The sequence below is a fragment of the Rattus norvegicus genome, chromosome 9, assembly GCF_021556685.1.
Source record: "Rattus norvegicus strain SHRSP/BbbUtx chromosome 9, alternate assembly SHRSP_T2T, whole genome shotgun sequence".
NCBI classification, from domain to species: domain Eukaryota; kingdom Metazoa; phylum Chordata; class Mammalia; order Rodentia; family Muridae; genus Rattus; species Rattus norvegicus.
The window spans coordinates 47,047,108-47,119,196 of record NC_141542.1 but is presented as its reverse complement, the minus strand read 5'-3'; the positions used below and the strand labels follow the sequence as shown (position 1 = coordinate 47,119,196).

Sequence of the window (72,089 nt, the reverse complement as noted above, 5' to 3'; positions counted from 1 at the left end):
CATCAGTAATTTTAATGACTGTTTGAAACTTATGCCTTAGTGTAACATACATAAGAATTTCAGATTTTCAGGTAGGTCCAGAGTAGCACGTTAATATAAGATAGGAAGAAAATGCATCTCCTAATACCTTGGACCAATTCACTAATGTTAGGATACGGTACAAGTCTATCAGTCTAGATGCCTGTAAAATAAATACATAGGAAATTAAAATGTGATATTCATTGTGGTTTATACATAATTTATCCTATAAAGAAAATGAATTGTGTGTGTGTGTGTAAATTACTGAGTTAGAAGACCATGGTTCAGGAGAGATATGGGGCATGTTCCATCCCATAATCCTTATGGCAGCTTCAAATTTCTAGATTCTTTGCTTAGATTGCAATATTTAATTAGATAGAAATTCAATAGAAAGCTAATATTCCAAGTATATAAAGGACTTAAACTAAATATTACAAAAACAATGCAAATCAAAAATAGGGAGCAGATCTGAGCAAAGAAGAGGAAACTTAAATTGTTCAGAAGTTATAAAGAAATGTACAGTATCATGAGTCACTGAAGAAACTTAGTTCAAAATGTAGAGATTTTTCCTATATTAATTTTACTACATAGAGATATACCTGTAAGAATGGACAAGAAACCAAGTTCTTCTAAACAGAGCAGAATTAGCAGACACAGGCAGATGCTAGCAGCCAATCATTGGACTGAGAAGAGGGTTTCCAATGGAGGAATTAGAGAAAGGAATGAAGGAGCTAAAGGGGTTTGCAACCCCATAGGAAGAACAACAATATCAACCAACCAGATACCCCAGAGTTCCAGGGACTAAACCACCAACCAAAGAGTACACATGGAGGGACCCATGACTGCATATGTAGCAGAGGATGGCATTGTCTGGCACCAATGGGAAGAGAGGCCTTGGGTCCTAAGAAGGGTCAATGTCCCAGTGTAGAAAACTGCCATGGCAGGGAGGCAGGAATATGTGGGTGGGTGGGGAAGCACCCTCAGAGAAGCAGGGGGAGGGAGGACAGGATAGGGAGTTTCCAGAGGAAACCAGGAAAGAGGATAACATTTGAAATATGAATAAATAAAATATCCAATTAAAAAATAAGAACTAGCAGAAATACCAACTCACAGAAACTGGGGAACATGCAATGGGCTTGCATGGATCTGTACCAGAGGGGGTACTGGGCATGAATAAAGAATTAGATAAATGCTTCTGCCATTAACCCAGAAGTTGCACATAATTGAAAACTATGCTTTTTAAAAGACTTATGAGAAAGGTATTCTGCATGAGTGAGTAACATTAATCTCGACAGTTATGGACAATTAAGTAAAAATTTTAACCTCAGTTTCAAATCCTCTCTAGGAGATTTTGCGAGGAAACATGGGGTCAATGATGTGACTATATCACACCCATACTGGATGACAAGACTGTGTTCCTGAAGCTATCAAACAACGTCATTTTGTAGAATGCGGAGAACAGTGCTTAAACTGAACTGGGAGCCTCTTTCTCTGTGGCTGCTTTTATAATGTTGGTTGTCCCTATGCAGGAAACTGAGGGGAGACATCAGCAGTGATTGTCTTCAGCTTTAGTGTTGAAATGCTACAACATCAACTTTCAACAGGATATACCAATTTTCCATGCAGGAAGTGCTTGTTGGTATAGTAGTGGAAGGACTATTTTGCAAGTAATCTATGTGAGGACCTAGTCACAGGAGGGGGGAGTTCCTGACCATCAGTGTGGATATGGTCAAAGTTGGGGAACTTATAGACACTAGGGTTGAACCTACCACTGTGTTTGGTAAATGAACACGCTGTCAAATGCCTCTTAAATATTCATGTTTATAACCATAGACTAATGCTGTCTTTATGTAGGGAGACTTGGTTGGTTGATGTATTAACACTAAGTACGTTTGAAGGATAAGCGTTAAACAAACTTGTCATATGGTTCGTGAAAATATTGAGACTAAATAGTGATTGGCAGATAAGCATTAAATAGAATTTAAATATTATCCATTGTAAGTGTTGTGTTTTATAAAAAAAAAAAAGGAAAAGAGAAGCCACGGATGTGTTTGGTGGAGGCATGGTAAGGTGTGGGGGAAGGGGGGGTGCCTCTGCTGGCCCATGCTGACGCATCCCTTCCCCCGAGGTACCAGCCATGGATGGTATAGATAGACTAGAGTTTATTCAGGGCATGGGGAGGGGAGTTGAGAGAAAGGGAGAGGGAGAGGGAGAGGGAGAGAGAGGGGGGGAGGGGAAGAGGGAGGGGGCGGGGGAGAGGCAGAGGGAGAGGAAGGCTGGCTATGAGCATGTGGAGAGGAAGGAGAGGAATGGGGAGAGAGAGGGTACAGGAGCAAAAGAGAGCAAGGGCAAGAAGGCAAGGGAGCAAGGAGGAGGCAAGCAGTCTCTTTCATAGTGAGTTATGGATGCCTGCGGGGCAGAACCTAGACTAAATGTCAACAGTAAGTATCAAGAAACCTCATGCAAAGGGCTCTAGGGGAAAAAAATTAAGAGCAGAACGGTAAGGAAGTAAGGCATGAAATGTTCTCGTGTGGCAGTTAAGCCACTGGTATTTCATTACTCTCAGCAGCAGTACTTATTCCTGGATATGCTGCACGATTGATCCAGTAAACAAGCTTAGATGAGAGGGATGCCCATAGAGCTTGCCCTACTGGAGTGGACCTAACAGTATTCGTGGAGAGCTGGAGACGTCATTTTCTTTGGTGATGAATCTACTTAACTAGTGAACTGCTATGTGCCATGGATAGTTCCTCCATACCGCCTACTTGATTGGCATGCTTGAATCCAGGGAGTCAGGGAGCAGAAGAAAATTAAGACAAAAAGTCATGAAAATAGGACGGGTGTCTGGAAAACGGGTGGATGGTGATGATGAAACATAAGAGTGGGCAGAGGGATTCGTGTGACCGGAATGCATCATCCACATCTAGGAAATTGTCAAAGAAGAAAGGAATGAGAGCTCGGTTCTATAGAATATTGCTGAAATCACAAAGAGCTTAGATATTTTGAGAGAGCAGTCTTAATCAAACAAGAGTGAGATCAAATTCTATCAAAGTAGATAGTTGAAAGTTTGGAGAGTCGCTATTACATTTGAAGGCAGTAAGGTTTGCACACTGACCAGGTACTAAATTTGAAACGTGTATGTTACAGGACACTGACTGTAACTATTATTTATCTAAACTTTGAAGCAAAATTAGCATAAAGTGAAATCTTTCTTTTTGGATAAATTTAAAAATTAAAAAGTTCCAAGGGCTAAGAAAAATGTACTTTTTATGTCAAGAAAATCTGGTCATCTTGTGATTTTTACATAAACATGAATTAAACCTTATCTCCAATATAATTTCAAATATTTTATTCACAAAGCATTTCCATCTAGATTCTAGATTCTGGAAATGTAGATTTTCCTGTCTAGGACCTTTGAGAAGATTTTGCTCCCTTGACATTGATACCGAAGAAACTTCACAGGGTATCAAGAAGCACCTGTTAAACGGAATGTCCCCAGACAATCCCATGCACAGCCATGTCAAATCATGTGCAAAAAACCTCTAGAGGTACGTGACTCTCCTTCAAGTGTAGATTTCTTAACTTGAAGTAGTCAAAAAGCCCATGAGGAATGCACCAGGCAAAGAAGCAGGCATCTTTGCTCTGAATTCTATCAGCTTCTTGCTCTAAGGTCAGCCTAACTAGTCCACGGTAAGAGTCCCCAGAAGTAAATATGTATGTGTGTTTTTAAATTCTCAGGAGCACTAGAAGTTTGTAACAATACACACTTCAGATTTATGGTCACTCCCTCTATAGCGTCTTTTAGTTGGAGAAAATAGGTTTCTGTGCCTGATTCTGCACAGTCATCATGAGTGCTTTTTACAGTTCAGTGCAGACATAAACATTCTGACCACTACGGTGCTTGCCATAGTCATATTTCATATTAGAGTTGTTTCACATCATTACCATGCTCAGTAGATATATTTATAATATTTTAGCAAATCTCCAGAGTGAAATAAGCAGAATTTATATAGAATTTGAAAAAATATGTAGGATTGTAAATATATACTAATATAAGTGTCCTTCATAGATTATCCCATGAGACATAATTAAAATACATGTTATTAAAATATCTAAAAGAGTACTTTACTAACTCTACCAATTGTATTTAAATGATGTAAAATTGAACTTACATACTCTTAAATAATACTTATCTTTTAAAATATATATGACAAAATGACCATCACTTCAGATACTGTGATAAAAAGATAATTAGTTAGTTGTTCATGGATTTGAGATGGACACTTGTTGATAACTAATATCAATTTATGTTTTGTAAAATTGATCAAGTACAATTTCAAATGTCGAAACTCATACATGCAATACAAAATCATAAACAAAAAGAAAAAAATTTCTATAGAAAGAAAAGTTGTGCCTTAACTCACAATTGGTTCAAAATACAGTGATAATTAATTTTTATTTATAACTCAAATTAATTTTTATGACTTAATACGATTGTAGCAGATAAGTATTGCAATGAGTTTATGAGTGTTAATCTTATTATAAATAGTGTGTATTTCTAAATCAGTCATTGATGTAATAATTAAGAAATAAAATAAAAGCCTAGGTCTCTTCGAGGGCTGAAATAATTTCTTTTATGCTGTGATAAACTACAGTGGAAATTACTGGAATTAGCATGAAGATAGAACATACATAAAGAAAAATGTTTTTTGTCAATGTTGATATCAAAGTTGTAAGCAATTTATTTTGGAGGTGAATTAACTTGTAAACTTGTAATACTGTTTTACCCAGGAATATATTTATATTTTACTTAATTATGCTGTCTAAGATGTGTCTAGGCCCATCAACATAAATCCCTCCATTTAGGGAGATAAAACACTCAGAGCTCAGCTTGAATATGGCTAAACTTTTAACAATGTGCCGTAATATTCAAATGCAAAAAATCCATGTCTTCATTCATGAAAGGGTTTAATACATACCTCAAAATTAACATATGGAACACTTATGATTAGGAGTAACAAAAACCGTGTGGTTAAACATTTTTATGTACTTTTAAGCATGAGAACTTGGTGAATAACTCTTTCCCAGCATGTGAAACACCATTGAATATGATGTCTAATACTTGCAAAAATAAAAAAAAAAGTGTGCATTACACATCAACAGACAGACAGACCTACGGATAGAGGGGCAGATTTGGTGATGGACTGGTGAAAGCATGCACCGTATTCCCTTCTCATAGAAAGCAAAACAGACAAACACATATTGTAATAAAATAGTTCTATACTTTATTACCATACATTTTCATCAATTGTCTCAGTGATTGACTGTTCAGAAACGAAGCAATGAAATGTTACTAAAAATAGGAATAATGTAGAATACTGCCTCAGCATAGAGCTAAATCAAATTTTCCCTCATGACAATCCTAAGTCATCATTGACCCTTAAGATTACCACATGGAACCCCGCTTATCTCTATCTACTCTGCTCTTACAGTGGAATCAGGGGCTCCATTATCCCTCATGGGAACTCTAGATTGTCCCATGTACTAGAAACAGACAAGTCAAAACTTTCAAATCCCCCTGTAATAAGCCTGAAATAGGTATGATACCCGAAACATGAACTTGTTAACTTTATGCATGTCCATAATTAAAGTAAATCATTTGTATGGTGGGCAGAATATCCCCATGTTCATACAAGCCAAATAATGCAAAGCACTTCTTACTTTGTATATATATACAAAGTATATATATATACTTTGTCTGAAATTGTTACAACCACAACTGTATAGAAAACAAAATACAAAATATAAAGTATTTTACTTTGAAAGTACATAATTATGCAAGCATATATGTCTTTAACATTTTACTGTAGAGCTCTCATTAATAGACAAGCATACACACAAAGCATTACTGACTTTTAAACAGTGTTAACAAGAAAAACTAACATTAAAGCTATTATTTTCACATCTGGCATCCAAGGGAGAATGAACAGTTTCTTAAAAATTACCAGGCAACTTAATTAGTGTCATCTTCAATAAGAAATAGAGTGTGTCTGCATGTGGGGCTCAGCACTGACTGGAGCCCGGGTGGAGGTCTTTTACACTCACTCTAGTGATGAATCTAAATGACTATTGTTACAAACAAAGGCTCTTCTGACCTTTGTTCTAACTTCCACTGCAAATGTGAAATTCATAAGGGTAAGCAAGGACAATTAGCAGACTTACTAAATGTTCTGGAGTGACTTTTGCAGAATTGTAAACTCAGAAGTCCTCGGGGAGTGGCATAGAGTAGAGTGCTTCCTTCTGAGTCCAAAGGCTAGGTATATATGGAATGATTTATTAGAAAGCATTACATAAACTAATTGAATTATTCCTCCCGCGGGAAGAAAAGGAGAGTTTTCACACCGTTGAGAGTTCTGTATCTAGGGTTTACAAGCAGTTTCCACTAAGTTAATTAGAAGGCTTAATGGGAAATACAAAAGCAATTTCTTTTTTAGAGAAAATCTAATTGTCATTTAAAGTTTTTTTTTCATTTTACCAGCTTCAAAAATTGAAGAAGATGACTTATGCCCCCTACCATTTATAATAATGCTAATACTCTATTTAATATAATAATGTGTTCTCCATAATAGTTTAATACTTGAGTTTCTGAGAATGAAAATAACAGAGGCCTACAGTGTTAAGAGAAAGAATTTGAATTATGGAACAATACTATGTGTAGGTAATATTAAGACTGTGCTAGACTAAAGAATGCTCTTCTTTAATATGTCCTCAGTTATCCTGACCATAGTATAGAGGATAAGTAGGGTGTCAGGCATGAAGGGATGCCTCTACATAGAAACCAGAGCTTGACTACTGAATGTGTAAATCACGTCACTGTCAAGCAGTCTCCTCTCTGGAAGATATTGTTTGGGCTCTACATTTGTTTCGAAATCCCCAAATCTTCCAGGATAAGAAGTTCTTTTCTAAAGTGTTTTGTATTGCAGTATTTATTTCACAGCGTAGTGTGTTTCATTTTTTTTTGTTTTGTTTTGATTTGGTATGGATCACTTTCCCTGAATAAAACCTCAGAGAATTGGCATATTGTTAGTTTATATATACACATATTGTGTCAGATGCCATGGATTTGAAAAGTAGTTAGTGACACATGGAGAAGCTGTTGGGGTAGTGGGTAGATGGAAGCAACATGAATGCATCAGTCAGTGTAGAGTAATTGCAACAATAAAGTACATGAAGAACAGTACACAGTGTCGGGATTTAATGAACAGTAACACCCTCAGACTGTTTTCCTCAGGGATGATGTGGTGGCTTCACCAATGAGAGGCTCTCCGAGGTTCATATAATTGAATACCGGGTCCTTGTTTGGTGACACTGCTTTGGAAGGATTAGGAAGTGAGCTTAGTTGGAGGAGGTACATTACAGCAGGCTTTGAGGTTTTAAAGCTGACATCAGTCTCAGTTATGTCCCTCTGCTTCCCACACACACATAATAATGTAAACCTCAGCTACTGCTCCAGCATCAGGCCTCCCATGCCTGCCACCATGGGCTTCACCATGGTGGCCATAGACTCCAGTTACCTGTAACTGTGAGCCCCAAATGAAATGGGGCTTCACACTCATGGATTTTCATACCCATGACTGTTTGTCATTGCAATAGAAAAGCTATCAGAGATGGATTTCTAATTTAACAAAGTAAATCATTCTCTGCTCTGGTTAGTATAAATTAGCTGGCTGTTTGATGGATCATACCTCATATCTTGAAAATTAGTCTGATGGGCTTTCAAGTTAAATGAAAATGAAATAAAAAGTTAGGACAAGTTGAGGGTGTTCCTCTAAAAAAATTTCACAATTTACTCAGTTAATTAACATTCAGGAAAAAAAAAACTCTTTTCATTGTTAGGATCCAACACATACTAATAGAAATTAAAGAACAATAGTTATATATATATAAAACAAAGCATAAGTGGTACACTAATTTAAAAAAAACAAAATACAATTTATACTTCTTAATCGAATACATTAAAATGCACATGTAACACATTTTGCACACCTCCACAGAAACTCTACACAGACACAAAGCTGTCATTCCTGTTTTCTTGAAAGAGATTTCTTTAAATATTTTTGTATTAATTAATTAATTATATCAATTTATATTAATTCATATGTATAGAAATCTTTAAATTTTAAATTCATAGAAATTTCCTTAAGTGTTCTTCATATTTATGAATTAATTCTTCTTTTTATTGATATAAATTTATCTTAATTCATATTTATTGAATTAATTCACAGTTCATGAAAACCTAGTTAATTTTATTCACAATTTCATAATTTCTAATAATACATGGGAATTAAAAAGGAGAACAATAGCTCGACAAATATAAACAATGTGGGCAAAAGCTATGGGCAGAGAAGTTGGCAAGAAACCCAAGTTTAAATGGTCCTATGTAAAGGTAATTTATCTTGTTAGTAATCTGAGAAACTAGAATAATGACGCGACACATTTTCCTGTGAGTATTAGTCAACACACTTTTTAAAAAGTGACTTCATTTAATAGAATCTATGGAATCTGGCCTGCTCAAACTCTCATTAAGTAAGTTTAGTTTTTGAGCATTTATTTGGAACACTTACAAGCTATTATAAAGTATGAGTCAGGGCCTTATGAATTTTAATCAGGTGATACAGAAGATACACTAATTGAAAAAAAGCGTCAGTAAGGAATATCAATAATCACTTCAGTTGATCTTAAAACAAAAAGATATTACAAAGTAACCAATTAAACTCATATAAGAATTTGGAGTCTTAGAGAGAGCGTGTCTGGCAGGAGTGCTGACATGCCTGAGAGCAAAGTGGAGACTACCACTTCTGCTTCAAGGGACCTGCCTGGAGCCCTCAGGACACAGGAACCAAGAAGCAGTCTGAGACAGGATCCTTCCTGTTTCCATTGCATTGTGAACCTGTGCCAAGCTCTCCATACCCAAGTCCCAGCAGTAAAGACCTGATCTCCCATCAGTGCCGACAAACCTGAGAGCACAGGTGAGACCACTACTTCTGCTTAAATACCTAGCCAAAAAAAAAAAAAAGTCCTCAGGACACAGGAACTGACGAAGAGGTTGGGACAGGATCCTTCAGGTCTCCATCTGTGTCTAGAGCTAACCCTGTACCACACCTTTTCATATGCAAATTCTGCACAGACAGATCTGGTCTTCCAGGAGTGCTGATACACAGGATTCCAGGACGAGTCACAGTCAGACACATCAAGACCAGCTAACTCCAGAGTTAATTAGATGGGGAAAGGCAAGTGCAAAAACCTAAGAAAAGGAACCAAGGCTACTTGGCATCATGAGAACACACTTCTCCCACCACAGCAAGCCTTGGATAACCTGACACACAAGAAAAACAAAATTGTGAATTTTAAATCACATCTCATGATGATAGAGAACTTTAAGAAGGACATAAATAACTCTCTTAAAGAAATACAGGAGAACACAGGTAAATAGATAGAAGCCCTTAAAGAAAGACAAAAATCCCTTAAAAAAAAAAACAACAAACTGGTAAAGGAATTGAACAAAACAATTCAGAATATAAAAATGGAAATAGAAACAATAAAGAAATCATAAAGGGAGAAAACATTGGAGAGAGAAAATCTAGGAAAGAGATCACGAATCATAGATGCAAGCATCATGAACAGAATACAAGAGATAGAAGAGAGAACCTAAGGTAAAGAAGATACCATAGAAAACATTAACACAAGAATCAAAATAAATGCTAAATGCAAAAAGTTCCTAATCCAAAACATCCAGGATATGCAAGACACAATGAGAAGATCAAACCTAAGGAAAATAGGTATAAAAGAGAGTGAGGATTTCCAACTTAAAGAGCAAGTAAGTATCATTAAGAAAATGGGGTCAGGGCATCTTTGATAACCTATCTTACAGATCCAAAAACAAAAACAAAAACAAAACAAAAAACAAAAAACAAACTACCTTTCCCCCCAAAGACTTGACAATGTATAGAATATAGATAACTGATATGCCCTGCCAGGCACCTGGCTGCACAACTATAATCCCCTCCATCCCCCAATATCCAACCACCAGGAGATGAATGAGACCACCATGGACTACATAGGGAAGCCTAATTTCTGTAGTAAATTTCTGTAAAAAAGTGTCTTGAAATTGGCATATGTACACACACACACACACACACACACACACACACTAATTCAATATATATTAGTGCAGTTATGCCTATGCAGTCCTAGAGAGCCAGAGCCCAGGCAACAGGAAGGGTGGTAAATTTTTTACACTCAGAGATATCTAATATTCAATTGTAAGGGTTTTTTTTAATTTTTTTCTATGTAAACTCCATTCATCTCTTCAAATCTTCAGTAAACGCTGATAAAATACACACAAAAATTTATAGAAGAAAATTTCCCTAACGTAAGAAAGAGATGCTCATGAACATATAAGAACTCCAAATAGATTGAATCAGAAAAGCAATTCCTCCTGTCATATAATAATCAAAACACCAAATGCACAAAGCAAATAAAAAGTATTAAAAGCACTAAGGGGAAAAGGCCAAGTAACATATAAGGGCAAACCTATCAAAATTATGCCAGACTTCTCACCAGAGATTATGAAAGCCAGAAGATCCTGGACAGATGTCATATAGACCCTAAGAGAATACAAATGCCAGCTACTATACCCAGGAAAACTCTCTATTAACATAGATGAAGAAATCAAGATATTCCATGACAAAACCAAATTTACACAATATCTTTCCACAAATCCAGCCCTACAATGGATAATGGTGGAAAACTCCAAAACAAGGAGGGAAACTAAACCCTAGAAAAAGCAAGAAAATAATCTTCTGGCAACAACCCCAAAATGATAGCCACACAAATGTAATTACACCTCTAACAACAAACATAACAGGAAACTACAATCACTATTCCTTAATATCTCTTAACATCAGTGGACTCAATTCTCCAATAAAAAAACATAGACTAAAAACTGGATATGTAAACCAGACCCAATACTTTGCTGCATACAGGAACACATTTCAGTGACAAAGACAAACACTACCTCAGAGTAAAAGGCTGGAAAAAAAATTTCCAGGCAAATGGTCCCAAGAAACAAGCAGAAGTAGCCATTCTCATATGGAATAAAATCGACTTTCAACCAAAAGTTATCAAAAAAGATAAGGAAGGACACTTCATATTCCTCAACAGAAAAACTACCAAGATAAACTCTCAATTCTGAACATCTATGCTCCAAACACAAGGGCACCAACATTCAGAAAAGGAAAATTTACTAAAGTTCAAAGTACACACTACACCTCACACAATAACAGTGGGAGACTTTAAGACCTCACTTTCATCAATGGACAGATGATGGAAACAGAAACTAAATAGAGACACATAGAAACTCAAAAAAGTAATGAACCAAATGGATTTAACAGATATCTATAGAACATTTCATCCTAAAACAAAAGAATATACGTTCTTCTCAGCACCTCATGGTACCTTCTCAAATATTGACCATATAATCAGTCACAAAACAGGCCTCAATATATAAAATGAGATTGAAGTAATCCCATGCATCCTATCAGATTGCCACGGACTAACGCTGGACTTCAATAAAAACAAAAATAATAGAAAGCCCATATACATGTAGGAGTTTAACAATTCTCTATTCAAAGATAACTTGGTCAAGGAAGAATAAGAAATTAAAGACTTTTTAGAATTTAATATCCAAATTTATGGGACACAAAGAAAACAGTGCTAAGAGAAAAACAGCTCTGAGTGCCTCCAATAAGAATCAGTAGAGGGTATACATAAGTGGCTTGATAGCACATCTAAAAGCAGCAGAACAAAAAGAAGCAAATATACCAAGAAGAGGAGATGGAAAAAATAATCAAACAACGAAGTAGAAAGAAAAAGAACTATACAAAGAATCAACAAAACCAGGAGTTGGTTCTTTGAGAAAATCAACAAGATAGATAAACCCTTAGCCAGAGTAACTACAGGGCACAGAGACAGTATCCAAATTAACAAAATCTGAAATGAAAAGGGAGACATAATGACAGAAACTGAGGAAATTCATAAAAATATCAGATCCTACTATAAAAGCCCATACTAAACAATACCGGAAAATTTGTGTGAAATGGACAATTTTCTAGATGAATATCAGATAACAATGTTAAATCAGGATCAGATAAAACATCTAAACTGTCCCAAAAACCCTACAAAAATAAAACAGTCATTAAAAGTCTCCCAAACAAAAAAGTCCAGGCCCAGAAGGCTTTAGTGGAGAATTCTATCATACCTTCTAGAAAACCTAATACTAGTACTGTCCAAACTATTCCACAAAATAGAAACAGAAGGAACACAACCCAATTCCTTCTATGAAGCCACAATTACACTTAAACCTAAAGCACACACAGACCCAACAAAGAAAGAGAACTTCAGTCCAATTTCCCTTGTGAATATTGATGCAAAGATACTCAATGAAATTCTCACAAACAGAATCCAAGAACACATCAAAAGAGTCATACATCATGATCATGTAGGCTTCATCCCAGGGAGGCAGGATTGGTTCAATATATGAAAATCTATCAACATAATCCACCACATGAATAAACTGAAAGAAAAAACATGATAATTTCATTAGATGCTGAAAAAGCACTTGACAATATTCTATACCCCGTAATGTTAAACAATGCATACACACACACACACACACACACACACACACACACACACACACACACACACACACATATATATATATACACCAAACCAGTAGCCAACCTCAAAGTGAATGGAGAGAAACTTGAATCAACCCCACTAAAGTCAGGGACTAGACAAGGCTGCCCACTTTGTCCATATTGATTCAATATAGTACTTTAAATTCTAGCTACAGGAATTAGACAACAAAAGGAGGTCAAAGTGAGACAAATTGGAAAGTAAGAAATAAAAATATCACTATTTGGAGATGATATGATAGTATACTTAGTTGATGCCAATAATTCCACTGGAGAACTCTTAAACCTGATAAATAACTTCAGCAAAGGGACTGGAAATAAAATTAAATCAAACAAATGAGTAGCCTTCCTTTACTCAAAGAATTAACATGATGGGAAAGAAATTAGGGAAACAACACCATTCATAATAACCACAAATAATATCAAACGCCTCAATGTGACTTCAACCAAGCAAGTATAAGATCTATATGACAAGAACTTCAAGTCTCTGAAGAAAGAAATTGAAGAAGATCTCAGAAAATGGAAAGAGCTCCCATGCTCATGGGTTGGCAAGATTAATATTGGAAAAATGGCCATCTTGCCAAAAACAATCTACAGATTCAGTGCAATCCCCATCAAAATTTCAACTCAATTCTTCATAGAGTTAGAAAGAGGAATCTGTAAATTCACCTGGAATAACACACACACACACACACACACACACACACACACACACACACACACACACACACACAGACAAAGAAAACCCAGGATAGCGAAAACTATTTTCAACAGTAAAAGAACATCTGGAGGAATCACCATCCCTGACCTCATGTACTACAGAGCAATAGTGATTAAAAACTGCAAAGTATTGGTACAGTGATAGACAGGTATATCAATGGAATAGAATTAAATCCCTAGAAATGAACCCACATAACTGTGGACTCTAAATCTTTGACAGAGTCTAAAACTGTCTAGTGGAAAAAGACAGCATTTTCAACAAATGGTGCTGGTTCAACTGGCAGTCAGCATGTAGAAAATGCAAATTGATCCATTCTTATCTCTTTGTACAATGTTCAAGTCCAAGTGGATCAAGGACCTCTATATAAAACCAGATACATTGAAACTAATGGAAGAAAAAGTGGGGAAGAGTCTCAATCACATGAACACTGGGGAAATTTTCCTGTACAGAACACCAATGGCTTATGCTCTAAGATCAAGAATCAACAAATGGGAACTCATAAAATTGCAAAGCTCCTGTAAGTCAAAGGACACTGTCATTAGGACAAAACAGCAACCAACAGTTTTGGAAAAGATCTTTACTAATACTACATCTGAGAAAGGACTAATATCTAATATACACAAAGAACTCAAGAAGTTAGATTATAGAGAATCAAATAATCCTATTAAAAATCTGGTATAGAGCTAAAAAGAAAATTTTCAACTGAGGAATATTGAATAGCTGAGAAATACCTAAAGAAATATCCAAGTCCTTAGTCATCAGGGAAATGCTAATTAAAATGACCCAGAGATTTCACCTCTCACCAATCAGAATGGCTAAGATTAAAAACTTAGTTGACAGCAGATGCTGATGAGGATGTGGAGAAAAAGGAACACTCCTCCATTGCTGGTGGGATTACAAAGTGGTACAACTACTCTGGAAATCAGTCTGGCGCTTCCTCAGAAAATTGAACATAGTACTACCTCAGGACCCAGCTATACCACTCCTGGGCATATACCCAAAAGATGCTCCAACATGTAATAAGGACACATGTTGTACTGTGTTCACAGCAGCCATATTTATAATACCTAGGAACTGGAAAAAAACAGATATTCTTCAATAGAGGACTGAATAAAGAAATGTGGTACATTTACACAGTCATTACACTAAGCTATTAAAAGCAATGACTTCATGAAATTTGCAAGCAAATGGATGGAACTAAAAAATATCCTGAGTGAGGTAACCCAGTCACAGAAGAACACACATGGTATGTAGTCACTGATAAATGGATATTAGGCCTAGATCTTGGAAAATCCAAAATACAATTCATGGACCACATGAAACTCAAGGTGAAGGAAGACCAAATAGTGGATGCTTCATTCCTACTTATAAATGGAAACAAAATAATCAAGGGAAATAGAAGGTGAGAAGGGCTTGGGAGGAACTGAGGAGGGGGAGTGGGAAAGAGGGGCAGAATCAGGTATGGAAGGAGATGTGAGGGACGTGCAGAGGGTCAGGAAACTGACCAGAGGTGTGTAGCGATAGGGGGTGGGGAACTGGAAATAGTAACCAGAAAGTTGCAGATGCTAGGAAAGCAAAAGCCTCCCAGGACCCCACAGGTATGATATTAGCAGAAATACCACACAAAGTGGAGGGAGAACCTGTCAAGACAATATCCAGAGGTTAGGCATGGTCCCCAGGTTGATGAATGGGGCTACTCACCCATTTCCAAAATTTTAACTGAGAATTGCTCCGTTCTAAATTATATAGAGACAAAGAGTGGAGCAGAGATGAAAGGAAAGGCCATCCAGAGGCTACCCCACCTGAGGATCCAGGCTACAAGCAGGCACCAAACCCAGACACTATTGTTGATGCCAAGAAGTGCTTGCTGACAGGACCCCGATACAGCTGTCTCCTGAGAGGCTCTGCCAGACAATACAAATGCAGATGCTGGAAGCCAACCATTGGACTGATCACAGGGACCCCAATGGAGGAGTTAGGAAAAGGACTGTAAGATCTGAAGGGGCTTTATTTCACATATATCAATGGGAGGGGCGGCCCTTGGCCCTGTGAAGGCTTGTTGCCCCAGAGTAGAGGAATCCTAGGGCAATGAGGCAGGAGTGGGTGGTGGGTGTGGAGAGGGCTGATGGGAGAGGGGTTTTGCAGAGGGGAAACTGGGGAAGGGAGAACATTTGAAATGCAAATAAATAAAATATCCATTTTAAAACAATTAAAAAGTAATAAAAATCATTTAAATAAAAAAGGATAAAAAATCATTTGAACTCTTGTTTTCATGGTACTGAACATGTTTATGTGCATATGTACATATAGACATGCATGGAGAGAAGTATTTTACTTATTGAAACCTTTAGTCTTTAAAAACAATGTGGATTTTATACTGCCAAGAAAATTTATGAATAAACATCACAGTCACCAGCAATATTACCATTGACAATATTTTCAATACTGATAATATGTTATTTGACTAATGCATTATTCATGGAAAAAGTTACATTTCTTATTTCTCTCAGAGAATAAATTTCATTGTGTGGAAGTGTTGTAATCTTAATCTTTGTGTAAATATGCCGAGTAACTCTCTCTCTACCTGATCCAATCCGTAAAAGATCCAGAGTTCTTTATAATAATACTACATGATTTCAGAATAAAAATGCTACAACTATAGTGGTAGCCGCCGAGGTGAAACTTAAAGTGATTTAAGTTTGTGTTGATGCTCCACTCCCAGAACTAATTTTAAGGAATATTTTATGTTACACGCATGAGGAAGGAAATGCCTAAAATGAATCTTTGAGTTTATTTTTAATTTTTTTATTTACAAACTGCTGCCCTCTCCCTGTTCTCCCTCACTGAGTTCCCCCATCCCTTTCCCCTTAGTATCTGAGATCATGCCCCCTTGGTGTCTCCCCGCTCTGAGGCATCAAGTCTTTGCAGGATTAGGCACGGGCAATCCCTGACACTATTACTGATGCTATGGTGTGCTTGCAGATAGGAGCCTGCTTGGCTGTCCTCTGAGAGGCTTTACCAGCAGTTGACTGAGACAGATGGAGATACTCATAGTCAAGCATTGGACTGAGGGTGGGTCCTCTATGGAAGAGTTAGGGGAGAAATTGAAGGAAGTGAAAGGGATGGCAACCTCATAGGAAGACCAACAGTGTCAATTAACCTACACACCCTGGGAGCTCCCAGAGACTAAGCCACCCATTAAAGAGCATAACCAGGCTGGTCTAAGACACCCAGCATATATATATATATATATATATATATATATATATATATATATATATATATATGGTTTCACAGCTGACCACTGTGAATTAGAAATATAACCTTCACTGCAATATATTAATTCAATTATAAAAATTACATTAATATTGTTTGAAACTTGTGCTTGTCCTTCTATATTTATTCCCTGTAATTATAATTATTTCAGTACATCTGAAACAGGCTTAAAATCTATATAAATAGACATAAAATCATAGCACAATTTCATTACTGTGGTTCTTCTTTCTTTCCTTTCAAGTTCAGTTGGAAAAGATAACACCCTCCTAGGAGGAACTGAAAGTAAAGCCTATCTATTCCTGTTTCTTATGCTTGAAGGTGACTTGACTGAGAGGATGGATCAATTTTCATTTGCCATTTTCCCTGTGGCCACGGACAGAAGCTACAGGATGAAAAGTGGGCTGGGGACTTAGATGTGAAACTGAAGTCAGACATAGCTAAACCATACTGTCGTGAGTTAGTCACCTTAATCCTCCCTTTTCTGCTTAGTGTCAAAGGCAGTGATAAAAAAATAAGATTTTCTTATAGCAGGCAGACAGGGACCTCTGTGACACAATCTTCCTTTTATTCCTGATTCTTTCACAAACATCATCATCCTTGGTTTGTATAAGGAAAAAAATTATATATCATATATTTGTCATCACACAATTCTTCAGTCACATGATACCTTCCATGCGCAAAGAGCGAAAGGAACCTGTCTAATTATGTTTATCACTAAATATGTGACATTATCTCTTTAAAGAGTAAGTATTGGATTGGCTCATTATCCTACCTGCTACCTCTATTGCTGTGAGAGCCTACCTTGAAGCATATTAAAGTCTAATTAATCTGCACGTGTGAAATTTATTTTATGCTAATGAACAAGAATAAAAGAAAGACAGAGATAATGAATCAGTACAGTGTGTTAGTTAAAACCAGTAACATCTGTCATCTTAACTGTACTGAGCTCTTGTTTTATGAAAGAGCATAATTAAAATAATAATCTTTATCAGATTTCCCTTGATAATGAATCTTAAATATTGTGAGTTAGACATATTTACATCAAATTAGTAAGAGAAAAAAATAATTATAACCACATTCTATGTAGACAAAGATTTGATAATGATCATTTGCTTCTGTCTCAATGTGTGTCCTAAAACTTCTTTCTACGGTCTGAGACCTAATGAATGATGTCATCAAATGAGCTCTGTGCTTGACAAATGATAAAGACAAAACTCATTGATTGTGCCAAGTATCACCCCCCTCCCCCAAATTAATACACCTATCCATAGTGACAGCATGGCATCTTGTTGAAGTGGCAAATGATTGTCAAGGTTAACAATGTTTAAGTTTTTGATATCTCAGACTATTAGTAAGAGTGAAGAAATAAACAAGGGCTTAATCTACTTAAGGGATTTGCTTGCAGCGTGAGAAATTATGCCTTGAGAATGCAAGCAGAAATGCAAAGCAGAAATACATTGTATTAAGTTGTCACTGTGAACAGTAATTCATACTTTTAAATGGCTCCTGAGAGCTATGTGTTTCTTACCTACAGGAATTAAGAAAGAGTTTGAAGTTTCTGGAGTTGGTCTTGAATGCATTAGTAGTCTATCTGAGATCTAAGTGTATTCTAAGTTTGGCTAAATACCTGCGGTTTTCAAAGACCAAGTTGTGAATATTCATTAGGCCACTTCTGTGCTCAACTAGGGGTGTGAAGGATAACAAAATTCCATGTTAATTCAGAAGCACTTTATCAGAAAGGCACTGCTTAATGCTGGGAAGACAGGGAGCATCTAGGAAACAACACAAGCTGGGCTAAATAAGCAAGATCAGGTTTCAGGCTGCCTGTGGCTGGCAGACTAGGAAACATGAGGAACCATGATGACAAAATGGTTAGAATGGTCTATTTTCTCATTGCACACAGGTGCACTGAGCATCTGCTAAGAGAAATTGTCACTAGACACCTACTGATGTAATAGAGCTGAAGATGAGGGGATATTATCTTAAAGATCTTCAAGCTTGCTATGCTAACCTTAGTCTCATTAGAACCAACTAATGAAAAAAGTAAGGTGTCCGTAGATAAAGTTCCCTCACCACTTAAGAACAGATGAGGGCCGAAATCAAGGTCTTTCTGTTTTAGGGTCTCTCATTGTTTTACAATATCTACTTACTAACACTGGCAAGTGTATTTTTGCCATAATGGCTAGAATGTGATATGATATGGGTCAAAACCCATGGCTCTTAACACAGGACGAAGCTGAGCGGTAGACACTTGCATAACATACGTTACGTCTTTGTTCAAACTTCAATCTTGGGGTAAAAACAGAAACAAAACACAAAAGAGTGAGTCACAATGACTTGGCTCCTGTATCTGTTTCGGTTAGTGTAGATAATAAGAACAATCAACAGACCCACAAGTGTACTAATAGTGCAATTCATAGGCTTTGGCTGGTCAGATACACCAAATTATAGAGGTTCGTGACACAGTGTTGCCACTCTTTTATATGACTACAATGAACTACAGAAGTTCAGTCTGGTATGAAGGTTAGTGAAGCGTATTATACCAGAGACACTTGTGTCATTAATCTAAACCGATCCTTGCTATTTCTTCCTTTCTGGTAGGGCTCGCTCACACGACATGATTTGCTCAGGAAGCAGAGGTAATCCTTAAATGTTCTGCCATATTTTCTTGGTCAGGCAAAATCGTTTCATTTATAACATGCCACAAGGGAGGAAGTGGCCTGGCTGCACTTTTGATAACAACAATAGTTAATACAGATGCATTATACAATGTATTTGTAAACTAAGGTTGTATTTTAGTGTTTCATGTATTTATCGGGACAATAAATCAAAAGTGTGTATATTGAAAACAAGCACCCCAGGGCTTTTTTACATGCTTCACACATTCAATCACTTTATTTTCCTTAGTAAAATACTACTATACTATGCTCAGTGGGTAAGCAAAACAATTTCTAGGACACTGCTATGCAAATTAAAATATAGAGTAAAACGTTCCTTTGTAGGACTTTGCACCAGGCTATCAGAAAGCATCAAGATCGCCAGGGTCTTTTCTAGTTTTCATGAGGTGATTCAGGAAGTGTGGGGCTGTTATTGTAATTTGGCTTACTGAGCAGCATTCTCAGAGGGTAGGAATGCAGTCATCACCTGACCAAAATGGTGCGGCTCCTGCAAATCATCAGGCTCTTGTTTCGACACTACAGTTCTTCAGTATCCAATGAGACTTCTGCTTTACTTTCTTAACTCTCTTATGCTTGCTCGGAAGGTTACAGTCATTTCAGTCTCTTGATCTCTTGACACCAGGTTTTGTTACTTTCTCCAGTTCTAAGAATTCTTCTTTTCCAGATACTTAAATAGTTCCTATCTTCCTTTCTTGAGATACAACTTTCCGAATGAATTTATTTGATCCTATTATTTAAAATCACATTCTGTTCCTTACACCTTAATTACTATTACCTGTTTTATTCTTCTCTATTTCATAATAAAGAGCATCTGGATAGAATCCCAAAATACTTTCTATCAATTTAAAATGTTTGACTATGGCTTGACATTTGACTTAGGAGGTAAGGGCATGTAGGGTTTTTACCTGGAATCTTCTCTTAACCAATCTCAGCACCCAAGCTGGGTTTCTCACAACCTCCTAAAAGTCCCGCTACCTAAAGACTATACATGGACTGACCCTGGACTCTGACCTCATAGGTAGCACTGAATATCCTAGTAAGATCACCAGTGTAAGGTCCTGCTAAGGGTCCTGCTAAGACTGAACCCTCAAGTGATTGTTGTGGGGAGGGCGGCAATGGGGGGAGGATGGGGAGGGGAACACACATAAAGAAGGGGAGGGGGAGGAGTTTGGGGGATGTTGGCCCATAAACCGGGAAAGGGAATAACACTCGAAATGTAAATAAGAAATACTCAATAAAAAAAATGTAAATAAGAAATACCCCAGTTAATAAAAAAAAGGGGGGGGAAAGAATTAAGAAATCAAAAAAAAAAGATATCTAAGTGATAAGACATCATCCCCTGGCCCCTAGAAGGGCTTCACACATAAATACCCCACAGAGAAGCATTTAGACAATTTAAAATAATTAAAATAAATCTTTAACAGAATAAAAATAATGTTTTACTCTATATAACTGCTAGGGTAATTCGAGTTGCATAAATAAATAGGGTTTGTTCTCATTGATTCAGTTCTACATCCCTTTGGTTATCTGTCAACAATATATCACAGATTTATGTATATGCATAGGAGCTCATTTCTTATACAATAATTATGAATCTGATTGGTGTTTTTTTTTTTTTTTGAGTACCAGTATGTTTCATACTGAGAATAAGAAAGTTGTTTAGAACTGGAACTGGTAAACGCTGATGTTTTTTTGAAAAGACAAGAGAACCAGAATCAGCAGTGAGGGTACAATGACCCCCTATAAAGCACATGCCTGAGAAGTGTGACCTACCTGTGTAGCTAATGGGGTCACTACTCATACTCTATGATAATCTTATAAGTCCTCATTAATAAAAAGAAAAGATGGAAAGATGGGAGGGTATTAAACATTGTTTTATAATTACTTCCCACCGTTACCTATCAAGCTAGTAAAAATTTAATTTATCAATAACATACATGTCAAAATAGTTAAGTCACACTCATTTATATACAGAACCTATATCTACCTCCTAGATGCATACAGGTGTCAGACAATATTTAATTGCATTAATACCATGCCCACATGTCTTTTTCATATATTAAAATGGAATAGTTTGACATGGGTTTTAATCCCCAAGCCAACACAAAACAACAACAACAACAACAACAAAAACAACAAAAAACAAAACAAAGATTTAGCTGCATTCTTTAGCTGCCATCAAATGCTTGGTGAATGTCTTCCTTGGCTCTGTGTTTTTCTTTTCATTTTTTTACTACTAGTTAATTTGTCCATATATGTTGATATGTCATCCTTAGTTTAAAATTCTTTCCACAGGCCCTGTTTACTGAGCATCTATCAGTTCTGCATCCAACGGAGAGCAGCAGATCATTAGGGAATTCCTGGGAAGACAACTGTGACTTACATAAGTTATGTATAATAGTCCTTTCTGTCCTGGCATCCTCGTTGCCTGGAGAGCGAGAGTTAATGTTGAGATGATAGTCAAGAATATAGCAAAACAGAGATTCCTCGATCTCATTACTAGTTTACACAAACCTTTTTTCCCCTTAACTTCAGATTAGATGATCACCCATGGAATTAGAACCTTTCATTATTCAAAAGAATTATGTCAAATCCTCTTCTGCTTCAATATTAGTATTTCATAATTTACTTGCCATTAGTCATCCAAGAGTCCTTCTTTGTGGTATGCTATTAAAAATGATAACTAACAAGTGTAATCAGCAAAGTCTTTATATGTGTCAACACTGTTATAATTAATTATATGTCTATTATCTCTCTAATATCATATCATCTATCTGTATATATCCTCACCTACTTGTCACTTATCTTTTCCCAATCTATATTTTTACTCAAAATTTCTCAACACTTCCTCATCTAAGCTTTCCTAGGAGTTAGCACATCATATATTTTCCAAAATTACTCTCCTGTTTATTAATGTTATTGTAATGTGATACATTACCAACCTAGTTTGTAATATTGTCTACTCCTATTCCTGTTATGCTAAGTAACATCACGTGACTTCATGCTTTTTAGTGGAGGAATAGTATGTATAAACTTGTGATGGCTATCCCTTGTTGTCAAACTGACTACATCAGGGATGAACTAAATCCAGCAATGGAGGGCACACCTGTGATCCAGATCTTGAGGATGGAAGACACAGGCTTCTGACCAGCATCTTGACATGGAGATGTTGAGGCATAGAGACCATGAAAAGCTTAGACCCAGGCAAGGTTGTTAACCCTTTAACCGCAGGAGACTGAGGCAAACAGATCTCTGAGTTCAAGGTCAACCTGAGACAAAGCAAATTCCAGACCCAGGCATGGTGGTACACATCTTTAATCTGAGGTGCACCTTCTGATGGAGACCCACATGAGGGCATTGGAAGAAGGAAAATTCCCTCTTCTTTAACTGTTTGCAACTTACTTGCTAGTTGATCCATTGGAACCTAATTCTTCAGGATTCCAGCTTATACAGGTGAAACAACTAGCCTCATGAACTAAGCAACTACTAGACTTTTAGACTTCCTATTCACAGCTGCCCATTGTTGGGTTAGTTGGACTACAGACTGTAAGTCATTATAATAAATTACCTTACTATATAGAGACATTCCATAAGCTCTACGACTGTAAAGAACCAGGACTATAACAAAATTCTTGTGATGTTAATAAATAAAAATTTAGGGGGATGTCAGTAACATGCTTGGAATGCAACCTTGACATACCAGCACACACAATAATGCTTAGCTCTTAATAATTCTCTATATTGTATGTTCAACATGATACTTTCTATGAAGTCAGTTTCTCGTTCTCATTATTGCCTTGGTTCGTATGGTATTTGAAAAGGTTTCACCATATAACCCAGGCTTTGTTACAACACACAATTCTCATGCATAAGGCTTTGAGTATAGAAACATGAGTGTGTATCAGCTTCAACAACTAAAGACTTGACTCTATTTGTTTAGCATCCTGAACAAAATTCTAAAACATTCTCATTTTATAGAATAGCATATTCTTAAAATTGCCTTTAATAGAGCCTAAGAAAAAATGAGTTAAGTTCACATAAGGTCCTATTTATTGCAATTGCTACCTTATCTTACACCCTTAGTAGCTACAGACAGGTAACTATTGGTGTTCATTTTACACAAATCTAACAGAAAACATTTCATGTCGTCAATGATAAAAAAGTTCATTTATGTTACTATTATATTATAATACATCTAGGATTAATAAAGTATTTATTTCACATACATATTAGTGTAATAGTTAAAAATGACCCATTCAGGGTAATGGCAGTTTGAGACAAATAAATACATATGCAATTAGGGATTACAAACATTGAAGATGAACATTTGTGTGTATGTTTGAACAGTAAAATATACCTCAGTCATAAGACATTTTCTAACCAAAAATAAATAAGGATTTCTCTGTGCTGAAGTTCTTAGGAACAATTATAGAAATCATAAAAGCTGTGCTGGTGTGCAGTGAAACAGCTGTTGTTTCTAAGGAATAATTGCAGGATTTCAATCTTTCTCCCAAGAAAATAAATCCAGGTGAGCAAACCCCTTCACAAACACAGAAGTGACATGAAAGATTCAAGACAACTTGGCTCCTCCCCAAAAGTGACTAATTCCACAGTAAAGACCAATAGTATGAGTTAATCAATATTGAAGGCAAGGTATATAACTGTTGTGAGTGCACTCATTTAAAGCCAAGTCATCAACATGAACTCAGAAATGAATTCAAAGAGGGTAAAATAACATTTTGAACTAATTCAGAGCATAAACAAAGATTTAAATGAAATATAGAAAGCACAACAATGTTCGAAGTGAAAATTTCAGTAAGTCTAATTAAAATCTCAGTTGAAAGACTCACCAAGAGAGTGGATTGTGTAAAACAGAATACCAGAGCTGGAAGACAAGGCAGGGGAACTGAATCATTCGCATAAAGTCAGTGACAATTTATTTTCGAAATATAAAGAGAATCTGTGAGTTATTTGAATCACCATAAAAAAAATCAAACCTACGAACCACAAGCACAGAAGAAAAAGAGAACAAGAATTTCATGCCAAAAGGAAGGAAAGTGTGTTCAAAAAAAAAAAAACAATCACAGAAGGAAATTGCCACAAACAAGAGAGAGTGATACAAATCCACACAAGAGCATAAAAACAAACAAACAAAAATTAGAAAGCACCACAAAAGAAACTGCAAAGAATAAGAAAGGAATTTTTGGAGCCCTGTGGTTGCCATAGGGTTGGGGAGAGCCAGCATCTCTCAGAGAGTAAGTGGGACTTCTGTTTGAGGAAACACATATTCAGGGTCTCACAGCAGAATGAGTACCTTGACATGACTAATCTTACATGCTAAGAGGAAATCAGGTTAAGTTATTTGTGTAGCTAAGGTGCTTTTGGCTCGGGCAACATCTGACCAGTAAATGCCACCCAGGCCTTGATGTGGTAGAAAGGATTAAGGGAGGAATGCATGTTCTTCCTGGCATGGGAAGCACCACCTGCTTGACTCTGAACCCCATACAACTTCATTTGATCAACACCCAAATGGTGGACAATGCATTGAGTAGCAAGAAGCTCCTGACAGGTTCTCTATTGGAATGAAGAAAGGCATGTGGCTTCCTACATATGTGCCCCTCACTTAGATTGCCATGCCCAATGCCTAAATGGTAAACAGGTCCCTCTGCCCTATGCTGTCACTTGATGAACAGTGTTATGCTAGGCTCAAAACAATACTCCAAGTGAACAAGGACAATAAACACTGAAACAGTGAGGTAAAATCAACCCTCAATGCAGTTCTCAGGACAGGTCATGGTCACAGAGCAAAGCTATTCCTGACAAGTCATTTGGTTGCTTTTCCACATTGTGTTTTCCAAAAGTCATTATAAAGGGCTTGGTAAGATGAATAAATTCAGGGAGGTTTCCTTTTTTTAAGCAAAACTGGGACATATCCTATGTTTATGGCTTTGTTCCCACAGATGTCACTTCTGGAGGGCCTTTACCCATTCTAAATGCCAATCTATTTCTTCTGTGTGCCCTGGAAAGTTCTCTCAATTGCAACCTGGATGTGGTGTCTCTCAATGTCCTGTTCCTCTGGTCGGCCTTCTTCATGCCTTTTGACTTTCTCAGGAGAAAAAAATAGAAAACTTGGCCTGGGGTCTTACAGGCCACAGAAGTTCTTAAGTGAATTCAGAAGAGAATATAAACCAGCAGGATTAAGTTTAGTTCTCAGTCAGTCTCTAGGATGCAATTCCTTGACATGCAACACACTGTCACCATTCCCCTTAATATCTCCACATGTGAGACAAGTGTAGCCCTTGAATTAGTTCCCAGAGAGTCAGAGGAGATAACTTCCTACTGGCCATGTCATTCTACAAGGTGTGGTCCCTACAGCTCACACCTGCGCAGCCTGCTTAACCTTCAGGTAGAGGTGACCATAGCTTAACTCAAGATGCAGTTTAGCAGAAGTGAGGAGAAATCATCTGCAGAGCCTATGTGCTATTTGCCTAGAAACTGACTCACAGGACGGTAGAGGACATTGAGACAATCTGAGGTCTGTAGATGGACAAGAAAAGAGATGTAGTCCACCTGAACAGTGTCATCAAGACGTGGCTGTGGGGCATGGGATTTCCCATAAGGGGTTGAGATGGACTACTTGGTAGTGAGGTGGCAAAACCCAGGTGATAGAGACTATGGTCTAGAAAAAATCGCTATGTCTTTGGTGGAAGTAGACTGCCCCAAAGCAAAGTCAGATGTGAAAAGCAATGCTGTGTTGAGCTCCCTTTTTGCTCTGTCCAGCAATTTTCTTCTAAGCTTGCCCATTCTTGGGACTATAAAGATAATTCACTTCTGACAGCAATTGGCTGTGGGCAACACGTCATGAGAGTTGAGGAGAGAAGCTCCACAGATATCTACACTCCAGAACAATAATATGGCATGTGATACCCCTTGACCATCAAATGTATATCTCACCAGATGAATGGAATATGTGAGTCAGTTTCTAGGCAAATACCCCATGTATGCTCCCCGCTGGCGATTTTCTCACTTCTGACAAACTGCATCTTGGGTTAAGCTGAGGTCAACCCCTGTCCAAAAGCTTGATATGTAGAAAATGTAGGAGTCCCATGTGACAGAGTGATGTAGAATGTGAGGACATCTTTGAATACCACAAACAACCAGATGGAGTTCCTACTGTAAAAGCTCTCAGGGAGTGAAATCTCAGCAGAGTAGGGAGATAGAGTGGAGTGGGGAACTTTCCAAGCAGCCATGCCAAGGACAGGCAAGTGGGTGGGAGGTCTTGTGACTTCATTTCTTGTACTAACACACACCTCTATTCCTAGTTCAAAAATGGAATATGTAGACAACTCAGAGGTTGCTCATGCAATTTTCTAAAAGTCAGGGAATCTAAGGACCTTGGTCTACTTCATCTTGCCTCTATACTTCTTAGAGTATCACTTAAGGACTCTGTGGTGTGGTGTGACCTATGGGACATCACTCTCAATTTCCAGCAGGACATGTGGCATAGCCATGAAGGCACATTGATTTTACAAATCATCTGGGAGCATATCCAATGATTCAGACCTTGAGAAATTTTGCCTTATACCAGACCTTGTTTCCCAATCACCAAGGAGAGACTAAGGACTTTGTCTTAATCCTCAGCTATCCCATCCTTCCTGCTGCCAGCAGTGAGCCAGCCTTTGACACCCTACCAGTATCTGTACTCATATTTGGACACAACTTAAAATTCTGACTCAAATAGTATCTTTTCAGTTCATTACTTCTCTGGCATCACTTGGTTCAACAGGGAAGACAAATGAGGACACTAGTCATTTCGTGGTCCTTGTCAGTCTTTTAGGTTCTCACCTTTCACCTACCCACCCTCCTTCAAATTAGTATTGTGAATGGCCTGAGGAATCTCAGGGCTTACTGAGTTCAGTCTTGAAATCTTGTGCAACCTTCAATTCCCAAGTGTCAAACTTCCCCAGATCATTAAATGCTCAGAAGATTTCAGACAATGGGATGAGGCTAACCTTGATATTTTGGTGTACAACAGCAGCAGCCAAAATAGGGTATTGAGGGACTCATGTCCACACTGTGCAAAGTAATCATGACATGGGACTGATTTACCATATACAAGTCATACAACATGGGGCACTCTTTACCCTTCCTTGAATCAGGCCTCCATTTTCCCAGGCTGTGTTTGCGTTCGTGCCTTCCATCCTCCCCAGCACCCAGTATGAACCAGGCCCTCATTACTATCATGCCTGCTATCTATGACAGATTTTTCCCCCTAAAAGTGACTAGCTGAGTTTATGTAATGCACAGTACAAAGGAAAATTCTTGCATTCAGTGAGGTCGAAGAAAAGGAATCTCAACCTAGACATTCTTGAGTATGGTCAGTTTCAGTCACAGAGCTCGTGGTTATTAGAGTGATACATTAAAGGCAGGAGACAGAAAGATAGAATAAGACTTTGCATAATGGTCAGGACAGCAAGAATCCCATAATGACATTGGCTAACTGCAGAAACATTTTAAAGTTTCTTGAGGAAGACAGAAACCTGTCAGAGACACATGAACAGACAAATTTCCAGTTACTGATTAGAGTCAGAGATAGAGGTTGTAGATGTGTGTGAGATTTAAAGCATCGCAAGGTCAGGCAAGGCCTGCAGACACTATTGCAAACACAAAATTCCAAATTACATAAGATAGGTAAAAGTCAAAACTATTTAGAAAGTGAGAGCTAACATGAAATTTCATGGAAAGTCCACATACACTCAACTAGAAGCAGTTACTGTACCTGTTTCAATAACGCAGGGAAGCACAAAGTTTCTCCAGTCTATCATTGTGAGTAACTTTTTCAGTTATATTTATTATTATTATTATTATTATTATTGTTGTTGTTGTTATTGTTATTATTATTGTTATAATTAAAGTGTCAAGAGCCAATGAAAGTGACTCCATATGGAATGTCTACCGTGTCACATATGTTTGATTGCCAGCAGGCTGTGTTGTTGGTGACACTGTGCAAACCCTGGTGATGAGACCTAGAAGAAAATTATCAGTACTGAATGGGATATTGCAAATACCATGCAAGCACCTACATCACAGTCCAGATGCTCACGCCACAAGTTGCTATCATTAGGTTGCACTATGCTCTGTAAATGTGAGGTGAAATAAACAGCTCCTCCCATAAGTAATTCAATTTTAGGCCCTAACTGCAGCCTTGAGAAAAATTAGTGTAGTTGTAGGGGACAAAATGTGAGCAAAAAATAGAAAGAGCAAGAAGAGCAACAACAAAAACCACAGCAGAAACAGTCTGGGGTTTATTCAGCCTTGATTGGTTCATTTCCTGTGACATCACAAGGGATCACTGTGAGGTATGCTACATACCATCCCAAAGAGCCAATGCCTGAGCCTGAGGTTTGACTTTATGCTTCAGAGAAGCAGTTGGTTGGTGAAGGAGCAATTGGACGCACTTGTAACTAATAGACTTGGACTTTCCCCACCGATTCTTCCTCAACATAAGGAGTTTGCTTCAAGTTTTCAATTTGGCTCATGGTATTTGACATCTATTTCTTGGCTTTTTTGTTTGTTGGTTGGTTGGTTTTTGACAATATTGACTAGGTTTTAAATTTTTGTTCTGTTATAATTGACAGAAAATTTCCATTTCCTGAAAGTCATTACTTTGTCATTATTGTCTTAGTTCCTTTTTATTTTAACCGTTGTTGGTCTGTACCTACACAATGAGGGATTTGATCACAACCTCCCATACCTTCTGTAATTCACTTTGTTCTTATCCACCTACTTTATTTCACTTTTGCACCCATTGCATCAGACCAATACTATCCTTTCTAGAAACATTCATTCCCTTGTCTGAATATGACCTGCACCAAAAAATATATGTGTTTGTGGAATGACATGGACATACTAAAATTCTCTAATTCCATAGATTTTGTCTCCAATGGCATTTGATTTCCTTTCATAACTGTTGTCTTTGTACAATGATGTGTATGCTTTTTGTCATTTTGTATATGTGGGATGGTACCTGTATAGGAATCATCTGGTGAAGTCTTCTTGATCATGAATTGTGGTCATTTTAATGGGGGGTAATTGAATATGAAGTAAAGTTATCAAGTACTCTCAAAGTGTGGGGAACCCTTCATGTGTTAATTTTAGCTGACTTCTTGTTTGTGGCTAATCATAAATGAGTCTGTTGACATGTGTCTTTGTTTTAAACTTAGACATGGTCCTGCTGAATGGCATCCAGCATGAGGCTGGACTCTTGTGGATGCAGTGAAGGACACCATTGGAAAAAGTGAAAGTGTTGGCAGTGTTGAGTAACTTTCAGAAGTAAAAGACAGAGAGAAACATGGATAAGAGGGAGTTCAGAAAACAGTAAGGGAGCTGTAAAAGAAAGTAAAAGAACTCCAGAAAGTAAGAGAGCTTGGGATAAATATGAGAGCTTGTAAAACATAAAATTCAAAGTCAACAGAGAGACAGAAAGAGAGAGAGAGAGAGAAAGAGAGAGAGAGAAGAAAAGGAGGAAGAGGAGGAAGAAGAGGAAGAAGAAGGAGAGGAGGAGGAGAAATGGCTATATATTTTATTTGGTAAATGCTTAATATGCTTTGCTAAAGTAGAGTAACAACAATTACATAATTTTTTTAAGATTTTGTAAACAAGGTTTGTCCTTGGTTTCCTGAAGAAGGTACAATAAATTTAGCAATCTGAAAGAAAGTTGGAGAGAAACTTCAAAATTATTATGATGTGCATGGACCAGGTAATGTGCCTGCAGATACACCGAGTCTTTGGACACTGATTAGGCTAGTGGAGAGAAGTGGGTTTCAGCGAACCACTCTTTGGTTCCTGGGCCGCCCCACCCCACCCCACCCCACCCCACCCCCAGCCAGAACTCGCTCCCAGCCTTCCCTTTTTGGGGGAAGGCAGAGGCAGCAACCAGAGGTGAGTTACGATCCATCCAGTAATGTCTCATAAAAACTGTTTATGGAAAACTTTTGAGATTGGTAAATGCAAATGATGAAGGTTAGAGGATGTAAAAGAAGTTGGATGATGATGATTTAGAAATAAAAATGCTTCTGGTGAAAGATGTTTAAAGTTAGTAAACGCAAGGAAATATGTTTAAAGTTGGTAAATGCAAGTGAAAAATGCTGGAGGGTCTAAGAAGATGTTTTAAGGTATATAAATGCAAGTTATAGAGATGTAAGAAATGATTTAAGGAAAACAATGAGAAATTTTTCATATTCTGCCTCATGTTATTGTTACTTCAATGTTCATAATTTTAACATTGATCAATGGACTTCTGATAAGTTAATGCAAAATTGGCAGTTTACAATTCAGTCACAGCTGAAGATTTTAATTTCCCTTTGATTGTTGCCTGGATATAAACTTAAAGATGCTTCTCATCATACTAAAAAATTTCTGTTCAATCTGTATATCTATGGCTGTAAACTTACAACTTTTACTAGGGTCTCAAAGGCATGTGTCTACTTGAATTGTATAACAGACACCTGTTAATTATATTTCTAAAATATGACTTTTAATACAATAGTCAATACTAATGTACATCCTTTTGTAAACTGAAATTCACATAAGCTTCTGGAAATCAAAGTCCTAAGACATGGACCTGCCTGTCACAATCAATGGACTCCATATTACTACACCTGCCTATTCTTATACATTCCAGCAGGTGGCCCCAAACGAAGTTTTTATTAACTAACATATATCATACAAGTTAGAAAGGCTGGATCTCCCAGTTTAGGGTAATATCAGGGCAGGGAGGCAGGAAGGGGTATGTGGCTGGGTGGAGGAACACCCTCATAGAAGAAGAGGGAGGGGGAATGGCATAGGGGCTTTATGGATGGGAAACCAGGAAAGGGAATAACATTTGAAATGTAAATAAAAAATATTCAATAAAAAAGAAAATGTATACCTTGAAGTATGTATACAGTAAATACATGTGTGTTCATATATGTATGTGTATAAATTATCCACAATATAAGTAATACTATTAAATATATATTATAAAAGTTAAATATAAATTATATATATATAGAATATGATTTATAAACATTAATATATATGATTAATAGATGTAACCATATGTATTATATATTATTTATGTATTTTAAATGAAAAGTATGTACATCACATATTAATTACATATGTCAAAACTCATGTTTAACTCATAATTAAATGAGTTAAATTTATAAAATGTAACTTATAATTGCTATAATATACATAATTTCACATGTCCTCAAGGACAAGGAATTATGAAATGAGCTCTAAATATCAGTTTCAAAAAAGGGGGCGTTGTATACTCCTTTATCACAAAATTTAAGTTTGAATTTTTTTGACCTTGGATGCCAAGGGACTCTCTGATGCTGTGTCTATGGCACCGTACAACTAGGCATGCTTATGCCCAGGTGAAATGGAAGGATCTACTTATTGGCATTTGGCAGTCCTGATCTGTAATAAGCTGAAGAAAGCATGTTCATAGTTTTCTGCAGGATGATGGAGCATGGTGGCTGAGAGAGTGATTGGCAAGACGTGCTGACTCTGGGACAAATAATGATACTGACCATGATGTTGCTGAGTGTCCTGATAATGGTGACAGGGAAGCTGTATTGGGCACATGTTCCTGATCAACCTTCACTACATGTTTCTCTATGGTCAAGGCCAAAAGTTCTCGTGACACATAGTAATTCTATTAGCTGTTAGGATTTTCTCAGTATCAGAGTAAAAATTATTTCAAATTAGTGAATTACATTATTAAAGGTCAGAGCCTGCCTACTGGTTTTACTAGAAATAGTACCAATGCTGGATGTGTTCCTGTGGACTTGGGAGAAAAAGATCTCTAGGTCTGTAGTGCAAAGCATTAAGATGGGAATAACTTTATCTCAGACTGGACAAGATGCCTTGCCTCAGGCTTTTAGAACTTGTGGGACAGAAGGCGCAGAGACTGTGGAACTTACCTTGAAAAATTCAAGCAAATGAAGAAGTTGTTACAATGAGCCTCCTCTTTCCTTTAATGTGATTGGTTATTCTGACTCAGTCATGGACTGGTCTGGAAATCAATCGAAGAGTGGACAAAAGGAAATGATAGCTGGCATTTAGAGGGTTGGTTCTGGATATTTTCAGAGACATATTTTGAAATTGGCTACTGCCTTATGTGTTGGCTGTGGATAGGAATGGAACAGGTTCTGGCATTAAGGGTAAATATCACTTTTTGCATTTCCCCACCTAATCTTTTACTAATAAGGAATGTTTGTTATCGGCTCAGGTATGAGTTTCTTGCCTCAGTTGTCTTTTGTCCAACTGTGTTTCTGCATAAAGCTCAATCTGTGATGATAGTACATCAATTGCCTTTTATTATGGTTCCTGTAAATTTATCTGAAACTTAGTATTTTCAAAGAAAGACTTACAAATATTAGAAGAAATAAATCATGTTTTGGCAAGGAGTAAACGTGGTTGAGATGATCATTGCTGGTTTTGTTGCTCTCATAACACTTTTAGCCAGTGCCATTACTTCTGCATTAGCTTTAGCACAAGAACTACAAACAGCTCTTTTTGTTAATCATTTTGCAGAAAATGTAACTTATGTCCTGAGTATATAATAGTATTTAGATAGACGGCTAGAATAAAAAAATTATGCATTGTATGACATAGTGCAGATCATGGGAAATGAGGTAGAAGGAATGAAAGTCAGAAACCCTTTGGAATGTCATGCTTGATATCTATGGATTTGTACTACTCCAAAAATGTATACTAAGAGTCTACATAACTGGACCAGAGTAAAAGGCACCTTAAAAGTATATGGCATAATACTAAATACTTCTCTAGATTTATTAGCCCTGCTAAAAAAAGGAGGGCTGTGAATTTATGAAATGCAAAGCCTTTGTCTTTTGATGCTGCTAGCATTGTAAATGATAGAGTTTCAGACCATTTTTCCTTCATGCTCCTCATTTATTTGGTGTAGAGGACTTGACTTTATGATTCTTCTCATGGCATGTCTTTTATCTGTTCGTTTGAGGAAAATCATCAAAGCTTTTACAGATGTGAAAGCAGAGTTACATCAGTTCAAGCTCCAATGTCTTCCCTCGCAGAGGTTGGTATTGAATGATGGCTAAGATTATCTTGAAAACCTTCTCAGGCTATGATAGGCTATGAATTCAAGATTATTTATGTGCCAATGGTGGGTAAGAGTTGTGTTTTCTGGTGGAAACCTAAGACAGATACAACTTTCTGCTCCTTAACTGATAAATTGCCTCTTATAGATAAAAAGGGGGGTTATAAAATTCTCTCAGAGGTAGATCAGTCTAAGACAGGGCATGGATGCTAAGATTCAAGTACTGTTGATAGGTAAGTTCTGTCCTTCTTGAGGCAACACCTAAACAGACACAGTCTGCCCTAAGAGCTGGACCAAACTTTGGCTTGTATAGATAAAAAAGGGAGACATGTGGGGAACACTTTTGGAGTTAATTTTGACTGACTTCTTGCTTGTGATTAATCAAGATTGATTCTGCCCACATCTAACTTTGTTTTTAAGTAAGATGTGCATTATACCCTGCCAAGTACCTCTACTTCAGCCTATGTTTTTGAGGGACCGTCCTAGCCTGAAGGAAATGGACTTACTCAAACATAGATACTATGTACCATAAACTTGTCATGTAAGGATTTGTGATCATTGTTTATCTTCCTGGAATTAGTCATGTTGCTGATCTTCCTGGAATTGGGCATGCTTTGTGTTGCTTGCTTTTAAAGACACTGAGAAAATACACGTGCTTCCTGGCATGGTATTCACCATTAACCCTCCCATCTCTACCTATTGCATCTTCTTTCTGCCTCTCCTATAATCATCTTCACTCCCCTAGTCATGGTTCCTGCACTGATTGAGCAGCAGGCTCTATATATAGGCACAAAGAATTTTCATATCTTATTAGTCAATGACATTACCAAATATTTGGGTGTTTTTAAAATTAGTTTGAGAATAAGCAAAATCCTTATTTTATGAAAATAATTTAAAAGTATCCTTTCTTCGATTTTATGGACTACTGGGATACATGTGGATCATTCATGTTATTTAGATTACAGACTCGATCATTGAAATGGTCTTGGTCACACTAAAGTCTGTTTTAATCCATCAATCCTTTCAATCTGTCTTCTCTAGTTTTATTTTCTGTACCTTTAGGTTTTCCATTGATTTCTATCTCTCTTCACATCACAGGTTTAGGTTTTAGTTGGAGATGAGAGGAAAAAATAGAAATTTACATAGGGGCATGGATTCAAGGACTGATCATCTTTTCTGGAAACATGTCGTTAGTAATGATGGCCACTTAGTGGGAGTGTGAAGCAGACAGTTTCATTCCCACCAGACAAAGTCTCCATGGACTTAAAGGTTTCTGAGGGAAGGGGAGGTTCTTGTGTAATATGAAACCTATGCTACCTGAAAGAGGACTGGGATCTGGTATCTATGTGCCTTATAGGACTCACTCTCTCTCTGGAGGAATAACAGAGACCTGCTGTGACTATATGATAGTAATAAATCTGTTTTGACATCTGGGTAACCAGGGTAGGGTAGGGATAAATAATAGGCCACCCTGCTTATGGTATATGTATTGGTTACTATTTTCTTGTGATAAATCCCAAGGAAGCTAGAGCTCCTGTGGTCTATGAGCCCATGATAGCAGAGGAGAGGCATGTCAGCTATCTGGAATCATGAAGGCATGAGCAGGAAGTTGAGAGCCTTGCACTCTCAAATTCAAGAAAGTGCAAATGAAGGCTAGAAATTTTAACCTTAAGGAAAGTCCCAGTGATGGATTTCTGATGCCACAACTTTTCTCAAGTACTGCCACTCTCTGATGTCTGCATTTCAAATTCCCAAGACTGTAGGGGTCAATTTTTATTCAAAGTACCACAGTGGTTTTGTTAACAGTATATCAGATATTTTGTGTACTTGGTTTCCAGTATGAGATTTTTGGAACCCATGGAGGTGGAACTGGAACTGTGTCACTGGAAGATATAGAACTTTTAATGAAGTGTCACCAGTCACTTAACTACCAAGCTCCATAGGAAAAAAAATTCTTACCACCATTGCTTCTCTTGTAAGGATATACAAAAATAAACCCTTCATTTCTGGAGACAATACTGGTCAAGGATTTGATTGTAACGATGAGAAAAATAACCAGGAAACTGGTTGTGGCAGTGAAGCTGACCAAAACCATAGTCAGTTATGATTGGTCTGTTGTTTGTGATGACATCATAAGGAGGCATTATGAATAATACTGGATCGCAGTCTACATTAAGCTCTGGCTTCAGTGGGCTCTTGTCTTTGTATCATGGGGTATCTGATGTTGCCTGTGCAATCTGTCTATAATATTTGTCCTGATATACTTGAATCTTCAATCTACTGGAACTTACTGTATAGAGTCTATTTCCTAGTGTGTTGGTTTTGCTTGCGGGGGGTTATGTTCTGTGTTTCATATTTATATTATTGGTTTTTATTCTAGGTTTAATTTGTGACTGTAATATCACTTTCTAAAGAAATCTAAAGAATATTATTTTCATGCATCATATTTGAAAACTCAATATTTTATTTTTTAAATTTTTTATTAGATCACATGTTACTATATACTACCCATAGAAATTTTATTATAGCACCCCCATGCAAGCTTATACAGCACTGTGGTTAAAATCTCCAGCTCTATTTTTATTCTTTCACCTCATTTCTGTAACTGATATTCTCCCTTTTACAACATATCAACCTCCTCTTTGCTTATGATATACAGGAGATAAAAATATATTCTATTGGTTTGTGTTACTAGTTTTTCTTATATAAAACTATCATTAGTTTTGTCTACTTTACTTATAACACAATGGTTCACTAGTCAACGTGGTGGACATAAACTTCTACAGAATATATGTTATGTGTTAGTCAACTTGTTTATTTCATATTAATTTTTGGATTTCCCTTATATGGATTACATATTAATAATATTGGGTTTTAATGCATCATTAGGTTGTTTGGGTTATCTCAGATTCTTCAATGGCACAAAATTCATAGCTATAAATTTTCCTCCTAGATCTGCATTAATTTTCTAATGTTATGGGTACCTAGAATTTCCTTTTACATAACTGTTGAAACTGCACTAAAGCACATTATCAGCCCTTCAGAAGCTACGTTGTGAAAAACCATTCTTGACTCCTCCAAGTTGCCCTTATACAAACCACAAAATAGTAGAAAGATATGTAAAATCTTATTGAGATGTGAGCAATAAATTAGAATATGGGTACAGGTATATGAGACTATGAGGAATATCTAAAGAATGCCAGGGGCTGCAAAAATAGTACTGCAATAAAAAAGATATAGATGAAGAATTCATTCAGCAATTATCAGTGGACTCTGTATAGTCAAGAAAAGAATCAATGAACTTGATGTCCATGTAAGTTACTCAAATGTAAATGTTAAAGTCCTAGAGAAGAAGGGTTAGGAGTCAGATGAAGTATCTCAGGCTGAAGAGTGTGAATAAGGTGTCTAAATTATTTGCTGTTGTAATCCTAAAAGTAAAGGTGGAAACATCTCAACAGAGAGAGGGAAACAATGGATAAGAATGTTTGTAAATTAATGGACTCTGAAGCTCAGACAGCTGTGCAAGCTTGTTTTGTGCTTGAGTCATATATGTCAGATATAATTATTGTATTAAAAATGTCTGCAGAAGAACATATACTTGTGGGGTTACAGAAGGTGAACCACAAGCACAAGTGCTTTTGCCTGAACAAGGCTTCCTCACTGCTGGGTAGCATTTGTCTTGCCAGAATAAGCAATGCCAGATGAGAAAAGGCATCATTAGTCTTACCAGGTGTGGAACATACAATCTATGAGACAAAGATACTAGGGACATTGCACACTGTGGTCCTCTTGACACTATTATTCTTAGGGTACCACAATGTTCTCTTATGGGATCTGAGACTTTCTCCCACAGAAAGAGTCAATACCTGATACTGTAAACTGGGTCTGAAGTTCACTGCAGTACAGATCTAGTCCAAAGATGGGAACTGAATTACGTTTTTAGCTAAATTGACTTAGTAGGACTTAATAGGTTGCCTTCTAAATACATTTTTTGTACTTATTTAGAAATGCTACCCCCGTTGAAGGAATCAGAGAAAGAACTGGAAGAGCTTGAAGGGGCTCGAGACCCCATATGTACAACAATGCCAAGCAACCAGAGCTTCCAGGGACTAAGCCACTACCTAAAGACTATACATGGACTGACCCTGGACTCTGACCTCATAGGTAGCAATGAATATCCTAGTAAGAGCACCAGTGGAAGGAGAAGCCCTGGGTCCTGCTAAGACTGAACCCCCAGTGAACTAGACTGTTGGGGGGAGAGTGGCAATGGGGGGAGGGTTGGGAGGGGAACACCCATAGGGAAGGGGAGGGGGGAGGGGGATGTTTGCCCGGAAACCGGGAAAGGGAATAACACTCGAAATGTATATAAGAAATACTCAAGTTAATAAAAAAATAAATAAAAGAAAAAAAAAGAAATGCTACTCTCAGGCATATATATATATATACATATATATACACATATATATGCATATGTATATGTATACATATACATATATGTATAAGAGAGAAAAAGGGAGAGAGAGAGAGAGAGAGAGAGAGAGAGAGAGAGAGAGAGGAGAGTTATATAGCTGTAAAAGAGTAAAAGATGCTGAATGTGAATAGAGAATAAAGAAAGCTGATTACTCATCCCCAAACAAGCCCTTTACAGCACACTAGGAAACATTGCAGAAAATGGGTTTGAAAGAACATAAGAACTGATGGTTAGGGAGAAGGACTGTGAAATGTCATTTTTTGAGCAAGATACATCTATTCTGATCACAGATTCACAGTATCTGCAAGTATACATGAGACTACCTGCCCCAGGTATACATAAGAATTATCAGTGAACAGAAATGGATGGCAGAGCAGTTCTTGAGACCTAAACTCTCACTGTTGAACTGTTATTGACTGACTCAGGGAGAGCAGAACTCAGAACTTTTAGTAGTGACTCACCCACAGGGACTCAGCCAGGCTCCAGGGGACAGTGGCAATTTTACATTTACTTACATGGTCCTGGGTAAGCTAAATGGGTACAGGGCAAAGCTAAAAGTCATGAATGATGGAAAGGGACTGGAAGAAATAAAGCAGAGTTCTCAGGGACAACAAAAACAAAAGAAGTTGAGCATACAGCATCATCATAGTATGTTATGTGCACATGTGAAATTCTCAAAAAGCCACTTAAAAAGGAGAATGTTTTTAAGATAAGCTTTTTCAAAAAGGCTTTTAAAGGTTAATAAAAATAATAATACTAAATAAATATTTAGAGTAAAAAGGGGTAAAAGTAATTAAATTACATTTCTTTAGTAAAATATAATCAACAAAACTGGCAATAAATGAAACTAGTTATTTTAAGCAATGCATTAACAATCATGAATTAACCATTTATCTAATTAGTTACTATTTCACTAATATTCTAATTATTTGGATTTATGAAAATGTTATGTGACCCATTTTTATTTTCATATGCCTTCATAGAACTATTAGTAATGCTTTCTTTGCCTATAAAAATACTAGGACTAACAGACGTTTTAAAAAGTAATTAGAGTAGTCTTAGAGCTTTGGTCAATAGACACATATCAATAAATACTTAATTAAAAATGATGGTGATGATCATTTAAACCGTGCTTTTTTTCATCTTTTCATAACTTGTTTGGAAATCCTAGGTATCAGGTCAACTTTTAAATGAGAGTTTTGCACTGTCATACCTCATTACACCTGAATATGGTGGGATAAAGCAAACACGACTGAGACATAAAGAGGAACATCGTTGTCATGAAGAAGAAATGATCCGACACAGAGAACTGGAGGGACTGAGGCGACAGCAGGAGGGTTTTAAACCACACTCTATGGAACATTGAGAACAGGACATGAAGATGCATGATATGGGTCCCCGTGGAGCAATAAACATGGGAGATGCATTCAGCAGAGCACTTGCTGGTACCCAAGGATGGCTCCTCCAATGATGGGTAAGAGTATAAACAGCAGAGGAATTCTACCTAGCCAACCCATGGGTCCTGGTCCTGCTATGGGACCAGAAGGAGCTGAAAATATGGGAACTCAAATGAAATCATATAATGTCACAGTAATACACAAGGACCTCCATCCCGAATGGCTTTGCCTACAGGAAAATAACAGGTTTTGAACCCCAGGCATCAATCAGTAGTGTAGAGCCTGTGAGTGGCAGTCCTGTTAGCTTTGGTAGAGGGATCCAAGGAGGCAATTTTGAAGGCCATAATAAGCATCGTAGATATTAAACATTCTTTCATTCCCGGCTGTTTAGAAAAACATTCAATGGTATGCCTTCATACCTTGTCTGTTCCTTAGGAGAAATGATTTTACTTTAACAGTATGTATGTAGACTGAAGTTTTGTTTTGTTTGTTAAACTTGTGGGTTTTGTGTATTTTCTTTATTCCTAAGCTTTGTAGATTAGCTTAGCAAAAAGGACACCCATCATTGTGTGTGTTGAAATGTGTTCAGGACCTTAAATAAGGATAGCAATGGGGCAATATTATTAAATCTATGCAGTTAACTTAATCTCAATAAAGAAATAATTTTGCCTAAAAAAAACTTCATACTTTATTGAAAAAGTCATGAAAATTCTTACCATGTCACCAAAGAAATTTTTAGAAAAATTCAAACTGTCTCAAAATTAATACACCCAATTTTCTGATTCATGTTTTTATTGCTTTCAGCAATAATTCAAGTCAATAAAAGCACGTGAAATGAAGTATATAATCAAACAACTATATGGAGAGCTTTGCAAAACAAAAAACTGTATAAGGTCTTTGATTTTCTGTAGTTTATGCTTAAAACCAGCCATATGAGGATTGATTAAATATGAAATAGTAGAAAAAAATATTAACATATGTAACACAGCTCAAAGGCAAGTCAGATACCTGTTATACTGAGCAATTACTTTGTATCTTGGGAACTGTGTATTAGTATTTTAAATATTTTTAGAACTTGCAAATATAACACATATAGTTATGTACATGAATTTGCAAATTACTGACTCATAGTAACACTGATAAATTTCTTGGACTCTGTTTCCAATCCATTAATAAGAATTACTGAAACATCATTTAGTTAACAGACTTTGTCATAGAACAAAGCAAAATATTATTTTCTTGTTTGTTGAACATTATACAGGATGAATAAATTCTATAACCAAGCACCTAGTTTGTGTGATCCAGTAAAGTTTGCTACAAGTATTTAATGAGACTAGAACTTATGGTAAGTGCTCGTAACATAAGGGCATTATCAGAAAAAGGAACACTAGTTTGTGTGCAAACTCATCTGCAAGCATATATTAAATATTTGTCATTGTTTCTATATCAAAATAGATTATTTTCATATTTAATGCCTATTTTATTTATTTACATTTCAAATGTTGTCCTCCTACAAGTTTCCCTTCCATAAACCCCCTATCCCCATTCCCCCACCCCCTGCATCTATGAGGGTGTTCCCCAACATGCCCGTCCACTCCTGCTTCAGTGCCCTTGCTTTTCTCTTCGCTGTGTCATCGAGCCTTCATAGGACCAAGGGGTTCCCCTCCCATTCATGCTAGATAAGACCATCATCTTCTACATATGCTGCTGTAGTCATTGGTCCCCACCTCCATATGTACTCTACGGTTGGTGGTTTAGTCCCTGTGAGCTTTGGAAGGGTTTGGTTGTTTAATACTATTGTTCTTCCTATGGGTTTGCAAATCCCTTCAGCTCCTTCAGTCCTTGCCAACTCCTTTCATTGGGATCCCCGTGCTCAGTCCAATGTTTGGTTGTGTACATCTGCATCTGTATTGGTCAGGCTCTGGCATAGTCTCTCAGGGTACAGCTATACAAGGCTTCTCTCTGCAAGCACTTCTTGGCATCAGCAATAGTGTCTGGGTTTAGTGTCTGTATATCGATGGATCCCCAAGTGGGGCAGTCTCTGTGTGGCCTTTTCTTCAGACTCTGCTACACTTTTTGCCCCTGTATTTCCTTTTGACAGAAGGAATTCTGGATTATTTCTGAGGTGGGCGGATGGTCCCATCCCACAACTGGAGGCCGTGCCTATCCACTGGATATGGTCTCTACATGTTTGGTCTCCCCTTTGTTTGGGTATTTCAGCTAATGTCGTCCCTGTTGGGTCCTGGACACCTCTTGCTTCTGTGGCATATGGGACTGCCTAGTGGCTACTTCCAGTTCCCTATCCCCCATTGCTACACACTTCCATTCCATTTCCTGACCCTCTGTACTGCCCCCCAAATCTCCCATATCTGAGCTTGCCTCCCTTTTCCCTCCCCCTTTTCTCTCCCTCCCAGATCCCCTTCTCCCTCTACCTCCCCGAGATTATTTTCTTCTCCCGTCTGAGTAGGACTGCAGCATCCACATATTGGTGTAGTCTTCCTTCTTCTGTTTCATAAAACTAAAATACTCTAAAATATTTTTATCTCTCACAGGGCTGTGTAAGTATTAAATGGACCTGAGTTAAACTGTTACTTCATATGCCTGTTTCTATGAGCTAACTGTTAAGAGCACTGACTGCTCTACCAGGAGACTAGGGTTTAATTCCCAAAACACACATAATGGTTCCTAAACAACTATAACTCTAGTTTCACGGATTCAATGTCCTTTTCTGGTTCTCAAAAGCACCAGGTACACAAGTTGTGCAGAGGCATGGAGACAAAACTTCCACGCATATAACAGAAAAAATAAAATTATGACCACAGAAATCTATTAGTATGAGTCTAGAATATTCCCATATGTAGTTCCAGTATTTATTTAAGAACTTCAGCTACCAGACCTTACCACGTTTCACCTTCCAATTCGTAAGTGTGACAGTACTTTTAAGATACATTTTATAGCTAAATGAAAATAAAAATACACACAGACAGACAACTCTTTCTTTTAAATGGTGTATGTGTCATCTATTGAAGTTGAACATCACAGTTTTTCATCCGAAATGCCTACTTACCAACATGTTAGCCAGAAAAGGACTTCAGTAATACATACTGAAAAGTATTAAAGATCAAAATGTTTGCAGAGGACAGAAACAGATGGCCGACCCACGGAGCCCAGCGCCAGTCCCTTCACACTCAAACAGGACTGGAATAATGCAGGAACAATCACATTCAATGAATGCTTCCACAAGGCAGTGCGGTTACAATGTGGAAACACATAAAAAGCAAAAGAACCCCAAGCCTCTACCTCTTCATCATGAACAATTTAGAATTAAGAGTTGGTGACTTTCTAAAATGAGAAAATTCTAAACTGAGAAATGAAACATTTTTGTATTGAATCTATGACCTTATAAAACTATTACTGTCCAGGGCCCAGTCTAAGTAGTTACCATAGAGGTGTTGAAACAGGCAGGGACCTCAAGAAGAAATATCTTAGAAGCAGTTTTTCTCTCAAAATGATACAGTGTAGGAGCAGACTGCATTAGCAGATGAAGGAAAACACTGTTTCTTGCTGTATTCCTGTCAATATTTTCATGACTGATTTTTATATACTCATTGGATTGCAGTCACACAGGTATTCCCAGGGCCACTTACTAGCTTTAGAGAGTTTGGCCACATCAAATTAACTGCATCCTATCCTGAAACCTGAACCAAGTGCCTTTTATCCAAGTAAGAGGTAGGCCTGTCCAGCCTGGTAGAAAATAGAACTCTTCACAAAACACTTTAAATCCAATAAAGGAGATTTATAGCAGTTTAACAGCAAAATTATCAGTATTTGCAAATTTATAAAAGACAATTGGGAAAATAAAATGTAGATTGCTAAGAGAAGTAAAACAGAAAACTGTCAATATCCTGACCACTTTTCAAAACAAAATATAGATCCTTCCAGTAAAAGAAAAATCTGGGGTAATTCACTTTTTTTCTTATACAATACCTCCAAAGGCAGCCGCGACTCCGTTTCCCTTCCAAGGTCTCTGCCTCTCTCCAAGGTCCACTACTCCTTCCTTTCCCTTCAGAAAGGAGTAGTCCTCCCAGGAATATCAGTTGACAATGGCTTAAGAAGATGCAATAAGCCTAGGTACAAACACTCAGATCAAGGCTGGACAGGGTAGTCCAGTAGTAGGAAAAGAGTCCCAATAGCAGACAGAAAAAAAAATACCCCCAAAACAAACAAACAAAAAACAAACCAAAAATCTAAACTACAGCATGTATGTAGAAGGTCTAAAACAACCCGCGATTGTCGATTCAGTCGTTTATAAGCCCTGTGCTTAGTTAATGTTCAAATTGCTATAAAGAGACACCGTGGACACAGCAACTCTCATATAGGATTTATGAGGGTGGCTTCTGATATGCAGACAGACATGGTAGTGGGGATGAATCTGAGAGCTCCTCTTGGTCTATCGGCAGCAGGAAATTACTATGAGCCACTGAGCCTCGAGTTCATGTTCTGAGTTCTCAAAGACTACATCCTAGTGACACACTTTCTCCAACAAAGCCACATGTACTTCAATAAGGCTACACCTCCTAAAAATGCCACTTCCTATGAACCAAACACTGAAGTACATTAGTCTATGGGAACCATTTTTATTCATAACACCATACTCTCCTTATTCAACTCCGTGGGCCCTGTGTTCATGGTGCCCTCCATTCCTCAGGCTCCTACTATTCTTTCTCTCCCTCTTCAACTGGATTCCCTGAGCTCAATTAATCCTTGAATCTTGAGATGCATAAGAGGATGGCCTTGTCTGGCATCAATGGGAGGAGAGATCCTTTGTCCTCAGAAGACTCAATGATACAGTATAGGGGAATGCCAGGGTGGTGAGGCGGGAGTGGGTAGGTGGGTGAGGGAGCACCCTCTTCAAAGCAGGGGGAGGGGAGGGGACAGGCGAGAGTGGGTTTTCAGAGGGGAAACCAGGAAAGAGGTATAAAAATTAAAATGTAATTAAATAGAATATCCAATAATAAAAATAGGATGCCTCATCAGGGGGAAAACCTTACAATAACTAAGGTTAGCAGCACAGCAGTGTTAACACACCCTATTCAATGGAAGAAGTATATTAATAATCAAATTCAGAAATTGCATTTTTTATGGTAGTGTATGATCTTTATAATCTCTACTCAGCATATTAAAATCAGGGCATGAGACATGGCTCAGTGGTTACGAGCATTCTCTATTCTTACAGAAGACTATGGAGTTCAGATCTTATCAACCACAGGGCAGGTCCTAACCATGTGTAACTCCAGTTCCTGGGTATTCTATGCACTTTTCTGGCTTCCAAGTCATGTACATGGAACATGGACATACATGTAGCAAACATACACACACTGGCATAAATAAAGTTTTCAGAAAGTAATAAAAAGGCTATGTAAATTATATCTTCAGTAAATAAATATGAGCATAAAATCTGTATGTTAAAAATAGGAAGCTACAAATTGGACGGGAAAAGTAAATATCTAGAGTATTTACATGTGAACAGTACAAAACTAGAATCATATTAACGGATTTTATGGGCACAAATTAATTCATTAGAAATAGAAATGAGAACAGTACACGTCAAACTTGAATAAAGAAATATGATAATTGTTCATAAATTTGAACCCATTCAATTTGCTGCAAATTAGTGTTTACTATTTTTTAAATAAAATATCATGGGAATTTGGGAAAGTTTTTCAGTAATACAACAGCTTCAACTCTTGATCACATACTTCTAAAATTTGCTTCTGTATGATGTGCTTTCTCAATAAATCAAGTTGGGTGTTTTGCCGTACACCTGAAATCCCAGGATTCAGAAGGCTGAAACAGTAGTTTAGGGCACATTTAAGTTACAGTACAGCACAGAATAGATAGTAAGACCTTCTTTTAAAAGATGGAATGAAATGAATTAAAATATAGGCCAATCATTCCATTGATCTAACACTTTGTCATCCAAAATACCAAGTGAATTCTGTTATCAGGTTTATCTAAGTTGAGGTAAAATGAGAGCTAGCACCACCTACTCCCAACAGAGCCTGCAGAGTTTTCTTTTCTTTTATGACTACCATTCAGACACTTATGGCTTTGAAGAGAAAACCATAACCATGTCAATTCTTATAGAGAAAAATATTTGATTGGGTCTGGCTTACAGTTCAGAAGTTTAGTCCATTTTTATCATAGCAGGAGCATAGTAAATTGTAGGCAGACACGGTGCTGTAGAGATAGCTGGGAGTTCTACATAAGGATTAGCAGGCACTAAGGCATGGCTTGAGCTTCTGAGATCTCAAAGTCCATCCCTATTGAAATATTTCCTCCAACAGGGTAACACTTAATTAAACAAGGCCACTCCTCCTAATAATGCCATGCCCCATTAGTCTATGGGAGTCACTTTTATTCAAAATACTGCAGCTCTTTATAAGGACAATATGTAGAATTTTTGATGGGTATTCAGATAAATTTCTAAGGTTGTCTGAAACCTGCATAAAAGCATTTACCATTTCCCAGAGGTCATTTACATATAAAAATTTTCTGTAAAGAAAGTTGTAAATTTATGAGCAGAGCAATATTGAGAAGGGTGAGGTGAAATATATATATATACACTATATGAATGATTTTATATATATAAATATGTATATATATACAGTATACCTATGAGTAAATTATATTTATTTGTTATAAATATATAAACATATACATCATTAATATATAAATATATACAAATATAAATCATATATCTACACTCACACACATACATATATTTAAAACATATATAGATAAATTATATAAATATGTATGTATATTTGATAATTTAAGTCCTATGTAACCATTATTATATTTAATAGTATATTTTGGAGAAAGTTACATCATCTTTAAAAGCAATTTTGGCATCATTAGTGGTTCCTGAAGAGCCCTGACTCTGAGCAGGACAGGAATTTCAGACATGGGATGAAAAGTCAATTTTTTATGCATACATTTGTACAGAAACACCACTCACATCACACAATCTATATACCTATAACTGTCTCTATATATAGTATGCATGGGTATGTATGTGTGTGTGTATGTGTGTGTGTATATATATCAATATATATAGATATAGATATAGATATAGATATAGATATAGATATAGATATAGATATAGATATATTATGTATGTGTGTGTGTTATATGAAGTCACTTCAAAACTAAGCTGGACAACATAGTAATAGCTGTCCTATAAAAAAAATTGTAAACAAGGAGCTGAGGATAGCAATTACCTAATCTTCTGAGGCCCTTATTTGAACAATATTTGAAATGCATATTATAATGTTTAAAGCAATGGAAACACATTTCATTTATGCCAATTATGTATGTGATGGCATATGCTCTGCAGCAAAGTTATAGTTTGGTAAAAAGCCAATACTGCTTATGGACCAGCACCATTTCATTGCCTTTTAAATACTGACATGTATACCCACTAGTGAGTTTTGCTTTCATTGTTTATTAGTGAAAACATTTTTAAAATATAAGATGATTATAAGATTTTCACAACTGGTTGAAGTGCAAAGAATACTTGGACTGATTGGCCAGGCTCTAAAGTAGACGTCTATATCCCTTCTTCCAGTATTCAGGAGAAAATCAAGCCAGAACACAAAGTAATGTTTAATCTCACTAGTATAACATTTGATATTTGTTACATTTCAATTAACCAAAATTATGTCAATAATAAAGTCCATAGCATTGTTTATTTCTTGTGACCAAGAAAAAAAAAGTCCCCATATTACTTGGTGGGAGTGATGTTTACTTGGAAGTAGATTATCATATTAAAGAAATAAAGAAATTTAAAAAACATACATAGCAGAAACTGAGAAGGCTAGTGATGTAGTAACTGGCTTTTCAAGAACTTCTGGGATAACATGACTGGTATACTAGAACCGAGAAGAAAATGTTAATGTAAGGTAAGATTTTAGTAATGTGTTGATAAAATTGTTTGCTACTAATACTCATCATTAAAGTTTACATATTAGACAGAACTAGCACACAGGTCTAGGTATGATTTATAAGATCCCCAGATGACCTATAACATAACTTGGCTCCAAGAGTTTCCCTAAAGATTTTTATTTATTAATAGCATTGTGATTTTGCTCAGGGAAATAAAGATGAGAGAATTGCTATTAAAATTTCAAATAATTTTCCTAAATTATATTCTCCCATTCCTTTTAATTGAGAACCAGTCTTTTCTATGGTGAAATGTGTTTCTAATGTGTTTATTAGAATACCATATACCATCCAAGAATGTTCACAATAACGGGTATTTATCTCACAATTTTCTGAATAAAAGTAATGATAATCTTTAGGTTCACAAACACCATATACAGTTGGGGATAAGTTATTCATGACAATTTATGTAAAAAAAGTTGCCTCAAGGGGAACTTATTATGTTAAAGAATGTATATTTAACCTCAACAGTGATATGAATAGAAAGTAATATGAATATTAAAACAGGCGAACATTACTTATCCAATAATCATTTTTAAATATTAGTAGGATTTAGAAGTAGTAATGTAGTCAAATGACTTATATATGCTGCCAGTTGTTTTAAATCCTATGATTTTGGCATCAATAGAAAATGGCATCATTCTAGAAAATATTTTGGGCAAGATACTACAAACAATTTGAATATGTTATAAAATATAAATAAACAAGTTCATTTTCCATTAATCCTACCTTAAAAATCTGTTCAAAGGCAATTAGCAGGAATACTTCAAAATAAATGTAGATAATTGGCTATTTAACAATTTTTAGAAATTAATAATTTCAAGATTCATTAATCATGTTGGGGTTTTTTGTCATATGTGAGGAAGTGATTAAAATTATTCCAATTAACAGTGGTGACATTAAGAATATAATTATATTTGTCAGTGTTATTATTGCTGTCGCCAAATACCTGACAAAACCAACATTAAGGGGCCATATATTTTGACACATTCTTTTGATAGTTGACTTCATGTTTGCTTGATGAGCACGAGAAGAAAACGGCGATAATATGACAGACTTAGAGAAGTGGACATCATAGTGGTCAGGAAGCAAAGAAAGGGCACACTGTCTTTCTAGCATATCTCTCAAAGGCATTCATAACATCTATGATTTTTCCACAACTCGCTAATGAATTGTCACGATTTGAAGATAAAGTATTCACAACATGCTGCTGTCAGGGAAAACCCATATTCTAATTGTAAGATTCCACTACTGGACTACAAAGGCTCACAGCTGCACCATAAGGAAAAACATGTTTATTTCATCTCTAAGGATCCCCGGGTCTTTGACAGCTCCAACACTGTACTAAAGTTCAAGTTATTATCTCTTAGCTCTTCCTTAGGACCTTCTGTAGAATTAAAAAGAGAATGTCACGTCCTTACATTATACAAAAGCACAGCGAGAAGAATGGGAGAGCAAGAAATCATCAGAAAAAAAAAGCAAAAACTTAAAACAAGAAATGACAACATAATTTCTATAACCCCATGTGTAAAATTTGGTGCACAGCGTAGTGTAGAATAAAATCCCACATCCTTGGGAGCTCTGCTGCCATGATCTAACTATTTACAACCCACATAGCCTTTCATGAAATGGATTAACTTGATACCAATGATTTCCTTGACAGTTATCTCACTTTTTGGCATCTGAACAATACTGGGATTATTACTGTGTCTTTGTCTTAAGCTTGCCAGCAGGTACTCTGTATAGGGAATTTTTCTATTAGTTTGATTCGCTGGGCCTGCAAGTCTTCCTTTTTTACACATGTATGAATGCAACAGCAATTATTGAAAGAGAGGCCCAGAATCTGAAAGAGCTAGGAGAGGTATACGAAAGGGTTTGGAGGAATGAAATGGAAGAAGGAAATTACATACTTATAATAACATTTTTTTAAAAAAATGCTAACAAAAGCGTCCATGTCTCTGAAATGCTTAGAGTTTGTATAACTCCCAAATCAACATCACTTGTATGACACTGTGTTCTTTCAGCAGTTCGCTTAGCAGTCAGCGCCCTTGTATGGCCGCAGCTCTCTTTGAGAATCTGTGCCGAGGAACCTCGGAAAATAATGCTTTGAGTGGGCCTGTGCAAAAACAATGCCTGTGGAACCATTTTCCCTAACCGCAGAGTCTTACTAATGAGTTTAGGATTCCTTGAATTTATATCCTGAAACAAGCCCAAGGGAAACATGCTTGAGTACTCTTCGTCTTTTTTGTCACTTAAAAACATGTTTAATTGCCTCAACAAGTTGCACTGTTTTATCTTTTTAAAAAATAATAACTTCCTAGTTATTTTCTTTCTAGTTCATGTGTTTTGTGAAATGTACTTTGGTCATATCCATAACCCACTACTTCCTTCCCTTTCCTCCAAAACACCCTAAACTGTCTACCTCCTAACTTGATATCCAACTTATCATTAGTAGTAATTTGGTGGTGGTAGCGGCGGTGGCGGAGGCGGAGGCGGAGGCGGAGGCGGAGGCGGAGGCGGAGGCGGTGGCAGTGACAGTGACAGTGGCGTTGGTGGTGGTGGTGGTAGTAGTCATAGAAGTAGCATCTTGAGTAGTTAGCTTTAATCATCTACAAATGATGTGGTGCCATCTAGTGGCTTATGGGCACATACCTTCAGTCACATCCCCAAAGAAAATTGACAGTCCCTTAGCAGCTAACAAAGTCTAGCAGTTCTTCATCTAGGGCTGGAGAGAGGAGGGGAGGGGAGGAAGGGAGGAGGCGGAGGCGTCTTGGTAACTACTCACTTCTGTCTTTATGTATTTATGTATTCATTTATTTATTTATTTATGTATTTACTTATTTATTTACTTATTTACTTATTTGTTTACTTATTTATTTACTTATTTATTTATTTATTTTTTGCTGGCTCCATCTTGTGCAGGTCTTGTACAGGTAACCACAGCTACTGCAAGTATCAAAATAAAAAGCCAAGCCAGAGGTGTAGCTCAGTGATACGGCATTTTCTACCATACTCAGAACTGTAGGTGAGTCCCAGGTAAGGAAACAAAAAAAATTAGCATTATTTTTTACATTAATTTTCTTTAGGCCCCTCAAAATGGTTCAGTGAGCAAAAGACTTTTCACTGAGCCCGAGGACCTTGAAAGCCAGAACGCGTATGGGTGATAATATTTATCAGTTGTCCTGTGACCTTCAATGTATACGATACTATGCATACATACACAAATACCTAGAAAAAATAAAAGTAAAAATAAGTTACTTCAATTTAAACCATTTTTAGTTCACAGTATTGTCATAATCTTAAAATCATACCACAGACCCCAATAGTTTGGTCCTGGTGGAATTTTGGGAGACAATGATAAATTAATCTGTTCCTACATTTCAAAATATATCTTGTTTGAGTAAGCCTTAGAAGGCTAAGAAATTTTCCACATTAGTAGAGTGCTTGCCTAGCATACACAAGACACTGGTTTAGAGCTACAGGAGTTCATAAATTGGGCATCATGTGTACAGAACTTAAAAGATGAATGCAAAAGGCCTAGTGATTCAAGACATTTCTGGGCTGTGTACAGTTCACTCACGAACAGCCCAGGACTATGGGAGAACCTGTGTGCAAAACAAACAAACAAAAATATGCAACAGAATAAAGGAAGTCTCATGCATGCCATCCATTTAGATATGATCTATTATCGTTAACTACTTGCAATGTTTGGACTAGCTTAATGCACAGGCAAGTCTTTAAGTGGAGTCTGATATAGAGACATATATGCCTTTGGTTAACAGTGCTGCCGTTGCTCGAATGGAGTTCCTGTACAGTATACAGAGTAAGGGCAATCTTAAAAGTGCCATTTTAATTTCCTGGACTACACATTATTATCCTTTTGAAATTCCAATCCCATGACTTCAAAGAGCAACGCATCATGCATTTCTATAGTTTGCAATGCAATTGTTTCTCACACACACAATCAACACACACAGGTGTTGGTTGACAATATATACTGAGTTAGCATGCATTTGACTTCTTTTCCATGAACTTGAGCACTGTTCAAATTGGTTGTCCTCGGGTTTCTATGGGCTCTCAATGCATACATACAGAATAGAATGATTGAAATTCATTCAGTTTATGTCCTTATGATCCACTAAACTTAATATTTTGATTTTATTTTTTTAACATATTCCCTTGGAACACACTTTACACGTTCGTTTTGCATTTTAAGTGTAAGCTCAAAGCAACTAGGAGGAGCTGCAACTCCATGGTAACAGGAGTCTGGGCTGAGAGCTTCATCAGTAAGAAGCCATTTATAAAAAGGATGTTTTATGCATTCATTTTAGGGTACCAGTTATTATTTTACCTGCGTCTCAAGTATTGCTACTGGATATTCTACACACCACACAGATTCTGTCAGTATTCTTAATGGTTATCATTGTGTAATTATAATCATCTTACCTTACTATGCATCAGAGATTTAGCCCGATTCCTACTGGACTAATCCAATACAGTCATAACACATTAATTTTTTGTTTGCATCTTTTGTTCCAGATATGAGAAAACCTATTATTTAATTTTTGCTTAGGCTGATTACATATGTTTAGTTATATGTATAACCAGTTACCCATTACTCCATGATTTTTTTCAAAGCTAGCATTACAAAATGGCCATTTGGATATTGTAAAATGTGATAGCTGGTCATTTTTTACATATATATGTCATGTACACACATGTGTGTATGTGTTCTCTTATAGTCAAATACAGAATAAAAATAGCTTTGTATTTAAATTTATTGATAATAAGAAAAATGGTTTTTTAATCTCTTTAAATATCAAATTACTTCTTTGGAAAAATCATGCATGATTTGAGAAGTAAGGTCCATAACAATGGGGGAGGTGTGACAGCAGTTGGTCAGACAAGGAAAGGGGAAGATCACATTTTCAGCCTCATAGAGGAAAAAAGGAAGAATCCCAAAAGGGAGCAAGGTTCTAACTCTCAGTACCCATTCTCAATGACGTACATTCTTTTGTAGGACTCCACATCCAAATATTTCTACAGCCTCCCCAAATGGTGACACCAAATGGAGAACAAGTATTCAAATAAAAATATCTATGGGGGATATTTCTCATTCAAGCTATCACAGATGGAAAGAGCTTGTATTGTTTTTGGAGTTACTAGGGCTTCCCAATGAAAACACACAAGGTAAAGTCACACAACTGGCAACAGAGCTTTTTATTAAAATCCAAGAATTCTAGAACGACCCTTTCCCTGGACTGTAAACTTTTCCTTTAAAATTAACTTAGCTTACAAGAGTTGAATTCTATGTGAGTTTTTCCTACTCCCTTAATTTTACTTAATGCTCCTCCTTACCCTTTTATCTGTCCCCAAGCAACTTGTAAATTGCTTTTGGTACAATAATCATTTACACAATATGAATTCTATCAATCCATGATCATGGTGTTGCTCTCTGACTTCTACTGTCTTCCTCCTTTCTCTGGCTTTTTCCAAGTTTTACTTACAGGGGTCTTTCCCCTACTTTGTTAGGCTTATTCTAGAGTACATTTTTGAGGAGAAGGTAAGTGGGATTAATTTCCTTACTTTTTACTCAGTGTGCTTGCCACTGATATACAGAAAGCTACTTATTTTTGTATGTGAATTTTCATTCTATGACTTTGCTGACCAGATTATCCAATTCTAGGAGGATTATTGTTCTGTTTTATTGATGGAGTATTTAGGGTCTCTTCCATACAGCATAATATTTGCTACAAAAAGAAATCCTTTCATTTATTCATTTCCTTTTTGTATAGACTTCATTGAATTTTTTCATAACTGTGCAAAAAAAAAAAGAATAAAGCCCCCCCACTCACTCACACAAATAATCAAGCATTACATTATACAGAGAATTTTGTCTTGCTATTATCTAATAATAGTTTTATATTAATTACTATTCTATTTTTGTGACAAAATGCTATAGCCAATGAAATTTACCAAAGAAAGTGTTCAATTAGTCTTGCAGTATCATAGAATTAGCGTCCAGGTTGGTAGAACAAAGGCATGAAAGGCGTGGTAGCAGGACTAGCTAAGAGCTTAAATCCATAAGCGGGAGTAGGAGAACGATCAACTGGGAATGTTATGAGTCTTTTGAATCCTCAAAGCTCAGCCTCAGTGACACACAACTCAAAAAAGGCCACACCACCTAATCCTTAAACAACTCTACCAAATGCAAACTAATATTTCAAAATTATGAGTATATAATGGCCATTCTTACATCAACCACCACAGGCTTGGTTTCTCCATTTAGCATGATGCTGGCTATGAGATCTTTGTCTATAGCCTTTATTGTGTTAATATATTTTCAGTCCGCCATTTTGTTCTCTAGTTCTTTTCCCAAGAACCAATTCTTTTGTAGATGAATTTTTCTCTATGTAGGTTTCCATATGATTTTTGTCTGTATGTTCTTTTACATTTTTTGTTTCATTTCTCCGTGTGCTTATGTTGAAGCATCTACACTTGGGGTAGAATAAATTAGATCATGGAGAATGGTCTTGATCTGTGTCTGTTATCGGTTTGCATGTTCATTTTTTTCAGAAAAAATTTGCATCAGTGTTCACTAATAATATCAATCTGTAATTCTCTTTTATTGTTTCTTTGTCAGATTTTGTCTTATAATATATTGGCCTGTAGAAGAAGTTTGAGATTGATTATTTTTGGAAAATTATTTTAAGATGTTTTGGTTGTAGATCAAAAACGTTTTGTAGAATTTTTTAAGTCCATCTGGACCTCACATTTTTTTAACTTGAATGATTTTTTTATTTCTACTTTTTTAAAAAAATTTACTTCCTCAACCTCCTGGTAAGTTTTAAATTAAAGTTACAAAAGTTAAAGTTTTAATCAGTTTTTGGTTAAAATTTGCTTGGGCCACATATATTTGAAAATTTATCTATTTCTTAAATGATAGGTTTTCCAACTGAATGAAATGTAGGTTTCTAAAATAAATCCTTCTGGTTTTCTGTGTGTTTTTTGTATCTTGCGATATCTTCCTGTTCAACTCTAGTTGTATTATTTTGGATCTTCTTGTTCATTTTATAATTAATTTAGCTTATAGTTTACTTGTCTGGTCTCACTTTACCTTTTTCATCCCTGATTTTTTTATTATCTTCTCTGGTGTCTTGCTTTTGTATATTTAAGTAATTTTTAGAGACTGGTTTATATTTTTCAAATCACTTATTAATATTGAGGTAATTTATCACAATAAAATATTTCTATTTTATCCCAAATATAAAATAATCTCATACTTTTTATGGAAACTATCATCCTTCTGTCTTCTTATAAAAATGGTTCATAGGCACCAAGAGTGAGATATTTATTATAGATAAAGAAAAGCCAAAGGAAATAGTTACTTGGCAACATATTTATTTTAAAATACTGATATTGCATAAATTTGTGATTAATATCTTAATATTTAGTCACCAATCTTGAGCTTTTTCTGCAAAAAAATATATTATTTTTCATGCCTAAAAATAAAGAAGCAGTTTTCTGGCCCTGGCAAATATCAGTTCAATGTCACGAGTTTGTCTGGTATTGCTTTAGGGTTCAAATGCTAAAGACTGTGTAGTCTAAGACCTGTGTGCTCTAAGAAGAGCAGATCCTCAAGTATACCACCTTTTGTTGTGTAAACCTTGCTCCCAAGTTATTTGTGATGAACAAAGGTGCCTATAGTCTGTAGCTGGGCAGAAGAGATGTAGGTGAGGCTTTAGGTCCCTGACTTGGTGTCTCTGGCAGAAGCCATGAGGGGAGCCTGGAAGAAAGAAGGCAGAAGAAGCTGCTATGAGGTAGGCGGATCTTGAGCATTGGCCATGGGGTTTGGCCTGTTGAAGTAGAAGTAGCCCAGGTGGAAAATGGTGTATGAAATCTCAGCATTAATGCAGGAAAATAGAGAAAATAGCATAGCAGTTGATACCCGCCAAACTCTACTGCTTTAAGGCTTATTATAAATATAAACATTTTTGTGTCCTTCATTTGGGAAGTATATTGTCAAAGTGGGGTAAAAGAAAAACCCAAATAATAATAACCACATCACTACACAAGAGTCAAGTATAATATATTAAAAAAAATACCCTATTGAGATCACACAGCCACCCACATGCTGGTGCATGAAGAGCTTCTTTGCCTGAGAAATAAAAGAGGCTGTGCCTCAAGTATTGAACCTGTGCTTCTAAGAGAAAATCCTTAAGAACTGACAAATGCATCACAGTCAAACTGTTTTGAAAATTTAAAAAAATACAACTCTCCCATTCAATTATCCCAATTCCTGAGACCTCTGCTAAACCTCTTAAAATAAGGAAATTGACTAAATAAGCAACAATCAGGAATCGATGAGGATAAGACAAGTTGGAGAAGGCTGATATATAACAGTGTTTGTCAATACACATCATCTGTGACTGCACCCACTGACTGTCAGTTGAACCAAGAGTAAGATAATCACGTTTGTTTTGCAATGAACTCTAAGCTAAGCTTGGTTAAAATAAACAGTGTTGTAAGTAGCGCATTGCTTATATGAAGACTGGAGTGATATTATTTTATCTAAATTGGGTCTAGATTGGGACAGGTAGTGATAAAGAATCCATAGGAAAGGACTTGAGATGGCAAGGAACTGTTTTCTGTGTTTTGTTTAACTAATTTCCCAATTACATCTTACATATTCATATGATGTCATACACACTACTGAACACCACAAGGTAAGATACAGTCTTTGCATTCACCATACAATTCTTCCTTAAATTCAGTGAACTATCCTGATGTTATTTGAAGAAGAATACTAACAACTACAGCACTGTCTTTATATTTTTATTTTCCTATATTGGCGTAAAAGAAAAGACTGAACATTTAATACCTCAAAATAGAATATTAAATATATGCCATTAATAGATAATTCCTGAAGATTTTTTTTCTGATAATACCAGATTTGCGCTTTCTGAGTCAGAAAATGTCTCACATCCACTTAAAACATCTCTTTTAGATATTTAAAACAGTCTAGGGCATTTTATAGGTCTTCTGAGTTGTACTCTGAGAACAGCAATTTAATGAAAGTCTTTACATAGAAATCTTTCTTTTGGCGAAACTCAAAGGTTTGAGAGGGCGAGCACAATTTCTGCCTCCTTTAGAGCTTTGCAATAACACAGCTCTGACATTCCATTCCACAAAAACACAGCACTGCCTGCCAAGTCACTCTCATGGGCCGTTCAACAACCATTATTTAGGATGGCTGCCAATCAAAGTTGAAGTCTTTTGTATTTCAAAGGATTTTTATAAGAGTGTCTATTATAACTATTTACCTGCCATCTAGTACAGAAAGATGTAAACCCTTTGAGTCAGTAACACAAACTGTTCTCTCTACATTTCTGATTTTGTCATTATGATTCTATACTGTTTTGGCTCTTGATTTTTCCTGCTTTTCTACCTTAATATGCCCTTAAAGCTGAGGTGCATGTATTGGTTTCAGACTATTTCTTCTCCCTGCACTGCACAGGAACTAATTGTGCCATACAACTGGAGAAGCTTGAAGTTTGTTGAAATAATGTGTATATTACACAAGATTCTTTAGACAGTTTATTCTGTTTTACTTTATCCTTCCCCTAGGCACTGTTTCTCTCCTTTATTTTCTTCTTCCCTATCAACTTCTTTAGGAATAATTCAAGTTCACATGCCTTCAATATGACTAATTTGAAAATGTTTTTCTGTATATATTTTTTCCTTCTAGGCTTCAGACTTACTTTTTAACTGTCTAATTCAAAATTACTATTCAATGATATTATTTCAAGTTAAAATAAGATTTCTTATAAGCCTCACATATTCTGTGCCAACATCTCACAACCTCCTTTTCCAAGTTTTCTATTCTAACTATTCCAATTCGAAACTTTAAAAGTGCAATATTTAATTCCTCCTTGTTTAGTTCAGTGTTTTCTTCTTTTTCATTTTTACAGTGACTGATCTATATCAGATCTTTACTTATTTAGATCTATGAAAGAATACTTGTTTTTTTTTGTCTCCTACGGTTCCTGTAACTTCCACATCTGTCATCATCGAGAGGAAACTCGTGTAAGACCATGACTTTGCTCAAAGGTTTTCAGTTATCTTCCTGTTACTGAGGACAGAATTGCATCTATATTTACTTCTGAATAATATCGTAAGAATAAATCAAAACTTGCCCTACCAATAATACATGCTGTGAAGGAAAACCAACAAAAGCACCCAGAAGTTATCTGTAAAGTTTCTTTAAAATATTGCAATATAAAAGAAGAGCTATGTACTGCAAAGAGATTAAAGACCAGAAGGCTCATTTAATATTCCAGCAGTTCCTAGAATATGATTACACTTCAGAAATTATAGAAAAGCTCCGACTGTATTAGTTACAGTGTACAGAGCAGGATATCAGCATAGCAGGATGCAGAGAAACCAGTAGAAGTTGTGACCAACAGAAGTACATGGTTATATCATTTGAATTTACTCCAATGATTATAGGACAATTAAGAGATAAGCTCTCAGAAGAATAAAGGAAAAAGTGCTGTCTTACAGGATCCTTAGCGGTTAAAGACACTAATTTATATATAAAAAACAAAGAGAACAAACTATTGTTGTAAAATTAAGCACAGCCTTGTGTTAACTGTCCTATCTGATCTGTCTGTTACGTACTCTCACATCTCACACCCAAGAAACTATTTTTTGTGCAATCACATTTCTAGATTGAAGACAAAATTTAGGATGGTGACTTGATGTTTTCAAATCAGCAACAAACAGGATATATAATTATTACCATTTCTTTCAAAGGGAATTGAAATGGTAGTTTCTTAGAGGTTTTATTTCTGTGATAAAACACTATGGTCAAAAGCAACTCGGGAAGGAAAACTTCTTTAATCTTTCAATTCTCTGGTCACATGTCATTACAGAAAGAAACCAGAGCGGAATACTCTCCAGGACATGAGAGTTTAGGAATTCTCTGGAAAGCTGTTTACTTGCTTTTTGCATAGGTATTGTTCAGCCTACATCTACTTATTTGTCTGTTATCTATGTGTTTATGTATCCATGCATCTATGTATTATGTATGTATGTATGTATCTACTCATCTATCCATCATCCATCCATCCATTTATTTACTTTTTTCTCATATATTACATTCTGACTACAGTTTCCAATTCTTACTCTCCTTCCCTTTCTTTCCCTTCACCTCACCTATTCCCAACATCCACTGCTCTTTGTTTTCTCTTCAGAAAAGTGTACGGCTTCCAGGGATAGCAATAAATATGGCATAACAAATTAAAATAAATCTAGACTCATACATCATATTAAGGCTGGATAAGGCAAACCAATAGGGAAAAGAGGGCCTAAAAGCAGGCAAGAGATTTGAAGACAGTCCCTAGTCTTACTGTTAAGGTCACACAAGAACACCGAGTTACATAGCCATAGCATATATGCAGAGAACCAGGTCAGACCCACACAGGCTCCTTGATATCACCTTAGCCTTCTAAAGCTCCCCTAAAAGTCCTGATTGAATCTGTGGGCTCCGTTCTTGTTAGTCTGCTGTCTTAAAGCATGAATGACCACCATTTCCAATGATGGAACCACCCAAAATGAGCAGATGAGCAGTCCATCCCATGTCAACCCGTGATCAACACAGTATCTCAGAGTCTTGACTGCAGGTCAATTTTAAGGAGTCATTGTCTAAAATTTCCTCTTTCCAGATATGTCTAGGTCTCTGTTGACATAAAAAATAAGGTAATTAATTAAATCAATAATATATCAAAGAAATCAAGTATATAAATTGAAGAATATATATTTAAGTTGTTCTGTAACGTATCAGAGGCAAGGATCAGGGAACATGAAATTAAAGAAGGAATGCTAAATCAGGAGTGAATCACAATGAACTATATCAGAAATTGAGAATTTGAGGACTTAAACATACGTACAGGCATACATACACATATACACACATATTCAGACAGAGCACCTACATATCTGATAGACCAACAATTGTATAGATAGATAAAATAGTAAAAATTATTTAAAATATCCCCTTCATATTGCTTTGCTGAATTTCATTTATCACTGAAAGACAGTGGTCATCTCATCACATGAAGTGTATGAGTATCATTTTTTAAATATTTTATTTAATTGCATTTGAAACCTGTTGAAGATGGGATTCAAAAACTCTTTAGAGGTCCTTAGTTTGGTCCCTAAACCCATATTGAATGTCTCACAGTTATCTGTAAACTCTAGCTCTAGATTATCTGACACTGTCTCTTGATTCTGTACTAACATACACACAAAGCTTCATTTTTCAGTAGATGGTAATTAACATAAAGACCCACAACATGTCAACATGTAATCTGAGAAGTCCTCCCTTGAATGGGATGTTTTTATTACAATTCTCTTCCTAAGGCTCACAAATCTATGCATACAAGAGGGCAGAAAGACTGTAAGAAATAAAGGTGGTGAATAATTTTTATGGGAACACCATTTTCTAGGCACAAAAATAGTGGATGCATGTATGTGTTACCTCTCAAATCCTGGAGAGATTGCTTATTGAGGTGCCTATTGGCATATAAAAATATACATTTTTCTCCAGCCTCTCTCAGTACCTGTTAAAGAGACATCCTTTAAATATTATAAAGACACTAGTATTATAAAATAAAGTGTATAAAAATTTTTATGCTAAAACATTACAATCTGCTGGGATTTATTATTAGAGTGGAGGAATAGGTCAGTAACTTAAAATCAACAATTCATAGTAATATATATCTTAAAGGCCAAATAAACATTAATGATTAATTACACTCACCTTTAAAAGTTGATAAAAATCCAAGGTCTTTTCTAACACAAATCTCTAAATATCAAGAGTAAGAGATTTTATTCAATACTGGCCAGAGAAACATAAACCATAGATAATAATTTCATTTGTGAAAAATTGAAAAACAGTTCTCTCCATATCAGTGATAAGACATGCATAGCCACTGTTACGGCTCCTAGTTACTATGTTGTTAGTGGCTGGTCAGGACATTTAGTTATGAGAAAGAAATAAAAGGACCTGAGGGAAAAAATGTTTGATTCTGTTACCAAATTATCTTATAAGTGCTCACCAAAGCCTGCAGGGACCGAATAGTTTAGTAAAATCGAGGAAACAAAATTAGATACCAATACCAAACTAACTCAGAAGAGAATAATAGAAAAATGATTTCTATTTACAATAACCATAAAAAAGCAAACACTTGCATGTTGAGCTTTTGGGCAGGTACAAAGAATTGTGGGAGGAGAACTGAGAAACACTGGTAAAAGAAGTACGAAGGAGCTAAAAATATTATGAGCACTTCCCAGGAGCATGAACTATCAGGAGGAATATTGACAATGACCATATGAGCCCCCACCCCACAACAAATCTACAAATCCTGTTAACTTTCTTTAGATTAGTGTTGCCATTTGGGGTCTGTTTCCCTTTTCAGTCTGTCTAGTTTCATAGTGGCTACTTGTTGGACAATATGTAACCTAAACACTATAAAAATATACAACCAGAAATGCTGCATATTAACTAGACTTGTAGACTTGGTGAAGTACAATGGCAGCCTAGACTGAAACACTGACAGGATATCATGAAAGAAGCTGTACTAATTGATTAGAAAGGTACTGTGACTCTGAATGTTGGATACAGATATCAGGATGACATAAGGATCAATGGTTTAAGGATAAGGTAGCCTATGAGAAATTTTACCTATGTAGACAGAATAATATTTAATTCTCACTGAACACAGTTTAATTCTAAGGTTAAAACAAGAATTGAAGATATTAAATCTTAAGGGATTATAGTTTGCAGAGAGAAATTAATTTATTTTATTCTCATGTTGGAGATTTTGCTTATATTTCTAGTGCAGTGCTAGAGGTACCAAGCGTTTTGTCTTTGAATGTTCATGGTAGTTCATGCTATTAGTCTGCAGATATCATAAAATTTAATCAAATCTCCCTCATGCATAGTTATGATTTAAGATGGGCACTTTGGAGAGCTTGGCTTTCTCTTTTAGGAGCCTATTAATTATAAAATGTCTCCTGTTGATTAACTGCTTCTTGGGGGCATCAAAAAAATTAATGTCTTTTTTATAACCTGGGATTCATTTCAGTTATGAGAATTATTTGGCTATCATTTAAATCAGGTAAAGATATGAAACAGAGAACTCATTGGGTTTTCTTTTCTCTTAACATACAAATATAGGCCACGGTGCCCTATGGCCTATTACTTATTCAGCAACCCTTAAATTATTTAAAGTAGTGGAATTTTCCATCCTTCATTGCACAAATATTAAACAAGCCGAAAAGGTATATGATTAAATTATAATTCCTATAATTCTTTATTTTATCTTTTTGCTTATTTTTCAGGTATTGATATCACTACCATTAATTGTTTTTTATTTGCTTAAAATGCTACATTAAATGAATAACCCAATATATCCTTTGAAATTTGTGACTTTCCTTAAGGATGAGTTTGATACATAATAAATACGGCAAGTATATAGTACTGAAAATCTCGATCTTATAGAATGAACTACTAGTTAGTATCAATATCCAAGAACCAATAAAAAGAAGTGGTTTATAATTAAGAGGAAAAATAATATAACTAAGGAAAAAATCGTGTAGTTAGAATCCTTCAGCTACAGATATTCTTTTGTCTCAAAGAATGTAACTTTACTTTCTTGGTGCAGAAAACAGGAAGTCTTCATAAATAATATTATTTTTAAAGAGGAAAATACTCACTACCAGTTAATTAATTCAGAGTATAACTATCAATCAGTCAGTGCCAGTCAAGTCCCTACAATTCACTCCAGGCTTAGCACTCTTGGTTACAATATAACAAGACAGTCTCTTTCTAGCACTGCTTACTGGAGGCATTCACAGACACTCCCTTCTCTGGATTTCTTGAATAATGTATTAATGAGCTCTGCTTGTGATAAGCGGATTACACATGCAGTAAACTTCTCAAGCTCAAGATCAAAATCAAGGATCATAGTCATTGAAATCATAGTTCAAGCGCTGAGTTCTTCCTCCCACTTTGTATCTTTGATACTAATATTGTTTCATCTGTATAGTTATGTGTCTCCCTTATTAAAATGACGCATTTGTAACTTTGGGATTCTAGCCACCCTGAGCTTGCACTTTGAATGTCAAACAAAATTTAGTTCCTTTTCTGAAAGCAAGTGTTCAGCCTAAGTGGAGTGCAATTCTTTGTTTATGTTTCCTAGTCTTTTATCTCCAATTAACATTTGTTTTACAATGTATTCTCCTTAGACAACTGACATCAATAAGCAAGCTCTACTGAAAGCATCATTAATTTGGATTTTATTTCTTTAGAGAAAAATCCTGTGGGTAATTAAAACACTTGCGAACATACTAGAAAAATCTCTAAGTCCACAGCCTTTAAAACCTCACAGAATACATAGACAAAAAGAAGATATGGTTATCTCTTTATTTTTTGAGAATTCTTTTATTACTATGTTTGTCTACATCTTATTTTATTTTCATTACATGTTTACATTTTACTGAATTTTGTAAATTTTATAATACTAATATTATTTGCTGAATTACTGTTGAGCCCCTTTTAATGTGTCAAAGGGAGTTTTAAACTCTCGAAATACACACAATAAAAGCACAAATATTTTCATTCTATGCTAACATCACACTTGCTTTCCTCGTTTTGTTATAAGGATATGTTCTAAATTATTGGGCAGAGAAATACACATCAGAAAATATCTACTAATGGCCAAAATACATTCAAATAATATAAATGTAAACCACTTGTTCTTATTCATTTATTAAACTGAAATGGAAAGCCAGTCATTGCATATGAAATATATGAGAAAGCATCACATTCTTTCTATAATCCTAACACATGATTATCATACCATAATAATAAGAACATTTGATACATTCTTTTCTCTTTATATTAACAAACATTATCATTACTTGAATTATAAAGTTTTGCTGTATTATGTGTTTTCAAGAATTATAAAGAAGAATGTAAATGCTCTAAATGAAGAATTTGCATAGTTCACAACATTTAAAGATCATTATTTTCTAGGAAATTTAAAGCTTTTCTTACTTTATGATTTATACTAAGCTAAGAAAATCAAAGATATAAATGAAACTCGATAAAAATTTTTTCTGAAGATGGCTAAATCATACACATAGGTATTTTAATGTAAAGGTATATAATACTAAAAGATTCCTCTGTATCTCATCTTCAGACAAACTTATTTTAATTTTTATTGGATATTTTAAATTTAAATTTTAAATATGATTCCCTTTCTCGGTTTCCCGGACATAAGCCCCCTATCCCATCCCCCTTTCCTTCTTCTATAAGGGTATTCCCCTCCCTAACCACTCCTCTTCCTCCCCCGACCCCCCAACATTCCCCTTCACTGAAGGGTCCAGCCCTTGCAGGACCAAGGGCTTCTCCTTCCATTGGTGCCCAACAAGGACATCCTCTGTTATATATGCAACTGGACCCATGAGTCAGTCCATGTATATAGTCTTTGGGTAGCAGTTTAGTCCCTGGGAGCTCTGGTTGGTTGGCATTGTTGTTCTTATGGGGTTGAAAGACCCTTCAGCTCTTTGAATCCTTTCTCTTAACTTGTCCAATAAGGACCCCGTTCTTAGTTCAATGGTTTCCTGCTAGCATTTGCCTCTGTATTTGTCATGCTCTGGCTGAGCCTTTCAGGAGATGGCTATCTCAGGCTCCTGTCAGCATGCACTTCTTGGCTTCATCAATATTGTCTCTTTTCTACAAATGGAACTTCAGTTACTTCTTTCATTCCCTATTTTGCCTCTCAATAATAATTATATTTTTTACTATTTAATGTCTAAATTCACTTGATAAGTGAGGTCTAGTTTGATTTTATATGTAATTAATTTTTAAAGATTTATCTATTTTATATTTTATATGCATGTATGAATTTGTGCCTATATGAATCATCTATTTGTATTTTATATGCATGTATGAATTTGTGCCTATATGAATCATGTAGATGTCTTGTACATAAGGAAGCTAAGAGGAGTCAGATCAGTTGGAAGAACAGTTACAGGATCTTGTGGGCAACACAATGGGAGTGTTAGAGACAAAGGTGACATCCTTTGCAAGAGCAGCAAGTCATTCTAAATGTTGATCAATCTCCCCAGCCTCTTAAGCTCAGGAGGCAGAACATTAAGGATTTTGGTTTGTGATTTTTCTCTCCTAGTAATGTCAGTAACTACATCTCACCAATATGGCTGCCTAAACATGAGCTGAATAAGACAAAAACAGAAATGTATACTTGGATGGGGAAAAAAATCCATGAGGCTTCCAACTGACACAAAGAAATACAAGCAACTAAGGACTAGCAAAGTGGAGAAAACTTCTTCTTTTTCTAACACTAAGTGAACTAACACATATAGTAGGTTTGTACATTGTATTTGAGTGTCCATTTGGTAGATCCAATTCATCACAGTAGGTGTGGAAGTGTATGCCTATTATTATTCAATGCCAAATGCCTGATAATATGTGTATCTGAATAACATTATACAGGCAGAGCAGGATAAATGTACACATTTAGAAATATATATCATGCCCACTATATTGTATATAATTATCCTTATAATATGTATTTTAATATAAATTAATGAATAAAAGATGATATGAATTTGAAAGAAAGCAAAGAGGGGTATATGGGAAAATCTAGAGGAAGCAACAGGAACGGGAAAATGTTGCAGTTATAATCTCAAAAACTAAAAGGAATTAAAAAGCAAATGAAATATATAGATATAGATATTCGTGTGTGAAACAGGGAGCTTAAATATTATAAACAAGTTGCTTGGTGATTTAGGTATATCTATTTATATTTTGAGCCTAGACAAGCATGTAGAGCAAGCTGCTAGATCTCCGGGAAGAAGACACGATGCATGAGAGAGGGCCAAATTGGGCTGAGATCTCTTACCATCTACAATCAGATCCTGGAAATAGCGTGTGACTTAGAGGTTCTGAAAGCACTGCTTTGTCTACTGTGGGGTTCTTAGAAAAGCACTGGAAGCCTTCTATTCCAGATGATTCAGAATTACACCATGAACCACATCCTAACTGACCAATACAAAATAGTACGTGTAACAGGTTTGTACATTTTATTTGGGGGTCTTTTTTTGGACATCCAATTCAACACTCAGCTTGATCCAATCAGTCTGGTATATGAATACTATTCATATTTTAAAATTCTCACTGGGGGCATGAGTCATGGATACATTTTTCATATTGGCTTTTCTAGAGTAACTGGCCCCTTTGGGAAGAAAGAACACTGATTGCTAGAAATTGGACCTATATGTATGCTCGACATAAGATAATTATTGTATAACCATGATTTTTATTTTTTATTCCCTAAAATTAAGATAAAAATCTGCATTTTAGTTGTATTGTACTGTCTGTAATTACATTACTATAAAATATCTGATATTGAAATTTATGACTTATTAATGGTACTGCTTTTGAAAGCTATATATTGGTAGATAATCACATAATTGATTAGTTTTTAATAGACAGCACTTCATTTTAAATCATTAGTTTTAGCATTTTATTTTAGAATATAAAAAGTTAATGGTTTCAAAATTCTTATATATTACATAAATGACAAGCAATGATAAGGTCACCTGGTTTAATTTGCTATTGGTTTCACTTTACAATGATTTGTTGTAGGTTAATGACTGATAGAAAAGGTCTACATTTTGCAATTTATGTCAATTTGAGATTTACTGCATAAAACAATTTTACATTGTAATATTATGTTTGAGTCTAGAACTGTTATTATGTACTCATATAGATATAATTTTAATTCAGAATGGACCTGGTTTGAAAAACTGTAAGGATTTTTCAGAGTATGCATCGAATCAAAAGCCATCTTGAAATTTCTTTTAGACACCTAACATTTAAGAAAAATAAAACATCTTGGAAATAAAAATCAAAGGAGAAGTATGTTAATAAATATATGGAGTTACTGAGTATAACAAATAGAAAGTTAAAATCAATAATTAATAAGAAGAATATATGACACACAAGCCATTTTTCCATTTATAAAACATCTAAGTGCTTTAATTTTCTAGATATTTTTGAAGATATTTTGATAATTTTGATATTTTGAAGACACTAACATATAAAATAGAGAAATGAAAATTTGCTGCTTTTGAGGAGGTCTGACTCCAGTGGTCAATAAGTAGAGATGGGGTTATTGGAGGAATGGATTAAATCTAATTGAGTTATTTGCCAAAGGAACCCCACAGAAACCCGAACAACTCAGGCTATTGTCAAGGTTATTGATGGCTCTCCCCAAACTCAAGGTAAGACCAGATTCCTGAAGAAATCACCAATGTGAATTAGGAGAAATCAATCTGGTGCATAACTAGAGCCTGCACATCTGAGCAGTTCATGCCACTGAAGTTTATTGTACATGCTACCAGAGAAGACAGGTAAACACTACGACAGAGACAAATCATTTATTCTACACTGATAACTTGACAGCATGATACCATTAAGGAGTTTTTATCCAACAACATGGCTGCCCTGGCAAGAAGTCACTTCAAAGACCTTCTAGGTCTGTGTGATCTGGCTGGAATACAGACACACTGTTAATCCCTGGAGACAGGATCTCTGGGTTCAAGGCAAGCCTAGTATAGAGCAAGCTTTAGGGAATGAGAATCTTAGGTCCAGGCTTGGTGACTTTTAATCCAAGCTCTCAGGAGACAGAAGGATGCAGGTCTCTGAGTGCTAGTCCATAAGTTCTTTTGTTTAGTCAGTTGAGTTCAGTGTAGTGAAATCCTTTTCTGTCAGTCAGCTGGGAGTCAGTAGAGTTAAGTCCTGTGCAGTGCTGTTTAGTTCGTTTTTCAGTTCAGCGCAGATCAGCAGGGGCGGTTGAAGCCAAAGAATAGGGAATCAGAAAATTTGAGCAAATTGCTAGTTAGTTTAAGGACAAGCAGAACCATTCAGTGAGAAGCTGAGAGAAGCTAGATTGAATCAGTCAACTTGAAGAGAAGTTTGAGCCACAAGGGCTGAGTTGAACCAACCAGAGTTTAGAAAGACCTAGAAAGAGTGAGCTCATCCAGCAGTAAGCCTCTGAGATGACAATTGCAGCAGACGAATAAGTTGCTTCTACAGGATACACTCATCTAATTTTGGCACTAATGTGTGGGTAATCGAAGATTATCTGGTTGGATTTAAGACCTACTCCATGAGAACACTTACCTGACACTGCTGTAGTGGCAGAGAATCTGGGCTAGTTAGACCACGGACATAAGGGAACACCAAATACTGCTATTCTGCTAAATGAATATAATAATTAAATGACAGCTACTGGCATCCTGCTCCATCTAAATCAGTATTTCACTAGCCATCATCAGAAAATGTCTCTCCTGCAGTGTAAGGGAACTAATACCAAGACGCAAGACTCCCAACTGGACAATTGGCAAAGAATGAGGGCTTGAAACACTCAGTCCAAAATCCGATGTATGCATCAACCCTCCCTCACCTTCCCATTGTTCATGGTACTAAGGGCAAAATGCAAAGGAAGGATTGTAAGAGCCACAGAGGCTGGATGATACCCAGGAGAAAGTGTCTTCCAGACACAACAGGACTAAGGTACATATTAGCTCACGAACATGGTGACAGCAAGTATAGTGCCTCCACATGCCAAACTAGACAGAACTCCAGATCACAGATGTGGAAGAAGACAGAAGTGCCCATCCTGAACTGAGAAGTTGTTTCCAATTAACAAAGGAAAAATTAGGGAATCCCACTTGGTATAAAAACAACCTTAAAGGCAGGCTCCACGTCAACACAAAAGGAACTCAGTGGGACATTGTTTAACCTTAGTAGTCTTTGTCTGGATATTATGTTTTCTAATTTTATTTTTGATAGGCTTTAGGTGTGTGTTTTTCTTTTCCTTCTTTTCTTCTTCTTCTTCTTTTTTTTTTTGCCTTGTTACATTGTTCATTTTGTTTTATCCTCCTTTGTTTGCATTTTATTGGCCTGTCAGTTTCCTGAAGTGAGAGAGGAAGAAGGTGTGGTCTAGGAAGAACAAGAGCATAGGAAGAAATGAAGGAAAGGAAACAATGATCAGAATATACTTTATAAAAATAACTTTATTTTTAAGTTCTAAATAAAAGTAAGGCCAGATGCATACTACCCATTGTGTCTGATAGGTTAGTTAAAAAATCATAAATCTGGAACAGTGTTAACTTCATTATCATAAAGTTTCTAGTTTTCCAAATAAAAGGATTGGTAAATAAGGGCTTTGGTTTATTTGCTTGTTTGATTGTTGGTGTTTGTTTTAATGATGGCTGTGATGGCTAATCATGGTTGCCAAGGGATACCTGAAAAAACCAAACACCAAGTAATTGTCTCCATGTAAGCATATTTTCTTGATTCCTAAAGGATGCAGAAGGACCCAGCCCATTGTCAGTGCTGTTCTCCCTGGGAAGGGTAGATCATGGCTGTATCAGAAGCAGAACTGTGACAGCCAGGAAAGCATGTCTGTGAGTAACATCGCTCTGTTGTCTCTGCTTCAGTCATGCTGCCAGGTTCTTGTCCTGAATTCCTGCCTTAGCATCCATCTGCAACGGGCTATAATCAATAAAGCAGACAAATTCTTTTATTCCCAAGTTATTTTCCATCCATGCTCTATCATAGAAGTAGAAAAACAAGCCAAGATAACAACATATACACAGTTAACATTTAATATGTTCTCCTTATAACTAATTCATTGAATCAGAGGACAAACATCTTTCCTCAGCACTGAATCAGGACAAGCATCCTTAATAATTAATTGGCTGGATTGATAGATAAAGGCAAAGCTAAAATTTTACTGTTACTATTTTTTTTATTATTATAAAGGCTTGGATTCATATTTGGTGCTATTGGACAGTCATAAATATTGTAAAAGATGTAGCTTAATGGGAGGTTGTCGATCATTGAGGGGAGGGATATAGTCCCTTCTTATCACCCATTTTATTTCTCAGCCACCATGAAAGAAATTATTTTGTTTTTATCTGTTGGAATGTGTCCAAGAATGATGAGCATGAAGAACAGTATCTTGTGGAACTTTGAGAGAGTGTCCAGGATAAGAGGCAAGAGGGCCTTTTACCTGAAGTGCATTTTGTTCCCTTGAGAGCTCTTGGATGTTATTTCATGCTTCTTGGGTCTATAAAATATATTTATTCTTATTCAATGTTTGAACATAGCTATAGAACACAATCTGCTGGAAAACTACTGTTTTTGGGGTACACTGAACCTAGACATGGCCGCCTGACCTTCTCTGATGCCTCCCTGGGTACAGTCTATAGTATTTGCCATGGAAATGTGTTAAAACTGTTATATTCTGAGAAGTTCTGGGAAAGGGCTCCTCTGTTAATATTTAGTATGTGCTTACTGGAGGAATTTTTTTTCATGTTTTTCCGATATTTCTCTAATCATGTTTTTTGAATTCAGATAATCTTCCTTGGATCATTGCTTTTTGTAATATTTTTATATAAACATACAATGAAACTGAAGTAAAATGGTCTACACCATTAGAGTGTATTCCACCCCATTCTTTTTTTTTTAATCTTCATTAACTTGAGTATTTCTTATTTACATTTCGATTATTATTCCCCTTCCCGGTTTCTGGGCCAACATCCCCCTAACCTTCCTCCATCTCCTCTTCTATATGGGCTTCCCCTCTCCATCCTCCCCCCATTACCACCCTCCCCCCAACAATCCTGTTCACTGGGAGTTCAGTCTTGGCAGGACCAAGGGCTTCCCCTTCCACTGGTTCTCTTACTAGGCTATTCATTGCTACCTATGAGGTTGTAGCCCAGGGTCAGTCCATGTATAGTCTTTGGGTAGTGGCTTAGTTCCTGGAAGCTCTGGTTGGTTGGCATTGTTGTTCATATGAGGTCTCAAGCCCCTTCAAGCTCTTCCAGACCTTTCTCTCATTCCTTCAACGGGGTTCCTGATCTCAGTTCAGTGGATTGCTTCTGACATTCGCCTATGTATTTGCTGTATTCTGGCTGTGTCTCCCAGGAGAGATCTACATCCAGTTCCTGTCAGCCTGCACTTCTTTGCTTCATCCATCTTATCTAATTGGGTGGCTGTATATGCATGGGCCACATGTGGGGCAGACTCTGAATGTCCATCCCATTCTTTAAGGTTCTCATATCTCAGATTTTATCGGTATATCTGTAGTTCAATAAAAATCGACATTAACCATACCATGGTTAGGGGGATGTTGGCAAACCATGATACGCTCTTTTACTATGGGCCCTGAACATTGAAAGGAGCAACCCATGGTCCAAAGACTAAAAACAAAACCAAGCAAAACAAATAAACCACTTCCTCTCAAAAATGTTCTATGATTCTTTCAGTTATTTTGTTACAGTATTGGAAGATTGGCTTGTAAAGGAATTTCAATCCTACAACATGGCTTCTCTGGCAAAGGATCATATCCAAAAAATTCTAGGTTTGTGTGATCCAGCTGAAATGAGACACCTTTAATCCCTTTGGCTGAAATATAGGCACATCCTTAGTACTTACCTTTAACTCCAAACAGTGAAGGTTAAAATTAGTTTGCAGAAGGAAGCAGCCATGTTTGAAAGAGATGTCTAATTGAGGTATAGACAAAATGACTAATCAGAGAAAGATTTGACAGAATGAGAGATAGGATGTATCCAAGTTTCAGGAAGACAGACAGGAAAGAAAGGCTACTTAAGAGCACTTCATAGTTGTCAGGACTAGAGGGCAATTCAGTGAAGGCAGTTCAGTTGAGTTCAGGTGATACAGTGGAGATTAGTTAAGTTCCATTCAGTTAGAGTTCAGTTCACAGAATTCAAAAGCAGTTATTTCAAGCAGAGCAATTCAGTTAGAAGCCAAGAAAAGCCAGTTTGCATCAGCCAGCTCTGAGAGGAGTTTGGGCTAGTACAGCTAAGTTGAATCTTCCAGCCAGACTTCAGAAAGAGCTAGAGAAGGTGCTCTGATTTAACAATAAACCTTCAAGATGACAACTAGTCTAGTGGATAAAAGTTACATTTACACCTGGATACAATTCCATCATTTATGAAAATACAGTACAGTTTAAATGGAATAATTTATTAGATTACCCATTTAAAGAATTCAATTTTGTGTTCATTGTTTTCCCCTCTTAGTTCTTTCTTGCTGTAGTCATTCCTCATAAATTTTATTTCATTTTTTTTGTAACAGAGTAACAGGTAGACCTAAAAGTAGAAATGAAATAATATGTATTCTGAGTCTAACTCTGTGACTGCTGGATTGATGATCTTAAAATATGTGATGGACACATGCAATCTTCATTCTTAAATTCACAATCTTCTAAGTGAAGTATTAGAAGGCTTTGAGTTCTTGCAAATGACAAACATGTTACCTGGTTTTTGCACAGCTTCAGATATTTAGAAAACTAGAATAAAGAACTCTAGTTGAGTTTAAGACTAAACAAAAGCCCGGTAGGTAAGAAAAAGAAAGATTTTTTCATGTCGTTGAATGACCCCGAAAGTCAGTTCTAAGGTCAGAAGAGGATTTACTGGGAAGTAAGTACACCTTACTCTTCTGCCCAGAACTA

At 36.3% G+C, this 72,089-nt stretch overlaps 1 long non-coding RNA gene across 1 annotated transcript; it reads left to right on the top strand.

Annotated features, from left to right (window-relative positions):
• Positions 1–28,840: 28,840 nt before the first annotated feature.
• Positions 28,841–52,748, top strand: LOC102554281 (uncharacterized). Its single transcript, XR_015629073.1, has 5 exons — positions 28,841–28,991; positions 37,582–37,740; positions 39,219–39,521; positions 50,371–50,484; positions 52,469–52,748. It is a non-coding gene; the product is annotated as an uncharacterized LOC102554281 (long non-coding RNA).
• Positions 52,749–72,089: the final 19,341 nt, after the last annotated feature.